Here is a 72,089-nt window from a genome sequence, read left to right on the forward strand (position 1 = left end):
CTCTGGTGGCTGTATACATATATATATACAGTGTGACGTCTCTCCGGCTCCCTCTGGTGGCTGTATACATATATATATACAGTGTGATGTCTCTCCGGCTCCCTCTGGTGGCTGTATATACATATATATATACAGTGTGATGTCTCTCCGGCTCCCTCTGGTGGCTGTATACATATATATATACAGTGTGACGTCTCTCCGGCTCCCTCTGGTGGCTGTATATATATATATACAGTGTGACGTCTCTCCGGCCCCCTCTGGTGGCTGTATACATATATATACAGTGTGACGTGTCTCCGGCGCCCTCTGGTGGCTGTATACATATATATATACAGTGTGACGTCTCTCCGGCTCCCTCTGGTGGCTGTATACATATATATATACAGTGTGACGTCTCTCCGGCTCCCTCTGGTGGCTGTATATATATATATATATATATACAGTGTGATGTCTCTCCGGCTCCCTCTGGTGGCTGTATACATATATATATATACAGTGTGACGTCTCTCCGGCTCCCTCTGGTGGCTGTATATATATATATATACAGTGTGACGTCTCTCCGGCCCCCTCTGGTGGCTGTATACATATATATATACAGTGTGACGTCTCTCCGGCCCCCTCTGGTGGCTGTATACATATATATATACAGTGTGACGTCTCTCCGGCTCCCTCTGGTGGCTGTATATATATATATACAGTGTGACGTCTCTCCGGCCCCCTCTGGTGGCTGTATACATATATATATATACAGTGTGACGTCTCTCCGGCCCCCTCTGGTGGCTGTATACATATATATATACAGTGTGACGTCTCTCCGGCTCCCTCTGGTGGCTGTATACATATATATATACAGTGTGATGTCTCTCCGGCTCCCTCTGGTGGCTGTATACATATATATATACAGTGTGATGTCTCTCCGGCTCCCTCTGGTGGCTGTATACATATATATATATATACAGTGTGATGTCTCTCCGGCCCCCTCTGGTGGCTGTATACATATATATATACAGTGTGACGTCTCTCCGGCCCCCTCTGGTGGCTGTATACATATATATATACAGTGTGATGTCTCTCCGGCTCCCTCTGGTGGCTGTATACATATATATACAGTGTGACGTCTCTCCGGCTCCCTCTGGTGGCTGTATACATATATATATACAGTGTGACGTCTCTCCGGCTCCCTCTGGTGGCTGTATACATATATATATATACAGTGTGACGTCTCTCGGGCTCCCTCTGGTGGCTGTATACATATATATATACAGTGTGACGTCTCTCCGGCTCCCTCTGGTGGCTGTATACATATATATATACAGTGTGATGTCTCTCCGGCTCCCTCTGGTGGCTGTATACATATATATATACAGTGTGACGTCTCTCCGGCTCCCTCTGGTGGCTGTATACATATATACATACAGTGTGACGTCTCTCCGGCGCCCTCTGGTGGCTGTATATATATATATATATACAGTGTGATGTCTCTCCGGCTCCCTCTGGTGGCTGTATACATATATATACAGTGTGATGTCTCTCCGGCTCCCTCTGGTGGCTGTATACATATATATATACAGTGTGACGTCTCTCCGGCTCCCTCTGGTGGCTGTATACATATATATACAGTGTGACGTCTCTCCGGCTCCCTCTGGTGGCTGTATACATATATATACAGTGTGACGTCTCTCCGGCCCCCTCTGGTGGCTGTATATATATATATATATACAGTGTGACGTCTCTCCGGCTCCCTCTGGTGGCTGTATATATATATATATATACAGTGTGACGTCTCTCCGGCTCCCTCTGGTGGCTGTATATATATATATATACAGTGTGACGTCTCTCCGGCGCCCTCTGGTGGCTGTATACATATATATATACAGTGTGACGTCTCTCCGGCCCCCTCTGGTGGCTGTATATATATATATACAGTGTGACGTCTCTCCGGCCCCCTCTGGTGGCTGTATACATATATATATACAGTGTGACGTCTCTCCGGCTCCCTCTGGTGGCTGTATACATATATATATACAGTGTGACGTCTCTCCGGCGCCCTCTGGTGGCTGTATACATATATATATACAGTGTGACGTCTCTCCGGCCCCCTCTGGTGGCTGTATACATATATATATACAGTGTGACGTCTCTCCGGCCCCCTCTGGTGGCTGTATACATATATATATATATACAGTGTGATGTCTCTCCGGCTCCCTCTGGTGGCTGTATACATATATATATACAGTGTGATGTCTCTCCGGCTCCCTCTGGTGGCTGTATACATATATATATATACAGTGTGATGTCTCTCCGGCTCCCTCTGGTGGCTGTATACATATATATATACAGTGTGATGTCTCTCCGGCTCCCTCTGGTGGCTGTATACATATATATACAGTGTGACGTCTCTCCGGCTCCCTCTGGTGACTGTATATATATATATATATATACAGTGTGACGTCTCTCCGGCCCCCTCTGGTGGCTGTATACATATATATATACAGTGTGACGTCTCTCCGGCCCCCTCTGGTGGCTGTATACATATATATATACAGTGTGACGTCTCTCCGGCCCCCTCTGGTGGCTGTATACATATATATATACAGTGTGATGTCTCTCCGGCCCCCTCTGGTGGCTGTATACATATATATACAGTGTGATGTCTCTCCGGCCCCCTCTGGTGGCTGTATACATATATATATACAGTGTGACGTCTCTCCGGCTCCCTCTGGTGGCTGTATACATATATATACAGTGTGACGTCTCTCCGGCCCCCTCTGGTGGCTGTATACATATATATACAGTGTGACGTCTCTCCGGCTCCCTCTGGTGGCTGTATACATATATATATACAGTGTGACGTCTCTCCGGCCCCCTCTGGTGGCTGTATACATATATATATACAGTGTGATGTCTCTCCGGCTCCCTCTGGTGGCTGTATACATATATATATACAGTGTGACGTCTCTCCGGCTCCCTCTGGTGGCTGTATACATATATATATACAGTGTGATGTCTCTCCGGCTCCCTCTGGTGGCTGTATACATATATATATACAGTGTGACGTCTCTCCGGCTCCCTCTGGTGGCTGTATATATATATATATACAGTGTGACGTCTCTCCGGCTCCCTCTGGTGGCTGTATATATATATATACAGTGTGATGTCTCTCCGGCTCCCTCTGGTGGCTGTATATATATATATATACAGTGTGACGTCTCTCCGGCCCCCTCTGGTGGCTGTATACATATATATATACAGTGTGACGTCTCTCCGGCTCCCTCTGGTGGCTGTATACATATATATATACAGTGTGACGTCTCTCCGGCGCCCTCTGGTGGCTGTATACATATATATATACAGTGTGACGTCTCTCCGGCCCCCTCTGGTGGCTGTATACATATATATATACAGTGTGACGTCTCTCCGGCCCCCTCTGGTGGCTGTATACATATATATATACAGTGTGACGTCTCTCCGGCCCCCTCTGGTGGCTGTATACATATATATATACAGTGTGACGTCTCTCCGGCCCCCTCTGGTGGCTGTATACATATATATATACAGTGTGATGTCTCTCCGGCTCCCTCTGGTGGCTGTATACATATATATATACAGTGTGACGTCTCTCCGGCTCCCTCTGGTGGCTGTATACATATATATATACAGTGTGATGTCTCTCCGGCTCCCTCTGGTGGCTGTATACATATATATATACAGTGTGACGTCTCTCCGGCTCCCTCTGGTGGCTGTATACATATATATATACAGTGTGACGTCTCTCCGGCTCCCTCTGGTGGCTGTATACATATATATATATACAGTGTGACGTCTCTCCGGCGCCCTCTGGTGGCTGTATACATATATATATACAGTGTGACGTCTCTCCGGCCCCCTCTGGTGGCTGTATATATATATATATACAGTGTGATGTCTCTCCGGCTCCCTCTGGTGGCTGTATATATATATATATACAGTGTGATGTCTCTCCGGCCCCCTCTGGTGGCTGTATACATATATATACAGTGTGACGTCTCTCCGGCGCCCTCTGGTGGCTGTATATATATATATATACAGTGTGACGTCTCTCCGGCTCCCTCTGGTGGCTGTATACATATATATACAGTGTGACGTCTCTCCGGCTCCCTCTGGTGGCTGTATATATATATATATATATATATACAGTGTGACGTCTCTCCGGCTCCCTCTGGTGGCTGTATACATATATATATACAGTGTGATGTCTCTCCGGCCCCCTCTGGTGGCTGTATACATATATATATACAGTGTGATGTCTCTCCGGCCCCCTCTGGTGGCTGTATACATATATATACAGTGTGACGTCTCTCCGGCGCCCTCTGGTGGCTGTATATATATATATATACAGTGTGACGTCTCTCCGGCTCCCTCTGGTGGCTGTATACATATATATACAGTGTGACGTCTCTCCGGCTCCCTCTGGTGGCTGTATATATATATATATACAGTGTGACGTCTCTCCGGCTCCCTCTGGTGGCTGTATATATATATATATATACAGTGTGACGTCTCTCCGGCTCCCTCTGGTGGCTGTATACATATATATATACAGTGTGATGTCTCTCCGGCCCCCTCTGGTGGCTGTATACATATATATATACAGTGTGACGTCTCTCCGGCTCCCTCTGGTGGCTGTATACATATATATATACAGTGTGATGTCTCTCCGGCCCCCTCTGGTGGCTGTATATATATATATATACAGTGTGACGTCTCTCCGGCCCCCTCTGGTGGCTGTATACATATATATACAGTGTGATGTCTCTCCGGCTCCCTCTGGTGGCTGTATACATATATATATACAGTGTGACGTCTCTCCGGCCCCCTCTGGTGGCTGTATACATATATATATACAGTGTGATGTCTCTCCGGCCCCCTCTGGTGGCTGTATACATATATATATATATACAGTGTGATGTCTCTCCGGCTCCCTCTGGTGGCTGTATACATATATATACAGTGTGACGTCTCTCCGGCTCCCTCTGGTGGCTGTATACATATATATATACAGTGTGATGTCTCTCCGGCTCCCTCTGGTGGCTGTATACATATATATATACAGTGTGACGTCTCTCCGGCCCCCTCTGGTGGCTGTATACATATATATATACAGTGTGATGTCTCTCCGGCTCCCTCTGGTGGCTGTATACATATATATATACAGTGTGATGTCTCTCCGGCTCCCTCTGGTGGCTGTATACATATATATATACAGTGTGACGTCTCTCCGACTCCCTCTGGTGGCTGTATACATATATATACAGTGTGACGTCTCTCCGGCCCCCTCTGGTGGCTGTATACATATATATATACAGTGTGATGTCTCTCCGGCCCCCTCTGGTGGCTGTATACATATATATATACAGTGTGATGTCTCTCCGGCTCCCTCTGGTGGCTGTATACATATATATACAGTGTGACGTCTCTCCGGCCCCCTCTGGTGGCTGTATACATATATATATACAGTGTGATGTCTCTCCGGCCCCCTCTGGTGGCTGTATACATATATATATACAGTGTGATGTCTCTCCGGCTCCCTCTGGTGGCTGTATACATATATATATATACAGTGTGATGTCTCTCCGGCTCCCTCTGGTGGCTGTATACATATATATACAGTGTGATGTCTCTCCGGCTCCCTCTGGTGGCTGTATATATATATATATACAGTGTGATGTCTCTCCGGCTCCCTCTGGTGGCTGTATACATATATATATACAGTGTGATGTCTCTCCGGCTCCCTCTGGTGGCTGTATACATATATATATACAGTGTGACGTCTCTCCGGCTCCCTCTGGTGGCTGTATATATATATATATACAGTGTGATGTCTCTCCGGCTCCCTCTGGTGGCTGTATACATATATATATACAGTGTGACGTCTCTCCGGCTCCCTCTGGTGGCTGTATACATATATATATACAGTGTGACGTCTCTCCGGCCCCCTCTGGTGGCTGTATACATATATATATATACAGTGTGACGTCTCTCCGGCCCCCTCTGGTGGCTGTATACATATACATATATATATACAGTGTGACGTCTCTCCGGCTCCCTCTGGTGGCTGTATACATATATATATACAGTGTGATGTCTCTCCGGCTCCCTCTGGTGGCTGTATACATATATATACAGTGTGATGTCTCTCCGGCCCCCTCTGGTGGCTGTATACATATATATATACAGTGTGACGTCTCTCCGGCGCCCTCTGGTTGCTGTATACATATATATATACAGTGTGACGTCTCTCCGGCTCCCTCTGGTGGCTGTATATATATATATATACAGTGTGACGTCTCTCCGGCTCCCTCTGGTGGCTGTATACATATATATATATACAGTGTGACGTCTCTCCGGCTCCCTCTGGTGGCTGTATACATATATATATACAGTGTGACGTCTCTCCGGCCCCCTCTGGTGGCTGTATACATATATATACAGTGTGATGTCTCTCCGGCCCCCTCTGGTGGCTGTATATACATATATATATACAGTGTGATGTCTCTCCGGCCCCCTCTGGTGGCTGTATACATATATATATACAGTGTGACGTCTCTCCGGCCCCCTCTGGTGGCTGTATACATATATATATACAGTGTGATGTCTCTCCGGCTCCCTCTGGTGGCTGTATACATATATATATACAGTGTGACGTCTCTCCGGCCCCCTCTGGTGGCTGTATACATATATATATACAGTGTGACGTCTCTCCGGCCCCCTCTGGTGGCTGTATACATATATATACAGTGTGATGTCTCTCCGGCGCCCTCTGGTGGCTGTATACATATATATAGTGTGTCGTCTCTCGGGCGCCCTCTGGTGGCTGTATACATATATATACAGTGTGATGTCTCTCCGGCTCCCTCTGGTGGCTGTATATATATATATATACAGTGTGACGTCTCTCCGGCTCCCTCTGGTGGCTGTATACATATATATATACAGTGTGACGTCTCTCCGGCCCCCTCTGGTGGCTGTATACATATATATATACAGTGTGACGTCTCTCCGGCTCCCTCTGGTGGCTGTATACATATATATACAGTGTGATGTCTCTCCGGCTCCCTCTGGTGGCTGTATACATATATATACAGTGTGATGTCTCTCCGGCTCCCTCTGGTGGCTGTATACATATATATATACAGTGTGACGTCTCTCCGGCCCCCTCTGGTGGCTGTATACATATATATATACAGTGTGACGTCTCTCCGGCTCCCTCTGGTGGCTGTATACATATATATATACAGTGTGACGTCTCTCCGGCTCCCTCTGGTGGCTGTATACATATATATATATAGTGTGACGTCTCTCCGGCCCCCTCTGGTGGCTGTATACATATATATATACAGTGTGACGTCTCTCCGGCTCCCTCTGGTGGCTGTATACATATATATATACAGTGTGATGTCTCTCCGGCCCCCTCTGGTGGCTGTATACATATATATATATACAGTGTGATGTCTCTCCGGCTCCCTCTGGTGGCTGTATACATATATATATATACAGTGTGATGTCTCTCCGGCTCCCTCTGGTGGCTGTATACAAATACACAGTGTGACGTCTCTCCGGCTCCCTCTGGTGGCTGTATACATATATATATACAGTGTGATGTCTCTCCGGCCCCCTCTGGTGGCTGTATACATATATATATACAGTGTGATGTCTCTCCGGCTCCCTCTGGTGGCTGTATACATATATATATATACAGTGTGATGTCTCTCCGGCTCCCTCTGGTGGCTGTATACATATATATATACAGTGTGACGTCTCTCCGGCTCCCTCTGGTGGCTGTATACATATATATACAGTGTGATGTCTCTCCGGCGCCCTCTGGTGGCTGTATACATATATATATACAGTGTGACGTCTCTCCGGCCCCCTCTGGTGGCTGTATACATATATATATACAGTGTGATGTCTCTCCGGCGCCCTCTGGTGGCTGTATACATATATATACAGTGTGACGTCTCTCCGGCGCCCTCTGGTGGCTGTATACATATATATACAGTGTGACGTCTCTCCGGCGCCCTCTGGTGGCTGTATACATATATATACAGTGTGACGTCTCTCCGGCGCCCTCTGGTGGCTGTATACATATATATACAGTGTGACGTCTCTCCGGCCCCCTCTGGTGGCTGTATACATATATATATACAGTGTGATGTCTCTCCGGCTCCCTCTGGTGGCTGTATACATATATATACAGTGTGATGTCTCTCCGGCCCCCTCTGGTGGCTGTATACATATATATATACAGTGTGATGTCTCTCCGGCTCCCTCTGGTGGCTGTATACATATATATACAGTGTGACGTCTCTCCGGCGCCCTCTGGTGGCTGTATACATATATATAGTGTGTCGTCTCTCGGGCGCCCTCTGGTGGCTGTATATATATATGTATACAGTGTGACGTCTCTCGGGCGCCCTCTAGCTGCTCTTCGTGGCAACTTGTGTATTACCCAGAGTCCTCGGCGGTCCAGAATGTAGTTTTTCGTCTTTTCTTGGTCACGTGAGCGTGTTCCGGCCTTTGGTAGCCACGCCCCCAGGTGACGTGCGGCCACTTGGCAGTTCCTCGGCTCCGCCCCGTCTTACCGGCCGCGGACACGCAGGGCGGTGACGGGAGCGCGCAGCGGTGAGTGGCGGGGCCGGGATGGAGGGATGCGCGCCCCCTGCAGTCAGTGCACGGAGCGGCGCCGGCGGTGATTCCTTCCTTATCTTTGTGGCGCTGATCTTTCCGTTCTGCTCCAGATGTCTCCTGTACGGGCTGCACCGGTTACATCACGGCCGCATGTGTCATCACCGCTGCAGCCAATCACTCAGCTCACTGGCTGACGCTGCGGACTTCTGGGGTGAGCCCAGTGACTGGCTGCAGCGGTGATGTTGGCTGAGACCCTGTGTCACCGCTGCCTCCTGTCCACACTCCGCAGAGCTGGGGCGACGGGGGTCAGTGATGGGGAAACCGCAATAACGCTGCCGCTAACAGGAGCGCGGAGAGCGACCATCACCGGTGTACGAGCAAATCTACCAGGTGTCACTGGGGTCCCAGGCTGTGCTCCGGCCATTCACTGGGGTCCCAGGCTGTGCTCCGGCCATTCACTGGGGTCCCGGGCTGTGCTCCGGCCATTCACTGGGGTCCCAGGCTGCTCTCCGGCCATTCACTGGGGTCCCAGGCTGTGCTCCGGCCATTCACTGGGGTCCCGGGCTGTGCTCCGGCCATTCACTGGGGTCCCAGGCTGCTCTCCGGCCATTCACTGGGGTCCCAGGCTGTGCTCCGGCTATTCACTGGGGTCCCAGGCTGTGCTCCGACCATTCACTGGGGTCCCAGGCTGTGCTCCGGCTATTCACTGGGGTCCCAGGCTGTGCTCCGGCCATTCACTGGGGTAACAGGCTGCGCTCCGGCCATTCACTGGGGTCCTAGGCTGTGCTCCGGCTATTCACTGGGGTCCCAGGCTGTGCTCCGGCCATTCACTGGGGTCCTAGGCTGTGCTCCGGCCATTCACTGGGGTCCCGGGCTGTGCTCCGACCATTCACTGGGGTAACAGGCTGTGCTCCGGCTATTCACTGGGGTCCCGGGCTGTGCTCCGACCATTCACTGGGGTCCCGGGCTGTGCTCCGGCCATTCACTGGGGTCCCGGGCTGTGCTCCGGCCATTCACTGGGGTCCCGGGCTGTGCTCCGGCCATTCACTGGGGTCCCGGGCTGTGCTCCGGCCATTCACTGGGGTAACAGGCTGTGCTCCGGCCATTCACTGGGGTCCTAGGCTGTGCTCCGGCCATTCACTGGGGTAACAGGCTGTGCTCCGGCCATTCACTGGGGTCCCAGGCTATGCTCCGTCTATTCACTGGGGTCCCGGGCTGTGCTCCGACCATTCACTGGGGTCCCAGGCTGTGCTCCGGCCATTCACTGGGGTCCTAGGCTGTGCTCCGGCCATTCACTGGGGTAACAGGCTGTGCTCCGGCCATTCACTGGGGTCCCAGGCTATGCTCCGTCTATTCACTGGGGTCCCGGGCTGTGCTCCGACCATTCACTGGGGTCCCAGGCTGTGCTCTGGCCATTCACTGGGGTAACAGGCTGTGCTCCGGCCATTCACTGGGGTCCTAGGCTGTGCTCCGGCCATTCACTGGGGTAACAGGCTGTGCTCCGGCCATTCACTGGGGTCCCAGGCTATGCTCCGTCTATTCACTGGGGTCCCGGGCTGTGCTCCGACCATTCACTGGGGTCCCAGGCTGTGCTCCGGCCATTCACTGGGGTAACAGGCTGTGCTCCGGCCATTCACTGGGGTCCCGAGCTGTGATCCGGCCATTCACTGGGGTCCCAGGCTGAGCTCCTGCCATTCACTGGGGTCCCAGGCTGTGCTCCGGCCATTCACTGGGGTCCCGGGCTGTGCTCCGGCCATTCACTGGGGTCCCGGGCTGTGCTCCGGCCATTCACTGGGGTCCCGAGCTGTGCTCCGACCATTCACTGGGGTCCCAGGCTGAGCTCCTGCCATTCTCTGGGGTCCCAGGCTGAGCTCCTGCCATTCACTGGGGTCCCAGGCTGAGCTCCTGCCATTCACTGGGGTCCCAGGCTGTGCTCCGGCCCTTCACTGGGGTCCCTGGCTGCTCTCCGGCCATTCACTGGGGTCCCAGGCTGTGCTCCTGCCATTCACTGGGGTAACAGGCTGTGCTCCGGCCATTCACTGGGGTCCTAGGCAGTGCTCCGGCCATTCACTGGGGTAACAGGCTGTGCTCCGGCCATTCACTGGGGTCCCAGGCTATGCTCCGGCTATTCACTGGGGTCCCGGGCTGTGCTCCGACCATTCACTGGGGTCCCGGGCTGTGCTCCGACCATTCACTGGGGTCCCGGGCTGTGCTCCGGCCATTCACTGGGGTAACAGGCTGTGCTCCGGCTATTCACTGGGGTCCCGGGCTGTGCTCCGACCATTCACTGGGGTCCCAGGCTGTGCTCCGGCTATTCACTGGGGTCCCGGGCTGTGCTCCGGCCATTCACTGGGGTCCCGGGCTGTGCTCCGGCCATTCACTGGGGTCCCGGGCTGTGCTCCGGCCATTCACTGGGGTAACAGGCTGCTCTCCGGCCATTCACTGGGGTCCCAGGCTGCTCTCCGGCCATTCACTGGGGTCCCAGGCTGCTCTCCGGCCATTCACTGGGGTCCCAGGCTGTGCTCCGGCCATTCACTGGGGTCCCGGGCTGTGCTCCGGCCATTCACTGGGGTAACAGGCTGCTCTCCGGCCATTCACTGGGGTCCCAGGCTGCTCTCCGGCCATTCACTGGGGTCCCAGGCTGCTCTCCGGCCATTCACTGGGGTCCCAGGCTGCTCTCCAACCATTCACTGGGGTTCAGGTCTGCGCTCCTGCCATTCACTGGGGTCCCGGGCTGTGCTCTGGCCATTCACTGGGCTCCCGGGCTGTGCTCTGGCCATTCACTGGGGTCCCGGGCTGAGCTCTGGCCATTCACTGGGGTCCCGGGCTGCGCTCCGGTCATTCACTGGAGTCCTGGTCTGCGCTCCGGCCATTCACTGGGGTCCCAGGCTGCGCTCAGGAGAACATTGAGATCGCAAGGTCCTCCTCACTCTGGACCTGTCCTCGAGGGGGATGTCCTCCTTACTCTGGACCTGTCGTCGGTGGGGGGAGTGTCTTCCTCACTCTGATCCTGTCCTTGGGGGTGTGTGTGTCTTCCTCACTCTGGACCTGTCTTTGGAGGGGGATGTCCTCCTCACTCTGGACCTGTCCTCGGAGGGGGCTGTCTTCCTCACTCTGATCCTGTCCTTGGGGGTGTGTCCTCCTCACTCTGGACCTGTCCTTCGGGGAGGTGTGTCCTTCTCACTCTGGACCTGTCCTCAGGGGGTGTGTGTCCTCCTCCTCACTCTGGATCTGTCCTCGGGGGGTGTCAGGGGTGTCCTCCATTGTGGACCTGTCTTCAGGGGGCGGTGTCCTCCACTGTGCACCTGGTCTCGGCAGGAGGTGTCTTCTTCACTCTGGACCTGTCCTTGGTGGGGTGTCCTCCTCACTCAGGACCTGTCCTCTGCAAAAGTTGTCCTCCTCACTCAGGACCTGTCCTCCGGAGCAGTTGTCCTCTTCACTCTGGACGTGTTGGGAAGGGGTGCCGGATACTGGTCCTATTGGCCACTATGATCAGACATCTCAATCTCTGTGTGTCTAGGTGATGCCACCCTGTGATGGGATATCCTTCCATATCCTGTGATCACACATCTTTCTTTCTCTTTGTTGGGGTAATATCACTGAATGTATGAAACCTGTGTGTGATGTGGTGTTATGAGGGACCACTGTATTCTGGGAAGCAATGAATGATGAGTGATAATCAGATATGATGTGACAGTGGTATATGGTGTGTCAGATGACTAGTGACAGTGAGATATGGTGTGGTAGATGACTAGTGATGAACCGGATATGCAGTGAGGTGGCATGCTTGGCTTCGGCAAGCGGTGGGGTTGGTTCGCTATGCTCGGGGAATCTGGTGGAGTTGTTTTAGGGAGAGCGTGTGTGGTTGTCAGGCTTGGGTGATTGGGTGGGATCGGTGGGCTCGGGCGAGCAGGTGGGATAGCGGGTTCGGCCAATCTGTTGGGTGGAGTGCTTGGCTTTGGCCAGTGGAAGGTGACAAGCTCGGCTTCGGCGAGAGTTGTATTTCCCTTACTGATTATTTTCCTCTTCTGTTTCAGTCTGTGAATGTGCCGGTCATATCGATGCCTTTCTCCGAGTCGCCCTTCAGCTGCCGCCTGCTGGAAGTGCTCTTCCACCTGAGTTGTATCCTGGTGTTTCCATCCTACTGGTTTATTGATCGGCTGTTGTCTTGTACAGTCTCCACCAGTGCGGAGCGCTCCTGTGCTCTGCGTATCCTGTGTCTGGTATTTGGGGTGCCGCTGTTCGTGCTTCTCTTTGTAGTGTCCTTGCCCCTGTGTGTTCTCGGCCTCCTGCTCTGGGCTCCGCTTCACCAGGTCCGCCGGCCGTTCAGTTACCAGCGATGTGTGGTTGCCGCCAATCCTCTTGACAGGACCATCATAGGTGTCCGCTCTTTCATCTTCATCAGTGCCAATCTATGTCTCCTGCCAGATGGCTTGGCACGTTTCAGTAACCTGAGCCACACTCAACGTCGTGTCACTGCCATCTCCCGGCTTCTCTGTGCTGTTCAAGAAGCGCAGGATGATGGTGACTCCGCACCAGTCTGCAGCGCTGAGGACATCCTACCCATGATCGAGACACCTGGTAATAAGGTCCAAGGTGGAGAAGAGGATGGCCCGTTTGAGGTTTCTCTTGTGTTCCCACAGGATGCAGACTTTATATGTCTACAGGAGGTGTTTGATGGCCGAGCGTCTCAGAAGATGCGCCGCTGCCTCGGCTCCTCTTTTCCCTACATCTTATATGACGTTGGCCCCTCAGGGCCACATGGTTGTGGTTTCAAGTTCTTCAATAGTGGACTATTCCTGGCCAGCCGGCACCCTCTGCTTAATGCCAAGTATTACATCTACCCAAATGGACGTGGGGAGGATGCTTTGGCATCCAAGGGCCTCCTGTGTGTTAAGGTAAAGCAATCGATGTCGTTCAGGCACACGGATGCCACACCTGTACCACCATGTGCGGACACTGCGGCAGCCAGGGTTCATTGGTCATTGTGTCTCTCAGATTGTGATGTGATTTGTCTACAGGTTCAGTTAGGAGAGACAGAGCAGAAGCAAAGGATTGTGGGATACATAAACTGTACCCACCTCCATGCTCCAGAGAGTAAGTGCAGGGGGCGACATAGTAGTAATAAATATGGGGAGATCAACCTACCCGAGTCTTGTGGTTATCAGAAACAAGACACAGAGATGAGGCTTCAGTGTGGGAGCCTCTGCCTTCTAAATCAGTACCATTCTACCTCTACTTGTCTCAGGGTTTCCTCTCCTCCTTGTACATGTTTATGGGGTGTCGTCCTCTCCTTGTACATGTCTGAAAGAAGGTGTCCTCTTCATTCTGTATGAGTCCTTGGGGGAAGGTGTCCTCTTCCCTCTGGATGAGTCGTCGGGCGTGAGGTGACTGGGCTAGTCATCAGGGGAAGGTGTCTTCTTCACTCTGGACCTGTCCTCGGGGGTGGGTGGGGGGGTGGTGAATGTGTCCTCCACTCTGAACCTGTCCTCGGGGATGTGTGGGGGGGTGTCCTCCTCACTCTGAACCTGTCCAGGGGGAGGGGGGGGGAGTCTTCCTCACTCAGGACCTCTCCTCAGGGGTAGGTTTCCTCTTCCCTCTGGATGAGTTTTCAGGTGTGAGGTTTCCTCTTCCCTCTGGACGAGTCCTCGGGCGTGAGGTGACTGGGCTAGTCATCAGGGGAAGGTGTCTTCTTCACTCTGGACCTGTCCTCGGGGGTGGGTGGGGGGGTGGTGAATGTGTCCTCCACTCTGAACCTGTCCTCGGGGATGTGTGGGGGGGTGTCCTCCTCACTCTGAACCTGTCGAGGGGGGGGGGTCTTCCTCACTCAGGACCTCTCCTCAGGGGTAGGTTTCCTCTTCCCTCTGGATGAGTTTTCAGGTGTGAGGTTTCCTCTACCCTCTGGACGAGTCCTCGGGCGTGAGGTGACTGGGCTAGTCATCAGGGGAAGGTGTCTTCTTCACTCTGGACCTGTCCTCGGGGGTGGGTGGGGGGGTGGTGAATGTGTCCTCCACTCTGAACCTGTCCTCGGGGATGTGTGGGGGGGTGTCCTCACTCTGAACCTGTCGAGGGGGGCAGGGGTCTTCCTCACTCAGGACCTCTCCTCAGGGCTAGGTTTCCTCTTCCCTCTGGATGAGTTTTCAGGTGTGAGGTTTCCTCTTCCCTCTGGACGAGTCCTCGGGCGTGAGGTGACTGGGCTAGTCATCAGGGGAAGGTGTCTTCTTCACTCTGGACCTGTCCTCGGGGGTTGCTGGGGGGGTGGTGAATGTGTCCTCCACTCTGAACCTGTCCTCGGGGATGTGAGGGGGGGTGTCCTCCTCACTCTGAACCTGTCCAGGGGGAGGGGGGGGGAGTCTTCCTCACTCAGGACCTCTCCTCAGGGGTAGGTTTCCTCTTCCCTCTGGATGAGTTTTCAGGTGTGAGGTTTCCTCTTCCCTCTGGATGAGTCCTCGGGCGTGAGGTGACTGGGCTAGTCATCAGGGGAAAGTGTCTTCTTCACTTGGGACTTGCCCTCTGTGTGGGTGGAGGGGGGCACGGGGGGGGGGGGAGGTGTCCTCCACTCTGGACCTGTCCTCAGGGGCGTAAATGTGTCCTCCACTCTGGACCTGTCTTCTGTGATGGAGGGTGGTGATGTCCTCACTCTGGACCTGTCCTTGGGGGGGGTCCTCCTCACTCTGGACCTGTTTGGGAGGGGTGGGGGTGGAGTCCTCCTCACTCAAGGGGAGGTGTCCGCCACTCTGGACCTGTTTTCGGGAGGAATTGTCCTCTTCACTCTGGACCCATCTTTGGGGGTGAGGTGTACTCTTCTCGCTGGACCAGTCCTGGGGGAGGGGGTAGGAGGGGGAGTAGAAGGTGTTTTCTTGACTCTGGACAAGTCCTCGGGGGGATGGGGTGTCCTCTTCACTTTGTACCAGTTCTTGAGGGGGTAGAGGTGTCCCCCCTCCCCCTGGACCAGTTCTGGTGGGAGGTGGAGGTGTCCTCTTCACTCTGGACCAGTTCTCGGGGGTTGGAGAGTTAAGGAGGTGTGCTCTTCACTCTGGGCTAGTCGTCGGTGGATGGTATCTTCCTCACTCTGGACCTGTCCTCTGCGTGTGTGGAGGGGGGCATGGGGTGTCCTCTTCATTCTGGACCTGTCCTCGGGAGGAGGTGTCCTCTTCACTCTGGACGTGTTGGGGAGGTGTGCTATGGGCCACTATGAAAAGACATCTCTATCTCTGTGTGTCTAGGTGATGCCACCCTGTGATGGGATATCCTTCCATATCCTGTGATCACACAGCTTTCTTTTTGTTGGGGTAATATCACTAAATGTATGAATCTGTGTGTGATGTTACAATGGGCCACTGCATTCTGGGAGGAGGGCTGTCACTGTGGATGACCTAAGAAATGAGGTCTGCAATTGAACTTGGAGGTGGGAAGCAAAGGATGATGATTGATAGATATGATGTGACTAGTGAAGGTGGGATACAGTGTGACGGATGACTAGTGACGATGGGATATGGTGTGACGGATGACTAGTGATGATGGGATATGGTGTGACGGATGACTAGTGATGATGGGATATGGTGTGACGGATGACTAGTGACGGTGGGATATGGTGTGACGGATGACTGGTGACGGTGGGATATGGTGTGACAGATGACTGGTGACAGTGGGATATGGTATGACAGATGACTGGTGACAGTGGGATATGGTGTGTCGGATGATTAGTGACGGTGGGATATGGTGTGACGGATGACTGGTGACAGTGGGATATGGTGTGACAGATGACTGGTGACAGTGGGATATGGTATGACAGATGACTGGTGACAGTGGGATATGGTGTGTCGGATGATTAGTGACGGTGGGATATGGTGTGACGGATGACTGGTGACAGTGGGATATGGTGTGACGGATGACTAGTGACGGTGGGATATGGTGTGACGGATGACTAGTGATGATGGGATATGGTGTGACAGATGATTAGTGATGGTGGGATATGGTGTGACAGATGATTAGTGATGGTGGGATATGGTGTGACGGATGACTAGTGACAGTGGGATATGGTGTGACGGATGACTGGTGACAGTGGGATATGGTGTGACGGATGACTAGTGACGGTGGGATATGGTGTGACGGATGACTAGTGATGATGGGATATGGTGTGACAGATGATTAGTGATGGTGGGATATGGTGTGACAGATGACTAGTGACAGTGGGATATGGTGTGACGGATGACTAGTGATGATGGGATATGGTGTGACAGATGATTAGTGATGGTGGGATATGGTGTGACAGATGATTAGTGATGGTGGGATATGGTGTGACGGATGACTAGTGACAGTGGGATATGGTGTGACGGATGACTGGTGACAGTGGGATATGGTGTGACGGATGACTAGTGACGGTGGGATATGGTGTGACGGATGACTAGTGATGATGGGATATGGTGTGACAGATGATTAGTGATGGTGGGATATGGTGTGACAGATGATTAGTGATGGTGGGATATGGTGTGACGGATGACTGGTGACAGTGGGATATGGTGTGACGGATGACTAGTGACGGTGGGATATGGTGTGACGGATGACTAGTGATGATGGGATATGGTGTGACAGATGATTAGTGATGGTGGGATATGGTGTGACAGATGATTAGTGATGGTGGGATATGGTGTGACGGATGACTGGTGACAGTGGGATATGGTGTGACGGATGACTAGTGACGGTGGGATATGGTGTGACGGATGACTAGTGATGATGGGATATGGTGTGACGGATGATTAGTGACAGTGGGATATGGTGTGACGGATGACTAGTGACAGTGGGATATGGTGTGACGGATGACTAGTGACAGTGGGATATGGTGTGACGGATGATTAGTGACAGTGGGATATGGTGTGACGAATGACTGGTGACAGTGGGATATGGTGTGACGGATGATTAGTGACAGTGGGATATGGTGTGACGGATGACTAGTGACGGTGGGATATGGTGTGACGGATGACTGGTGACAGTGGGATATGGTGTGACGGATGACTAGTGACGGTGGGATATGGTGTGACGGATGACTAGTGACGGTGGGATATGGTGTGACGGATGACTAGTGACGGTGGGATATGGTGTGACGGATGACTGGTGGGATATGGTGTGACGGATGATTAGTGACGGTGGGATGTGATGTTACATAGTTACATAGTTATTGAGGTTGAAGGAAGACTTTAAGTCCATCTAGTTCAACCCATAGCCTAACCTAACATGCCCTAACATGTTGATCCAGAGGAAGTCAAAAAAACCCCATGTGGCAAAGAGTAACTCCACCATGGGGAAAAAAATTCCTTCCCGACCCCACATACGGCAATCAGACTAGTTCCCTGGATCAACGCCCTATCAAGGAATCTAGTGTATATACCCTGTAACATTATACTTTTCCAGAAAGGTATCCAGTCCCCTCTTAAATTTAATTAATGAATCACTCATTACAACATCATACGGCAGAGAGTTCCATAGTCTCACTGCTCTTACAGTAAAGAATCCGCGTCTGTTATTATGCTTAAACCTTCTTTCCTCCAGACGTAGAGGATGCCCCCTTGTCCCTGTCTCAGGTCTATGATTAAAAAGATCATCAGAAAGGTCTTTGTACTGTCCCCTCATATATTTATACATTAACATAAGATCACCCCTTAGTCTTCGTTTTTCCAAGTGTAATAACCTATCTTGGTATTGCAGACCCCCCAGTCCTCTAATAACCTTGGTCGCTCTTCTCTGCACCCGCTCTAGTTCAGCTATGTCTTTCTTATACACCGGAGACCAGAACTGTGCACAGTATTCTAAGTGTGGTCGCACTAGTGACTTGTATAGAGGTAAAATTATGTTCTCCTCATGAGCATCTATGCCTCTTTTACTGCATCCCATTATTTTATTTGCCTTTGTAGCAGCTGCCTGACACTGGCCACTGAATATGAGTCTGTCATCCGGATGTGACGGATGACTGGTGACAGTGGGATATGGTGTGACGGATGACGTGACAGTGGGATATGGTGTGACAGATGACTAGTGACAGTGGGATATGGTGTGACGGATGACTAGTGAAGGTGGGATATGGTGTGACGGATGACTAGTGAAGGTGGGATATGGTGTGACGGATGACTAGTGAAGGTGGGATATGGTGTGACGGATGACTAGTGAAGGTGGGATATGCTGTGACAGATGACTAGTGGTGGGATATGGTGTGACGAATGACTCGTGAAGGTGGGATATGGTGTGACGGATGACTAGTGAAGGTGGGATATGGTGTGACGGATGACTAGTGGTGGGATATGATGTGATAAATGACTAGTGCTGGTGGGAAATGGTGTGACGGATGACTAGTGACAGTGGCATTTGGTGTGACAGATGACTAGTGAAGGTGGGAAATGGTGTGACGGCTGATTAGTGACAGTGGGATATGATATGCAAATTGCCTCTTCTGAGATAAAGAGGACTTAAACTCTATAGCGCCACCTGTTGGAAGTAGCGATCCTACAAGTCACAATCAACCCTTTAACGAGTCGTGCAATATGACTTAGGATAAAAGCCAAATCAGTATCTCAATTCGCAGACACGGTGTTTCGGGCTGTTGGCCCTCGTCAGTGCGAAGCATGAGAACTGATTTGGCTAGGTGAGAGGCTCTGGACATGGGGTCTAAGGGGTATCGTTTCTCCTTATGGAGAGTGACATACCATCTCTGGCTTGTCAAGGTAAGGAGGCTTATTTGCCGTACAATGCTCCTCTGGGAATTTAAATATGCAAATTGCCTCTTCTGAGATAAAGAGGACTTAAACTCTACAGCGCCACCTATTGGAAGTAGCGATCCTACAAGTCACAATCAACCCTTTAACGAGTCGTACAATATGACTCAGGATAAAAGCCAAATCAGTATCTCAATTCGCAGACACGGTGTTTCGGGCTGTTGGCCCTCGTCAGTGCGAAAGAGGCAATTTGCATATTTAAATTCCCAGAGGAGCATTGTACGGCAAATAAGCCTCCTTACCTTGACAAGCCAGAGATGGTATGTCACTCTCCATAAGGAGAAACGATACCCCTTAGACCCCATGAGTGGGATATGGTGTGACGGATGACTAGTGACAGTGGGATATGGTGTGACGGATGACTAGTGATGATGGGATATGGTGTGATGGATCACTACACCATGTTCCAAATTATTATGCAAATGACGGTTTTCTCGGATTTTCCTAAATGGTCGGTGCAAATGACAGTCAGTCTAATAACAGTCATCACCCGTTACAGTATACATTGAATTTTATTGAAGAAACCTCCCAATGATAACAGTATAATCTCCAAAATGAATAAAACCCCACAATGCACTGCTCCAAATTATTAGGCACAGTAGAATTTCTAAACATTTGATATAAAGAACTGAAAAGTCTCATTTGTGGAATTTGCAGCATTAGGAGTAGTCCATGAGCCGGGCCAGATATCGGTACCACCCGGAGTGACTAATTTTCTTTGGTATTTTTAGGTAGATGCATGTCTGTAGTTTATTTTTTGATATGATAGCCCTTACATATACGTAGCTTATTAACCCCTTCAGCCCTAGGCCTATTTGTACCCAAGTGCCTAAGCCAATCTGACCTGTGCCACTTCATGGGCTAATAACTTTGGAACGCTTTCACCTATCCAAGCCATTCTGAGATTGTTTTCTCGTGACATATTGTACTTCACGTCAGTGCTAAATGGGAGTCAATATATTTTACCTTTCTATATAAAAAAATGCTAAATATTCGGAAATTTTGGAAAAATCGGCAATTTTTTAACTTTGAAATTCTCTGCTTTTTACAAAAATACTGATACCCCCCATAATAGTTATTAATTTACACTCCCCACATGTTTACTTCATATTGGCATCATTTTGAAAATGAAACCTTATTGTTTTACGACGTAATAGGGCTTATAGTTTTATGCGCAATTTTTCACATTTACAGCAAAACCCACTTTTCAAAGGACCAAGTCACTTCTGAAGTCACTTTAAGGGGCTTACATAACAGAAACCACCCATAAATTACCCCATTTTGCAAACTACACCCCTCAAGCTGTTCAAAACTCATTTTTAAAAACTGTTAACCCTTTAGGTGTTCCACAGGAATTTTAGCAGAATGAAGGCGAAATTTCAAAATTTCATTTTTTTTCCAGATATTACATTGTAATCCAATTTTACCTGCAACCTAGCAAGGGTTAACGGCAAACCCAAACTTGGTTACCCTAATTCTGCAGTTTATAGAAACACCCCACATGTACTCGTAAACTAAAGTATGGGCACACAGCACAGCTCAACACGGAAGGAGCGCTATGTGGTTTTTGGGTGGCGGATTCACTGGAAGAAATCTAGGGGGCCATGTCACATTTGAAGGCTGCCTGAGGTACCCCCACAGTGGAAACCCCAAAAAGTGACCCTATTTTGGAAACTACACCCCCAAGGAATCTTTTAGGGGGTATAGTGACCACTTTGACCCAACCAGTGTTTCACAGTAGTTGGAAACACTTGGTTGAGAAAATGGAAAAAGTGCATTTTTTACATGAAGGTGTCATTTTAGGCTCATTTTTTTATTTTTAAGAGGTGTACCAGCAAAAAATGCACCCCACTATTTGTTCACCAATCTCTCCCGAACACAACAACACCCGATATGTTGTCGTACACTGCAGTATTGGGGAACGGCAGGCCTCGGAAGGGACACATGCCATCATGCAGACCCTGAAGCTTAACAGAATTGTGTGTGTGTTTGATCAAGCACTCTATGCCAAAGCTGCCGAGGTTATCTGGAAACAGGAGAAGTTCAAGAACATTATAATTAGAATGGGTGTCTTCCACACAATCTGTAATCTCCTCTCTATCATAGGGAACAGATTTCAGGATGCAGGCCTTAGAGATCTGTGTGTTGAATCCGGTGTAATCGCTGAAGGATCAGTGTCTGGAGTGATGGACGGCCGGAGGTACAACAGAGCAGTGAGACTACACAAGCTGGTCTATGAAGCACTTATGAGGCTTGCATGGAAAAACTTCCTTCCATGGCTAGAAGAAAACCATGCAAGGGACCTTCACCATCTGGATGAAACACTGAAGAACATCACAAACTTTCGCATCAGTGTGTCGCAGGGATCCTTCGAAAAGCTCTTGGATAATGAATCTTGCACACTTACCCTGAAGCTCTTTCAAGTTTATCTTGAGACCCTCAGAAATGAACAACTCTCAGCATTCTGGATGTCATACTTGGACATGGTCGAGACCATGCTGGCCCTGGTTCGAGCTTCAAGAGAAGGCAACTGGATGCTTCACCTAGGAGCAATCCGACAGATGATACCATGGTGTTTTGCCTATGACAAGGTCAACTATGCCCGATACCTAACCTATTACTATGCCACAATGTCTCGGCTGCCCATAGAACACCCAGAGGTCCATGAATACTTCATGCAAGGTGGCTTTTCGGTCCAGATCGGTAGCAAGAATCCTTTTGGACGAATTCCTGTGGACCAGACCATTGAAGAGACAATCAACAAAGACACCCAGACACCAGGGGGCACAAAAGGCTTCAGCCTCAAAGTTGGAGCTGTTTCCAGGTTCTACCTGACATCAGAGTACCGCAGTATGTACTTGAGGCAGCTGAGGGCCCTGGTAGGCCAACAATATACTGACTTCAGCCATTCAGACCTACAGGTGTCTAGGATTAGAAGAGATGAAGCCGATGTCCAATCTTTCGTTCAACTGCTGGAGACAGGTTGGGTGAACCCCTTCAACAAAGAGCATAATGGTGAACTTATCAGTTTGTCAACAGCGACTGTAGCACCACCAGATGTAGCCAAAGACCTTCAAGGGGCATACAGTATAGGAGAGGATGCATATCAAACATTCAAGGATGAGCGTTTGGGTACCGATAAGCCAACTACATTGTTTCATGACAAGATGACGAAGAACAAACTTAAAACGTTCTCTAACATCCAAATGAAGACACGCAGACAAGGTCTTGGCAAGGAGGTAATTTTGAAGGCTGACAGAAACCTATTTGGCCAGATGATACTTGTAGCTGAGAACAGAAAGCTACAAATGAGTGATGTCTTGACTCATCCCCTGGGTCCATTGCCATGGGCACTTGCCAATGGTGATGGGTCTATCCGCAAGACCAACAAGGCTGCCCTCGCAAGGGAGTTGGAGAGGAATGCTCGTCCTGCAGAAGTGATCCCCGAGCCCTCTGCAACCATCATTGATGGGATGAGCCTGGTTCAGAAACTGAAGGGAAACAATGCAACATTTGGCCAGCTAGCAGGCACAGCAATGAGTCGCGCTATCCATGAGGGTGCTAAGAGCAAGCGCATTGATATTGTCTTTGACGTCTACAAGGAGACATCCATCAAAGATACAGAAAGAGTCAACAGATATGAAGGCACAGGGATCCATTTCAAGAACATTCAACATGGGCACAACATCCAGCAGTGGAAAAAGCTTCTAAGTAGTTCCTCCAACAAGGCAAGTCTCATAAAGTTTCTGGTAGAAGAATGGAAGGCGAAACACCACAGGGAGAAGCTTGAGGAGAAGGAGCTGTATGTCACATGTGAGCAGCTCTGCTTTAAGATCACCAAAGAACAGTGGGAAGAGGCTGCTGACCTTAAGTCAAATCAAGAAGAAGCAGACACACGCCTCCTTCTCCATGCTCTTCATGCAGCAGAATCTGGTTACAAGTCGGTCATCATCACTTCGGAGGATACTGATGTCATGGTCCTGTGTCTGGGCATGTGCCACAAAATCCCATCCCACCTGTTCCAGAAATGCGGTACACAGAACCGGACAAGATTCCTGGATATCACCACTCTGAGCCGAACATTGGGAGGCAGCGTATGTGATTCATTGATTGGTATGCATGCATTTACAGGCTGTGACACCGTCAGTGCATTCGCTGGCCGTGGGAAGATGACGACACTCAAGCAGTTGAAGATGAACAAGACATACCAGGATGCCTTTCAGGAAGTTGGTCGTTCATGGGAAGTGTCTACCGAACTTTTTGAGAAGTTACAGGAAATCACCTGCCACATGTACCTGCCAACTACCCAAACAACTGAGGTAAACAGGCTCCGTTATCAGCTGTTCTGTGCCAGACGTGGAGTGGTAGAGTCAAGTCAACTCCCTCCTTGCCAGGACTGCCTTTTCATGCATGCACTGCGTGCAAACTACCAGGCTGCGATCTGGAGGAGAAGTCTGCAGAGCCAGCCATGGGTTGCAAACCCAACAGACTGCGGTTGGATGATAGATAACGACGGAAAGCTTGTTGTCAAGTGGATGCAAGGGGCACCAGCACCAGAAGCTATTATACAGCTACTGTCCTGCAAGTGTGTGCGGTCATGTGAACTTCCTCAGTGTACTTGCCTCAGCAATGGCCTGAAGTGCACAGACATGTGCAGATTACAGACATGCCAGAACAAGGGTACTGAAGACGAGCCAGTAGAACAACAGTCAGATTCAGAGTCCGATGTTGAAGATATTATGGAGTAACATATATATATATATATATATATATATATATATATATATATATATATATATATATATATATATATATATATATATATATATATATATGCACATGACATGTTCAGTGTGTATTTACATAACTTGGATTAAATTTTGTTACAAATACTACATCTAGTCACTCCGGGTGGTACCGATATCGTCATATTTGGTTCTTGGCTCATGCTAAAATTCCTGTGGAACACCTAAAGGGTTAACAGTTTTTAAAAATGAGTTTTGAACAGCTTGAGGGGTGTAGTTTGCAAAATGGGGTAATTTATGGGTGGTTTCTGTTATGTAAGCCCCTTAAAGTGACTTCAGAAGTGACTTGGTCCTTTGAAAAGTGGGTTTTGCTGTAAATGTGAAAAATTGCGCATAAAACTATAAGCCCTATTACGTCGTAAAACAATAAGGTTTCATTTTCAAAATGATGCCAATATGAAGTAAACATGTGGGGAGTGTAAATTAATAACTATTATGGGGGGTATCAGTATTTTTGTAAAAAGCAGAGAATTTCAAAGTTAAAAAATTGCCGATTTTTCCAAAATTTCCGAATATTTAGCATTTTTTTATATAGAAAGGTAAAATATATTGACTCCCATTTAGCACTGACGTGAAGTACAATATGTCACGAGAAAACAATCTCAGAATGGCTTGGATAGGTGAAAGCGTTCCAAAGTTATTAGCCCATGAAGTGGCACAGGTCAGATTGGCTTAGGCACTTGGGTACAAATAGGCCTAGGGCTGAAGGGGTTAATAAGCTACGTATATGTAAGGGCTATCATATCAAAAAATAAACTACAGACATGCATCTACCTAAAAATACCAAAGAGAATTAGTCACTCCGCTTGGTACCGATATCGTCAAATTTGGTTCTTGGCTCATGGACTAGAGGTCACATTCACTGAACAAAAAAGCTATTTACCTCCAGAACCTCCTAACAGGCCAAGTTACATGTAACATAGGAGCCTTCTGTGATGTCACCTCCACATTTCTTGCATCCATTGAACTTGTGAGTTTTTGGAGAGTTTCTGCTTGTATTTCTTCCCTCCCAGAGCTGCTGTTTTGGTGTGAACGGCCTCCCACCCTCATAGATCTTTTGCTTGATGATACTCCAAAGGTTCTCTATAGGGTTGAGGTCAGGGGAAGATGGTGGCCACACCATGAGTTTATCTCCTTTCATGCCCATAGCAGCCAATGACTCAGAGGTTTTCTTTGCAGCACGAAATGGTGCATTGTCAGCATGAAGATGATTTTGCTCCTGAAGGCACGTTTCTGCTTTTTATACCATGGAAGAAAGTTGTCAGTCAGAAACTCTATATACTTTGCAGAGGTCATTTTCACACCTTCAGGAACCTTAGAGGACCCTACCAGCTGTTTCCCCATGATTCCAGCCAAAAACATGTCTCCTCCACCTCCTTGCTGACGTGTCGCAGCCTTGTTGGGACATGGTGGCCATCCACCAACCATCCACTACTCCATCCATCTGGACCATCCAGGGTTGCTCGACACTTATCAGTAAACAAGACTGTTTGGAAATTAGTCTTCATGTTTGTCTGGGTCCACTGCAACCGTTTCCGCTTGTGATCACTGTTTAGGGGTGGCTGAATAGTAGGTTTATGCACCACAGCCAGCCTTTGAAGGATCCTACACCTTGAGGTTCGAGGGGCTCCAGAGGCATCAGCAGCTTCAAATATCTGTTTGCTGCTTTGTAATGGTATTTTGGCAGCTGCTCTCTTAATCCGATGAATTTGTCTGGCAGAAACCTTCCTCATTATGCCTTTATCTGTATGAACTCTGTGCTCGGTTTCAGTCACAAATCTCTTCACAGTATGATGATCACTCTTAAGTTTTCGTGAAATATCTAATGTTTTCATCTCTTGACCAAGGCATTGCACTATTTGATGCTTTTCGGCAGCAGAGAGTTCCTTTTTCTTTCCCATGTTACTTGAAAATTGTGGCCTGCTTAATGTGGAACATCATTTTTAAGTAGTTTTCCTTTAATTAGAATCACCTGGAAAACTAATTATCACATGTGTATAAGATTGATTTCAGTGATCCATTGAGCCCCGAGACACAATACCATCCACGAGTTTATTTGAAAAACAATATAGTTAAATCTTTGACACTTAAAACCAATTTGCATAATAATTTGGAACACGGTGTAGTGACGGTGGGATATGACATGATATGATGGATGATTTGTGACGGTGGGATATGGTGTGACGGATGATTTGTGACGGTGGGATATGGTGCGACGAATGACTAGGGCAGCACTGAGTTTCCTTTTGGTTGCGGACGATGCGTGACGTCCTTTGTATAATGACTGTTTCATCTCCTCTGATGGATGTCTCCCATGTGTCCAGGCGATGCCGCCATTCGCTGTGACCAGATGTCCCTGCTCCTTCAGTGGGTGTCTGACTTCCAGGCTGAGAACTCGCAGGACAGGGAACTTGTCGCCTTCGATGTTCTCTGTGGAGATCTGAACTTTGACAACTGCTCGTCAGGTACGATGTGAGCTCCGCGCTGATCATCCGGGTTATAGCGGTCGTGTAATGCTGTTTTTTCGTCCTGATTATTACGGGATGTCTGGTCTATAGAAATGTTTTCACCAGTTCACCCCCACTAGTGACTAGGCGACATCCACCCTGCTCCTGACTAGGCTGCGCTTGTGACTAAGCGACGTCCACCCCCACTCGTGACTAGGTGGCGTCCACCCCCGCTCTTGACTAGGCGGCGTCCACCCCCGCTCGTGACTAGCTTCAGGTCAGTGCGGTACCTTTCTTCAGCTCTGCCTCAGGCCGATATTGTACCTTGCGCCAACTCTGGCCCACAGGCCGGGGTGGTACTTCACTCCAGCTCTCGGCCTCAGGCCGGTGTGGTACCTTGCACCAGCTCCGCCCCACAGGCCAATGTCTTACCTTTCTCAATTCTGCCTCAGGCCGATGGGGTGCCTCGCTCCAGCTCTCTGCCTCGGGCCAGTGGGTACCTTGCTTCACCTCTCTGCCTCAGTCCAGTGGGGTACCTCGCTTCAGCTCTCCAATTCAGGCCAGTGTGGTACCTCACTCCAGCTCTACGCCTTAGGTCAGTGAGGTACCTCGCACCAGCTCCGCCCCACAGGCTGATGTGGTACCTTTCTCAGCTCTGCCTCAGGCCGATGGGGTGCCTCGCTCCTGCTCTCTGCCTCAGGCCGGTGGGTTACCTTGCTTCAGCTCTCTGTGTCAGTCTGGTGAGGTGCCGCGCTCTCTGCCTCAGGCTGGTGGGGTACCTTGCTTCAGCTCTCTGCCTCAGTCCAGTGGGGTGCCTCGCTTCAGCTCTCCACTTCAGGTCGGTGAGGTACCTCGCACCAGCTCCGCCCCACAGGCTGATGTGGTACCTTTCTCAGCTCTGCCTCAGGCCGATGGGGTGCCTCGCTCCTGCTCTCTGCCTCAGGCCGGTGGGTTACCTTGCTTCAGCTCTCTGCGTCAGTCCGGTGAGGTGCCGCGCTCTCTGCCTCAGGCTGGTGGGGTACCTTGCTTCAGCTCTCTGCCTCAGTCCGGTGGGATGCCGCGCTCTCTGCCTCAGGCTGGTGGGGTACCTTGCTTCAGCTCTCTGCCTCAGTCCAGTGGGGTGCCTCGCTTCAGCTCTCCACTTCAGGTCGGTGAGGTACCTCGCACCAGCTCCGCCCCACAGGCTGATGTGGTACCTTTCTCAGCTCTGCCTCAGGCCGATGGGGTGCCTCGCTCCTGCTCTCTGCCTCAGGCCGGTGGGTTACCTTGCTTCAGCTCTCTGCGTCAGTCCGGTGAGGTGCCGCGCTCTCTGCCTCAGGCTGGTGGGGTACCTTGCTTCAGCTCTCTGCCTCAGTCCGGTGGGGTGCCGCGCTCTCTGCCTCAGGCTGGTGGGGTACCTTGCTTCAGCTCTCTGCCTCAGTCCAGTGGGGTGCCTCGCTTCAGCTCTCCACTTCAGGCCGGTGTGGTACCTCGCTCCAGCTCTCCCTTCCTGGGCTGAGCACAGTCGTCTTCTTCTGGTCACTGCTCGGCCACGTTGGGGATTTACTCATGACTCCACGTTCTATCTTCCTCTTATACACGTTCTGTCCGCAGAGCTGCTACCACTTCAGCCCTTATACACATTAGACAAATGGCAGGGTCAGATGACAATGTCTGCAGCTAATGTGAATGGCGACACACAACTTTCTCTAGATTTCTAACTGCTGATGCTTAAGAGCAAAGCCGCAACCAGAGATACCTCCCAGCCACAGTCATAGAGAAGATAGGTGTGCGCTGCCAGCTGAGCGCTCCTGTGTATGGGAGAGTCGGAGGAGATGGCTGGCAGCCCATCATTTGGCCAACCGCTGTGTACAATGTGTGGCGGCATTACAGCAGACGTCTGACACAATGTCCAGGAGATCTTCACTCACATCAAGAGCGTCCTGGTGAGATCTGCATGCTCCAATGGTGATCTTTGCTCTCCTGTGCGGCAGTGGGATCAGTTCTTGAACACCTAGATACTAAAATCTCAGACAATGCCCATGTGTTTTCGTCTTTTGGCTTTCTCGATCGCACAGTTCGCAGATTGGGAAACCAGAACCTCTGCAGCAGAGGACAGCAAGGATCCATATTATAGGATGGAGATCTTACTACTGCAGTGAGGGCAAAGGTTTGATGACCAAAGTGTATTGTCCTGGAGGACCTTGATATCAGCGACCATCTCCTGGGCATAGTGACGCCGTCCGTCTTCTGCTCTTGGTGATTGGAGCTCACTTGTATGCATCGGAGCAGAAAGTGTCAGGAGACCCATCGGAGCAGCATTTACCCCTGAGCTCCATTCACACTGATATCGATGGTTACCAGCGCCACCGATCAGTGGATCCCGAGATCCCGACCTCCGCGTCTGTAGTTATTGTATTTTGGGGCCCTCTCAGGTTTACGCTCTTGATTGTTTCTTCTTTTAGATGACTGCCTGGAGCAGAAGCACAAGCTGTTTTCTATGTACAAAGATCCCTGTAGAGACTGCGCAGGGCAAGACCGGCCCGGATCTGTGGGTGAGTTCAGAGCAGCTCTCGGGGACCCTTACCTACCCCTGACCCTGTCTGCAGAGACCCCTGATCCTTCCCCTAGCCACAGACCCCTCACCACCCCTGACCTCGGGCAGGGAACCCACACTGATCAGGCCATATAGCCTAGTGACTATCTGTGATGTCTGCTCATTGGGTGATCGCATGTAGGAAGACACAAGGAACAACTAACCATGTCCCTCTGCTACACCTCCGGGAAGAGAGTGGAAAGCCAGGATAAGAGTCCTGCTGCCGGTCCTTTCCTATCTCATTGTAGGTCTCTCTTGCCCCCATGGTACACAATCTGCCCTCCCTATAATACAGTGTTCGGCCTCCTCATAGTTCCGTACTGCACCGGTGATGACCCGCTTCTGTCTCCGCAGGGACTCTCCTCAGACAAGAGCTTCTCTACCATGAAGCGGTGAACTCTCCGGCCCGGCTGAAGAGGTGAGTGATGTGGTAAATAGAGAGCTGGTCTACTACTCCCATCATCCCCTCCTCATGATTGCTCTCTGGTTGCAGCACCCTCCAGTCACACGGTGAGCGGCGGCAGTATGTGGCGCCTCCATTACCTCAGATTGATGGCAGCGGGGACCACTGGACGGGACGACGCATCGATTACATCCTGTACAGGAAGGCGGACACTCTGCTGCCAGTGGTGAGTATCCGCTGCCCCCATCATCCACAGCCATGTATTCTACAGCCCCAGGGACCATAGTGGGGGAACGCCTCCTCTGTGGGCACTCCTGGATGTAGAACGTAGATGGGAGGGGTGCAGGGAGCGACCACCATAGTGGTAGGGAGCCAGAGGTACAGGACTAACTGTAGGACCCCTCCATGTATAGACACCCGCAGCTGAAACTGGGAACTGACCCCAAACACTGAAGGGCAGCACTGGTAACTGGCTGGAGAGTGCCATCAGTGTCATGGGAATCCAGTCCTATTCAGTGCAGACAATAAGTATTTGATCCGTTGCCGATTTTTCACGTTTTCCCTCCTGCAGAGAATGGAGAGGTCTGTAATTGTTATCGTAGGTACACTTCATCTGTGAGAGACAGAATCTAAAGATAAAATCCAGAAAATCAGATTGTAGGATTTTTACATAATTTAATTTGCATTTTATTGCATGAAATTAGTATTTAATCACCGACCAACCAGCAATAATTCTGCTCTCAGACATATTAGTTTTTCTTTAAGATGCCTCCTACTCTGCACTCGTTACCTGTATTAATTGCTCCTGTTTGACCTCGTTACCTGTATAAAAGACACCTGTCCACACAATCAATCACACTCCAACCTCCCCACCATGGCAAAGACGAAAGATCCATCTAAGGACACCAGGGACTAAATTGTAGACCTGCACAAGGCTGGGATGAACAACAGGACAATAGGCAGCAGCTTGGTGAGAAGGCAACAAATGTTGGCTCAATTTTTAGAAAATGGAAGAAACACAAGATGATGGTCAATCATTCTCAGTCTGAGTCTCAATACAAGATCTCATCTTGTGGGGTAAGGATGATCTGAGAAAGGTCAGAATCAGCCCAGAACTATACGGGAGGACCTGGTCAATGACCTGAAGAGAGCTGGGACCTCAGTCTCAAACATTACCATTAGTAACACACTGCGCCATGAATTAAAATCCTGCAGGGCACACAAGGTCTCCCTGATCACGCCAGAACATGTCCAGGCCCATTTGAAGTTCACCAATGATCCAGAGAAGGCATGAGAGAAGGTCATGTAATCAGATGAGACCAAAATAAAACTTTTTGGTATCAATTCCACTCGCCGTGTTTGGAGGAAGAAGGATGAGTACATCCCCAAGAACACCGACCCAACTGTGAAGCATGGTGAGGGAAACTTCATACTTTGGGGGTGCTTTTCTGCAAGACTGGTCGACTGCACCATATTGGAGGGAGGATGGATGGGGTCATGTATCGTGAGATTTTGGCCAACAACCTCCTTCTCAGCAAAAGAATTGAAGATGGGTCATGGCTGGGTCTTCCAGCATGACAATGATCTGAAACACAAAGCCAGGGCAACTAATGAGTGGCTCTGTAAGAAGCATTTCAAGGCACTGGAGGGGCCTAACCATTCTCCAGACTTGAACCCAAAGGAAAATCTTTGGAGGAGCTGAAACTCAATGTTGCCCAGTGACCGCCCCGAAACCTAAGAGATCTGGAGAAGATCTGTATGGAGGAGGGGGCCAAAATCCCTGCTGCAGTGTGTGCAAACCTGGTCAAGAACTACAGGAAACGTCTGACCTCTGTAATTACAAAGGTTTCTGTACTAAATATTAAGTTCTGTTTTTCTATTGTATCAAATACTTCATGCAATAAAATGTTAATTAATTATACATACAATGTGATTTTCTGGATGTTATTAGATTCTGTCTCTCACAGGTGAAAAGTACCTACAATAAAAATTACAGATCCCTCCATTCTTTGTAGATGGGAAAACTTGCAACATCAGCAGTGTACCAAATACTTATTTTCCCCAAAGTTTCTCACTTTGTTCCTTTTTTGGTTGAAGGTTGTAGACAAGTTCCAATTCATCACCCGGTTGGCCGGCCTCTCGGATCACATCCCAGTTTCTCTGCACCTGTCGACCTCGCTCCCGGAGAGCAGCTCCCTGTAATTCATTGACCTCTTGGATAACATCCAAGTTTCTCTGGACCTGTCGACCTCGCTCCCGGAGAGCAGCTCCCTGTGATTCTTTGGCCTCTTGGATAACATCCCAGTTTCTCTGCACCTGTCGACCTCGCTCCCGCAGAGCAGCGCCCTGTAATTCATTGACCTCTTGGATCACATCCCAGTTTCTCTGCACCTGTCGACCTCACTCTTGGAGAGCAGCGCCCTGCGATTCATTGACTTCTTGGATCACATCCCAGTGTCCCTGCACCTGTCCTTCTTGCTCCAAGAGAATGGTGCCCTGTGATTGGCTGGCCTATCGGATCACATCAGTGTCCCTTCATCTCTTGTCCTCTAGTGGATAAGCACATTGTGAGTGGCTGACCTTCTCAGATCACGTGTGATTGGCTGACAGGCCAGCCTCTCGGATCACCTGTGATTGGCTAGCAGGCTGGCCTCTCGGATCACATCCCGGTGTTCCTGCACCTGTCTTCCTCACTACCGGAGATCAGCACCTTGTAATTGACTGATCAGCTTCTTGGATCACAACCCAAAGTCTCTGCACTTGTCCTGTGATTGGCCGCTGCCTTCATGGATGACAACCCAGTGTCCCTGCACTTGCCGGCCTGTCAATCATTGGATTCTGATTTCCTTGAGTGACGAAGATCCGTCGTATCACAGCCCAGTGTTCCTGGACCTATTCTCGATACTTAGATCAGCACCTAGTGGCACTTGTCTCGCGTCTTGATATCCCTGCACTTATGTCTTGCACTGTCCTCCGTCCAGCACCCCGTGATTGGCCACTTCGCACACGGACACCTCACTGATGGTGTGAATGTCTCCTGACTTCTGTATTGTGTTATTAATAAAATATTTGCTACGAGGAGCTGTAATCATCTTCCTTGACCTGTGCAGGGGCCGCAGCCATGAGACAGGTTTTCCCAATGTAGATCTCTGCACCTGACACCTCTGAGGGGATGTTGTTATATCATGTGTTCCTCGGCAGGTACCAGGTGATGTTCGACATTACCGAGCATCCGCGGGCATCCCCCAGCTTTCACCAGGACACATGTACAGCTGTTCCCACCCTGTGCAGCACCCTGAAGATCTACATCTGTGCATGTCGGGCCGCTCTCCTGAAGGAGATGCACCTCCTTGTAACATTCTTCTACGTCTGCATCTAATCCTCATAATGACCAAACATCTCTGCTGTCAGGCAGTTTACCTACGGAGGCCTTCATGTGGTGGACACAAAGGAGTATGACCCATTACAGATAGCCTAACCGTGCTTCTGTGTCAATCACACCACCTCTTCTGGGAGCAATGAAGGTCTCATCAATGAACGCAATCGGAGATTTTGGTAATTGTGAGAATTTGTTACAAATATAGATAGAGTAACATGTGATAGAGATAATGAAGTATAACCTCAAGTAACCGGCGATAGGAGCCATGGAGAGAAAAAAAGGTTCTGTCTCCAAAGTCGTGGTAAAGTTCTCCAATAATCAGATCCCTGCAGGTGGAAATCTCTCACTTCCCCAGGTCTGGACATTTCTGTCTCCGGAGCTGATAATCCAGAACTTATGCAGAGATGTACAGAGAAGGCAAAATGGGGCTTTCATTGTGGAAACAACAAAGACCTTCTAGGATCCATGCGCAGAATGGGAGGAGATGAAGTGAATGCAGGAGAGCAGAGGTAGAAGCAGAGTCTGCAGATTACACAGAACGTCACAGAAAACATAAATGATGCAGATCGACTGTGACATCCACTGAATGTGCATCTATGGAGCTCGTCCAATGGATCCATACGCATCCCAAGCATCTAGGGAGATCTGTCCACCTCACGAGCATCCAGGGAGATCCATCCACCTCACAAGCATGCAGGGAGATCTGTCCACCTCCTGAGCATCAAGGGAGATCCGTCAACCTCCTGAGCATCTATGGAGAGCCGTCCACCTCCCGAACATCTAGGAAGATCCGTCCACCTCCCAAGCATCTAGGGAGATCTGCCCAGCTACTGAGCATCTAGGGAGATCTGTCCAGCTACTGAGCATCTAGGGAGATCCGTCCACCTCCCAAGCATCTATGGAGATCCATCCACCTCCCGAGCATCTAGGGAGATCCTTCCACCTCCTGAGCATCTAGGGAGATCCATACATCTCCCAAACAGCGCAGAATATATCCAATCCCCAAGTGTAAGAATCACCCGCTGTCATGACTTAAGTGTGAGAGAAACTCCTGTAAGAATCAGATCAAAGAAGAGTGCTCAGTGATTTTCTGCAGGGACCGACAGCCACAATGGCGATGGCAATCTACCACTTACAACGCCTCTGAAACCATCACACTATCTATATCTTGAATTTGTACTTTTTTATTATTATTATTATTGATAGAAAGTATAAATGAAGATAATAAATCAAGAAATGGATGAGGAACCCTGCATGTCTACTGGGGGTAAAGAAGAGCAGACACGATTGAAGCTATGGACTCTGTGTGCTCTGGTATATAGAGAGGAGAGGACCTGAAGAAAGCTCTGGGCAGTGTGTGCTCTGGTGTATAGAGAGGAGAGGACATGATGGAAGCTATGGACTGTGTGTGCTCTGGTGTATAGAGAGGAGGAGAGGACACGATGGAAGCTATGGACCGTGTGTGCTCTGGTGTATAGAGAGGAGGAGAGGACAAGATGGAAGCTATGGACCGTGTGTGCTCTGGTGTATAGAGAGGAGGAGAGGACACGATGGAAGCTATGGACCGTGTGTGCTCTGGTGTATAGAGAGGAGGAGAGGACACGATGGAAGTTATGGACCATGTGTGCTCTGGTGTATAGAGAGGAGAGGACACAATGGAAGTTATGGACTGTGTGTGCTATGGTGTATAGAGAGATGGAGAGAACATGATGGAAGCTATGGACTGTGTGTGCTCTGGTGTATAGAGAGGAGGAGAGGACACGATGGAAGCTATGGATGTGTGTGCTCTGGTGTATAGAGAGGAGGAGAGGACACAATGGAAGCTATGGACCATGTGTGCTCTGGTGTATAGAGAGGAGGAGAGGACACAATGGAAGCTATGGACCGTGTGTGCTCTGGTGTATAGAGAGGAGAGAACACGAGGGAAGCTATGGACTGTGTGTGCTCTGGTGTATAGAGAGGAGGAGAGGACACAGTGGAAACTATGGACTGTGTGTGCTCTGGTGTATAGAGAGGACACGATGGAAGCTATGGATGTGTGTGCTCTGAAGTATGGAGAGGAGGAGAGGACACAATGGAAGCTATGGACCATGTGTGCTCTGGTGTATAGAGAGATGGAGAGGACACGATGGAAGCTATGGATGTGTGTGCTCTGAAGTATGGAGAGGAGGAGGGGACACAATGGAAGCTATGGACCGTGTGTGCTCTGGTGTATAGAGAGGAGGAGGGGACACGATGGAAGCTATGGACCGTGTGTGCTCTGAAGTATGGAGAGGACACGATGGAAGCTATGGACCGTGTGTGCTCTGGTGTATAGAGAGGAGGAGAGGACACAGTGGAAACTATGGACTGTGTGTGCTCTGGTGTATAGAGAGGAGGAGAGGACACGATGGAAGCTATGGATGTGTGTGCTCTGAAGTATGGAGAGGAGGAGAGGACACGATGGAAGCTATGGACCGTGTGTGCTCTGGTGTATAGAGAGGAGGAGAGGACACAATGGAAGCTATGGACCATGTGTGCTCTGGTGTATAGAGAGATGGAGAGGACACGATGGAAGCTATGGATGTGTGTGCTCTGAAGTATGGAGAGGAGGAGGGGACACGATGGAAGCTATGGACCGTGTGTGCTCTGGTATATAGAGAGGAGAGGACACGATGGAAGCTATGGACCGTGTGTGCTCTGAAGTATGGAGAGGACACGATGGAAGCTATGGATGTGTGTGCTCTGGTGTATAGAGAGGAGGAGAGGACACAGTGGAAACTATGGACTGTGTGCGCTCTGGTGTATAGAGAGGAGGAGAGGACACGATGGAAGCTATGGATGTGTGTGCTCTGAAGTATGGAGAGGAGGAGAGGACACGATGGAAGCTATGGACCGTGTGTGCTATGGTGTATAGAGAGGAGGAGAGGACACGATGGAAGCTATGGACCGTGTGTGCTCTGGTGTATAGAGAGGTGGAGAGGACACGATGGAAGCTATGGACCGTGTGTGCTCTGGTGTACAAAGGCGGAAAGGACACGATGGAAGCTATGGACCGTGTGTGCTCTGGTGTATAGAGAGGTGGAGAGGACACGATGGAAGCTATGGACCGTGTGTGCTCTGGTGTATGGAGAGGACACGATGGAAGCTATGGACCGTGTGTGCTCTGGAGTATAGAGAGGAGGGGACATGATGGAAGCTATGGACCATGTGTGCTCTGGTGTATAGAGAGGAGGAGAGGACACGATGGAAGCTATGGACCATGTTTGCTCTGGTGTATAGAGGGGAGGAGAGGACACAATGGAAGCTATGGACCATGTGTGCTCTGGTGTATAGAGAGGAGGAAAGGACACGATGGAAGCTATGGACCATGTGTGCTCTGGTGTATAGAGAGGAGGAGAGGACACAATGGAAGCTATGGACCATGTGTGCTCTGGAGTATAGAGAGGAGGAAAGGACACGATGGAAGCTATGGACCATGTGTGCTCTGGTGTATAGAGAGGAGGAGAGGACACAATGGAAGCTATGGACCATGTGTGCTCTGGTGTATAGAGAGGAGGAGAGGACACGATGGAAGCTATGGACCATGTGTGCTCTGGTGTATAGAGAGGAGGAGAGGACACAATGGAAGCTATGGACCATGTGTGCTCTGGAGTATAGAGAGGAGGAAAGGACACGATGGAAGCTATGGACCATGTGTGCTCTGGTGTATAGAGAGGAGGAGAGGACACAATGGAAGCTATGGACCATGTGTGCTCTGGTGTATAGAGAGGAGGAGAGGACACGATGGAAGCTATGGACCATGTTTGCTCTGGTGTATAGAGGGGAGGAGAGGACACAATGGAAGCTATGGACCATGTGTGCTCTGGTGTATAGAGAGGAGGAAAGGACACGATGGAAGCTATGGACCATGTGTGCTCTGGTGTATAGAGAGGAGGAGAGGACACAATGGAAGCTATGGACCATGTGTGCTCTGGAGTATAGAGAGGAGGAAAGGACACGATGGAAGCTATGGACCATGTGTGCTCTGGTGTATAGAGAGGAGGAGAGGACACAATGGAAGCTATGGACCATGTGTGCTCTGGTGTATAGAGAGGAGGAGAGGACACGATGGAAGCTATGGACCATGTGTGCTCTGGTGTATAGAGAGGAGGAGAGGACACAATGGAAGCTATGGACCATGTGTGCTCTGCTGTATAGAGAGGAGGGGACATGATGGAAGCTATGGACCGTGTGTGTTCTGGTGTACAAAGGCGGAAAGGACATGGTTGCACTTTTATCTTCATCCATGATGACAATCTGGAAGGATGTAATCAGACAATGTGTTGATCTTATTGAGGTGGCTTCTTCTCGCAGATCCAGTGCAGTTCCTTTTGGCAGTTCTCTCTGATGAGGCGGTCAGCACTGATCTTTGCGCAGGATCCTTCTCCTTCAGTGACAGTTCTGCATAACACAAGTCGGAGACATTTCATCAGAGTATTGTGGACAAAGAATAGTCAGATAAGACATTTTTAATATGAAACAATAGACTCTAGATCTGGGGTGCACAACATGCGGCCTGTGCTGCTGCTGGATACACCCCACCAATGTTCAGGTGCTGCGCAGAAAGAAAACCGATCACATTGGTGATCGATCAGCTTTGTATGTGTGATGATCGCTGTGTCTGTCATGATTTCTGTGCCGTTAGCTCCTGTTCTCTTCTGTATCCATTAGTGCGGTCCTTCTCTGGGTGCAGTGAGTTCTCCTGCTCACATCACTGTATTACTGCAGCGGAAGACACTTATCTCGCTAAACGCTGCACACAATATAAGGCCAGTGACGTAATGGAGCCATTCACATCATTGGTCATGATGGGAATCGTAAATATCCTGGCACCTTTCTCCTGGAGACATTCTCTATTAACCTCTTGTATGCCAAACAACTGAGGGCTATTCAAATGTATGAACAAAAATTCTTGGATCGTGCTGCTGCAGACCCACTGACTAAATCATGCAGCTTAGCATAGCACAGTTTACCACAGCAGAGCTTAGCACAGCAGAGCTTAGCACCGCAGAGCTTATTGAACTTAGCACAGCAGAGCTTATTGAACTTAGCACAGCTTAGCACAGTAGAGTTTAGCACAGCACAATTTAGAACAGCACAGTGTGAATTCAGTCGCTTTTCCAGATATACATACTATCTCCCCTTCAACCTCTACAGAACCAATATTTTCATGAGTGATTCAGGCAGCCAGCGTGGCTGCTGAGCAACTGTCTGTGTGATCTCAAGAAAGGAACAAGGTGTCTAGACAGTATGGAGGAGAAAGCTATGATCCCATATATAGGTGGAGACATAGTGATTGACACATTATGGGGGGCTCATTATGGTGGGCATTTCATGGAATCTAAGCTGTAGCTGACACCATTTGGGTAGCACAGTGCTGTGCTAATTAATTTTATCCAAAATGTAGAGGAAATGTAAGACTTACTCCAGCTAAAAAGTCACAGTGTCCTGGAAAATCTCAGATACAGGGAAGACGTCTCAGAAGAGCCTGAAAACCTCCGTGATGGCCAACATACTCGCTCCATTCTTCCCTGTTTTCAGCTGCTGCTTCGGACTCCATGATTCCTTCACATTATTATTTCTGTTTCACCTATTGACCCTTTTTATTGTATTAATTGGAAGAGTACAGAGACGAATCGTTTCCACTGCACAAGAGATGATTCTGTTCCTTTATTCATCATAAAAGCAACATACGGGCGTGAGCCGCCTTTATCAAGTATAAACAAAATGGCAGATGAAGCTAAGTTACAGGTCGAGCATTAGGTGTAATTGCCCTTGTCACAGTATCAGGCATTGGTGCTTAGTGATTGGGTGTATGCAACTAGGGGTTAATTGTGCCTCCTACACCAGCTGTGTATATACCCGATGCTTTGGTGGGAAATCATGTGATCACGGGTCACTACATCCAGGTCATGTGCTCACTATTGTAGGTGGATACTTTCTTGGACCACTCGTCATTTTGTCTTATTTGGGGTTGTCCCTTTACTTGAGGTGGTGATGCGCACCATGCGGCCCGGGGTCTTTATGCCTCCTGCATGTGATCGACAGCTGTGACTTATTCACCACCCTCACGCATGTGCGGTGACGCTTGATGACTGTGGCCACGTTTGCTGGACTTGGCGGGTGTGGCGCACACGTGCAATTGGAGCCATCTTATTGGTTCATATGGACCATGTGACTGGTCACCTGACCGGCTGCTGTGGAAATAAACAACAACACAACTGCATTCCCCTTGAGAAACACACGAAACGCTCATCGAGGTCCTGCCATCCGGCTTATTGCCAGCCTCAGTCTCCTTTATCTTTGGTAAGCAATGCCCTCCATCATTTTATCTTTGGTAAGCAATGCCCTCCATTATTTTATATGTACTGCCACTTGGCTATATATATTATTAGACTTATGGGTGGTGTATAAGACACACTTTCCTTGAGCACAATTCTTGTATGTACTATGAATATTCACATGCTTATCTGTAAGCTGGCATTGTTTGTCTTTGATGCTCATTATTCACTTTTCTGACTTTTTACTAATATTTATACAATAAAATTCCTTTTGTAACCAAATCACTCCATATCCTCCTATATTCTTGATTTATTTTGTTAGGTTGCAGCCACATTATTATAAGGCAATAATCCGTGACTGGATGTCTGTCATACACTATCCCTACTGCAACACCTCACCATAGACAAAGTGCAGATAAGAGGGGTATTATTACAAAATAGAATCTATTTGAATTTGCCCTGATTAGATTAATGTAGCAGCATCAAGGACTGTTATCACCAGAAAGGCTGCCTTACTTTGTACTGGCTAATGGGCACACTGCAGTGAGGGTGATATAACTACTCCCACTCAGGCAGGAACAATAATTATCAACGCCGTCCGTCGCTACAAAGCCTCCTAAACGCACAGAACAAATACGCTGCCACCAGCTTAAGATTTCTTAATAACGGGTCCGGAGCCAACCCAGATTAGTAGTGTAATTCACTTCAGAGGACGTGACCGAACGCTATAGGGCAAGGAGATGCAAAACTAGTAATTTTATATATTGTACTCCAAAAAGGTAGGCAGTGTTTACAGAAGTATAAAAAGGTATTATAAGAGTAGACAAGTAGCGTATGTACAGTACAATTACAAATAAACGTCTCCATGTGAATGGGTACCTGTGAAAACCTCAGCGAGGAAGGCAAGCGTAGGACCTGGTATAAGAGAGATGCCGTAAAGTGGCTACCAGGTACACATAAAATTGGCCATTTTTATGCGCTAAACGCTCTCATTTTTCATATTTCTAGTGCAAAAAGACTAGTGAAGACCGAGCTCTCACTCAATTATCTCCTTGCCCAAAACCAAGGCACTCCCCCTGTGGTGACCTCACTCAGAGGCTGAATATTCCCCTTTCTTAGAGTTATGACACGCCATTTCTATACATAACTCGCTGTATGAACCTCGTAGAAGAACAACACAATGATCATGATGCTCACCACGTCAGGGGTGTTCATTTAAGAATAAACACGGCGTAGGTATATGACCCGCTTACGGAGAAATCTATTCCTTGCATTTCATTGGCTTAGATCCTAGCGATTTCAGTGAGTTATAGATTTCTCGGTGGACATTCGGAATATGTAACTCTTATCTCACTATCCCTGATCAGTGCCAGTATACATAACTTTTCAAGAATAAAAGAGTCCCATGCAGTTTGGGAAATGTCTGTACCAGTTTTAGCTAGTATCAGGCAGGAGGGGGGATGAGGGGTTTTGGGAGACGACTGGCTTTCACAGCACAGAGCCATAAAAATTCCTCCATGGAGCTGGCACGCTGGTCTCACATTACAACTATATAGCAGGGGGAGGGAGTAGCCTGCAGGCTAAGAGAGAAGAACTTTCTAGGCAGAGTGAAGAGGGGGGGACGGAAAAGCCCACAGTGTGTGTCTGAAAAGCCATGGACCTTTTAGGTATATACTCAAAACATGGCATATTCATATTATCGTGACAGCAGCCAACCAGCTCCTGTTCCTCTTCTTTCTCCTCATTATCACCGAATCCACATTGAGAAGGAGATGAGGCTGAGCTGTGTAGCATCACCCTGTCAAGTTTATTGCTTCATCTCAAGTTGCTCCGCCTGCAAAGCCTCCTCTTTAATTGTGAGCAGCAAGTGTTTCAGTAGACAGAGAAGGGGGATGGTTTGGCTGATTATGGCATCATCGCCGCTCACCATCTTGGTCAAGTCCTCAAAGTTATGAAGAACCGCACAGATGTCAGACATCCATACCCACTCATCAGCTTTTATGTGAGGAGGCTGACCGGAATACCGACGGTATTGTTGTAGCTGGTATTTAACTACTGCCCTTTGCTGCTCACAATGCCTTGTAACGTTGAGTTCTAACATGTGGTGACAGCGCACAGTAGGTGAGCTGGAAGTTGCAAACGCTGCTACAGCACTGCCAGAGCGACGGCAGCTGAAAATGAAAATGAGCACACATGTGATGTACTTTCACACCAAAAACATCAGGTGGAAGCATACTAGGGTGATCGGCCATATCGGGTGTCGGCCATTCTCAGCCCAGCGGACTTTCCAGCTGGAGTTACCCCCTGTAACGCACATACACAACTCATTCCACAAGTCGGCGCCCTGTAAATTTGTGACGCCTCCAGAGCCTGCATTATCATCACCTACATTGGGCTGTGTTCCCGTAAACCTGAGGGTCAGGTAACTGCAGAGGTGAACTCTGGTGGATCGAGGCATCCTCACCATGTGTCTTTTTACGGTGAGGTCCAGTGTTGAGGGTCCAGAGGCCCTCATTGAAAGGGGGTACTGTTACAATCTATTTTTTAATTTGTGGCAGCTCTGATTCCACTCAGTTTAAAACTTTCCTTTTGGACCATCGGGGGTTAATGTCAGTTTCTTCCCCCCTCTGGCAATCTGATGTTCCTGCAGTGCTGCTGGGTCAGCTGATGCAGGTGGTGACCACTCCCACCTTCCTTTGAAAGGTCACCTGATGCATCAGTTGACTGTTCATGATACAGTTTCTTTCTGGAGACCAGCGAAGCAGGAGCAGCGATCTGGTGTCAGCCACGTCTGGTGATTGGAGTCCAGTTGCTGTCGTTATCTGTGGTGTCGAGCTTAGCAGCGGTGATCATAAGCTAAGTTTTTTTTGTTACCTTGTCCCTTTTGGTGTTTGCCACTTTCCCTTGTGTGTATTATCTGCAGAGGTGAGTCTAGTGCTCCTTGCCGGCCAGTGCACTAGCCAGGGCAGTAATAGGTCACTACTAGGGACGAGGTATCCTGATGGCGGCAGGGGGAAGGACCAGCATAGGGCGTTAGGGGAATGCAGGGACAGACTCAGGTTTGAGCACAGATGGTGACCATCCTCCATTCCCTACGGGTAGGGTCTTCCTCTTACCTTTTCCATCCATTCCATTGTTTTTGAGTTGTGCCGTCCGTTGACTGACCACTCATTGGGTCAGGTCACACCATGACACTGGGAGCTAACAGTCTTTTGGAGGGCACCTCCTTAATCCTAATGCCCGTTATTATTGCCCAACAGTGCTGTGGCAATCCTTTCCCCCAGCCAGGGGTTCTTTCTGTTTCATAAGGGGACGCATGTCCTGCCACGGGCAGTCCTGCCCGGGCTCTGCTCAGGAGACGGACTTCCTGTGCCTTTGAGGCTGCAAGTCCAGCCCACCGAATTAACTCTTGGTATCCCTGACTCTAGTATACAGTCTACACAATATAGAAACAAAGGAACATTACACATAGCATTGATAACACAGCAATACATTACAGGACAATATAAAAACATACAGATAGACCATCCGGGCACCACATGAGACAAGGGAGAGGGGGAAGATGAGGGTCCCCCCACCTCCTTACAGCCCTCCCTCCTAAAACATGATCATCTCCGACCATGACAGTTCCTGTATAGTTAAAACAGCAAGTGTCAAACATTAATTATTATTATTTATTATTATTCACTTATATAGCACCATTAATTCCATGGTGCTGTATATGAGAAGGAGTTACATCAAAATACAAATATCACTTACAGTAAACTAACAATGACAGACTGGCACAGAGGAAAGAGGACCCTGCCCTTGAAGGCTTACATTCTACAGGATTATGGGGAAGGAGAGAGTAGGTCGGGGGTTGCCATAGCTCCGATGGTGTTGAGGTGGCCGTGTGGACATTACAGGTTGTAAGCTTTCTTGAAGAGGTGGGTTTTCAGGTTTCTTTTGAAGGATACAAATAACCGGATGTGTTGGGGCACAGAATTCCAGAGGATGGGGGATATTCGGGAAAAGTCTTGGAGGTGATTGGGTGAGGAGCAAATAAGCGTGGAGGAGAGAAGGAGGTCTTGGGAGGACCAAAGATTATATGAGGGAAGATATTGAGAGATTAATTTGGAAATATACACAGGAGAAAAGTTATGGATGGCTTTGTAGGTCAGTGTTAGTAGTTTAAACTACATATGCTGGGAAATTGGGAGCCAGTGAAGGGATTTACAAAGAGGGGAAGCAGGAGTGTAGCGATGAGAGAGATTAATTAGTCGGGCAGCAGAGTTAAGGATGGACTGGAGGGGTGCCAGAGTGTTAGCAGGGAGGCCACAAAGGAGGATGTTGCAGTAGTCGAGGCGGGAGATGATTAGGGCATGCACAAGCATTTTGGTAGAGTGAGTGTTGAGGAAAGGACGGATTCTGGAAATATTTTTGAGCTGGAGGCGACAGGAGGTGGCGAGAGCTCGGATGTGCAGTTTGAAGGAAAGGGAAGAGTCAAGTGTTACTCCGAGGCAGTGGATTTTGGGGACAGTGGAAAGTGAAATTTCATTTATATTGATAGATAGATCAGGTAGGGAAGATATGCGAGATGAAGGAAAGATAATTAGTTCAGATTTGTCCACATTGAGCATGAGGAAGCGAGAGGAGAAGAAGGAGGATATAACTGATAGACACTCTGGGATTCTGGAGAGCAGAGAGGTGATGTCTGGGTCAGAGAGGTAGATCTGAGTGTCATCAGCATATAGATGGTACTGGAAGCCATAGGACCTTATGAGTTGTCCCAGGCCGAGTGTATAGATTGAGAAGAGTAAGGGTCCTAAGACAGAGCCTTGTGGGACACCAACAGAGAGGGGGTGAGATGAAGAGGTTGTATGGGAGTAGGAAACTCTAAATGTGCGGTTAGTAAGGTATTAGTAGATCCAAGATAGGGCAAAATCTTTGACAGCAAAGGAAGAGAGGATCTGTAGTACGAGGCAGTGGTCAACTGTGTCGAAGGCAGAGGACAGGTCTAGGAAGAGGAGTATAGAGAATTGTCTGTTAGCTTTGGCTGTAAGTAAGTCGTTAGTCATTTTGGTCAGGGCAGTCTCAGTGGAATGGTGGAGACGGAAGCCAGATTGTAGGTTGTCGAAGGGAGAGTTAGATGCAAAGTGTGAGGAAAGTTCAGCGTGGACCCGCTGCTCAAGGAGTTTGGAAGCAAATGAGAGCAAAGATATGGGACGATAGCTGGACATAGCGCTTGGCTCAAGGGATGGCTTTTTGAGGATAGGTGTGATTGTGGCATGTTTGAAAGCAGAGGGGAAGGTTCCAGAAGTTAGTGATATGTTGAAGAGATGGGATTACTGTGGTGGTGAGGTTGGGGAGAAGGTGGCATGGGGTCAAGGGTACAAGTGGTGAGGTGTGATTTGGAGAGAAGATGAGCAAACTCCCCGTCAGTGATTTTGGAGAGGGAAGTTATGGGGTTAGGGCATTGGTCTGGTATACAAATGGGTTGTGGTGGTATGTCAACTAAGGGTACCGTCACACAGTACCATTTTAATCGCTACGACGGCACGATCCGTGACGTCGCAGCGATCGTATGATTATCGCTCCAGCGTCGTAGACTGCGGTCACACGTTGCAATCACGGCGCTGGAGCGATGCCGAAGTCCCCGGTAACCAGGGTAAACATCGGGTAACTAAGCGCAGGGCCGCGCTTAGTAACCCGATGTTTACCGTGGTTACCAGCGTAAACGTAAAAAAACCAAACAGTACATACTTACATTCCGGTGTCTGTCCCCGGCGTTCTGCTTCTCTCCACTGTGTAAGCGCCATAGCCGGAAAGCACAGCGGTGACGTCACCGCGTCACCGCTGTGCTCGCTTTCCGGCTGGCAGATGCTCACACAGTGCAGAGAAGCTGAGACGCCGGAGGACAGACACCGGAATGTAAGTATGTACTGTTTGTTTTTTTTACGTTTACGCTGGTAACCACGGTAAACATCGGGTTACTAAGCGCGGCCCTGCGCTTAGTTACCCGATGTTTACCCTGGTTACAAGCGAACACATCGCTGGATCGCTGTCACACACAACGATCCAGCGATGTCAGCGGGTGATCAAGCGACGAAAGAAAGTTCCAAACGATCTGCTACGACGTACGATTCTCAGCAGGATCCCTGATCGCTGCTGCGTGTCAGACACTGCGATATCGTAACGATATCGCTAGAACGTCACGAATCGTACCATCGTAGCGATCAAAATGGTACTGTGTGACGGTACCCTAAGACTTGCCTTGTTTGGCCTATCTTATTTTTGAAGTGCGTGGCAATGTCCTCAGCAGAGATTAACCAAACAAATCAAAGTGTATGCATGAAAATTAGGATCACCACATCAATTGCAAGGTACAAACGTATATATAGTCTTTATTTGAGAACAACACGAAAAAGACATTTAAAAACACTTAAAAACCCACAACATAAGATAGGGGTAATGGGTCCACATTAATTACAGGTAAATACCAGCAGGAAACACCACACAGCCTATTTACAATAAGATATACATCACCATAAGTAGATCACAAGTGCCAGTCTTAGTCTAATATATACATGCTGTACTACAAAATATATAAAAATATATCAATAACCATAACAGTCTCATTAATAAAAAATCTCCTGTACAGAAGCCAAAATCAAGCAGAGGAGGAAACTCAATCTGAATAGGTATAATAAGGGTGTGCAAGGCACTGCCTATTTCACAGGGACTTGGTCCATCAGCCCTATATTCTTACCCAACCTAACAGAAAGTTGTCCCCTCAAATTGTAACATGATAGGCTCGGTGAGTCTGATCGGCCGTGTGGGTGTTCAGACCCACGCGTATCGACGCTTAAAGCATCTTCCTCAAGGTCAATAGTGCCAAAGTGGTGTGTTCCCAAGTTTAAGTAGTCACATAATTATTGACTATGTATGATGAACCTAATTCAGTGGATCATGCTGAGAAGACCTTGTTGGCCCTGTGTCAGGGTCAAGAAGCGGCAGAATCGTATTGCCAGAAATTTAGAAAATGGTCTGTGCTGACTAAATGGAATGAGGATGCCTTGGCGGCAAGGGTCTTTCTGAATCCGTTAAAGATGTTATGGTGGGGTTCCCCACGCCTGCTGGTCTGAGTGATTCTATGTCTCTGGCCATTCAGATTGATCGGCGCTTGCGCGAGCGCAGAGTTGTGCACACTATGGCGTTGTCTTCCGAGCGGAGTCCTGAGCCTATGCAGTGTGATAGGACTGTGTCTAGAGCTGAATGACAAGGATTCAGACGTCAGAATAGGTTGTGTTTTTACTGTGGCGATTCTGCTCATGTTATTTCTGATTGCCCTAAGCGTACCAAGAGAATCGCTAGTTCCGTTACCATCAGTACTGTACAACCTAAATTGTTATTATCGTCATTTTCTGTCATGGCATTTGTGGATTCAGGCGCCGCTTTAAACTTAATGGACTTAGAATTTTCCAGACGTTGTGGTTTCCCCTTGCAGCCTTTGCAGAGTCCTATTCCTTTGAGGGGCATTGATGCTACACCGTTGGCTAAAAATAAACCTCAGTTTTGGACACAGCTGACCATGTGCATGGCGCCAGCCCATCAGGAAGATTGTCGTTTTCTGGTGTTGCATAATTTGCATGATGCTATTGTACTGGGTTTCCCATGGTTACAGGTGCATAATCCGGTATTAGATTGGAAATCTATGTCTGTGACTAGTTGGGGTTGTCAGGGGGTTCATGGTGATGTTCCTTTGATGTCAATTTCCTCCTCCCCCTCTTCTGAAATTCCTGAGTTTTTGTCAGATTTCCAGGATGTATTCGATGAGCCCAAGTCCAGTTCCCTTCCACCGCATAGGGACTGTGACTGTGCTATTGACTTGATTCCAGGCGTAAGTTCCCTAAGGACCGACTTTTCAACCTGTCTGTGCCAGAACATGCCGCCATGCGGAGTTATGTTAAGGAGTCTTTGGAAAAGGGGCATATTCGGCCATCTTCTTCACCATTGGGAGCAGGTTTTTTTTTTGTTGCCAAGAAGGATGGCTCCTTGAGACCCTGTATTGATTATCGCCTCTTGAATAAGATCACGGTCAAATTCCAATACCCTTTGCCTTTGCTTTCTGATTTGTTTGCTAGGATTAAGGGGGCAAGTTGGTTTACGAAGATTGACCTTCGAGGGGCATATAATCTTGTTCGTATTAAGCAGGGTGACGAATGGAAAACTGCGTTTAATATGCCCGAAGGCCATTTTGAATACCTTGTGATGCCATTCGGGCTCTCTAATGCTCCATCTGTGTTTCAGTCCTTCATGCATGATATATTTCGTAATTATCTTGATAAATTCATGATTGTATATTTGGATGATATTTTGATTTTTTCAGATGATTGGGAGTCTCATGTGAAGCAAATCAGGATGGTATTTCAGATCCTTCGTGATAATGCTTTGTTTGTGAAGGGGTCTAAGTGCCTCTTCGGAGTACAGAAGGTTTCTTTTTTGGGCTTCATTTTTTCTCCCTCATCTATAGAAATGGATCCAGCTAAGGTTCAGGCCATTCATGATTGGATCCAGCCCACATCCGTGAAGAGCCTTCAGAAATTTTTGGGCTTTGCTAATTTTTATCGCCGTTTCATTGCCAACTTCTCCAGTGTGGTTAAACCCCTGACCGATTTGACGAAGAAAGGCGCTGATGTGACGAATTGGTCCTCTGCGGCTGTTTCTGCCTTTCAGGAGCTTAAACGCCGATTTAATTCTGCCCCTGTGTTGCGTCAGCCGGATGTTTCTCTTCCATTTCAGGTTGAGGTTGACGCTTCTGAGATTGGGGCAGGGGCCGTTTTGTCTCAGAGGAATTCTGATGGTTCCTTGATGAAACCGTGTGCCTTCTTTTCTCGAAAGTTTTCACCTGCGGAACGCAATTATGATGTCGGCAATCGTGAGTTGTTGGCTATGAAGTGGGCATTTTAGGAGTGGCGACATTGGCTTGAGGGGGCCAAGCACCGTATTGTGGTCTTGACCGATCATAAGAATCTGATTTACCTCGAGTCTGCCAAGCGGCTGAATCCTAGACAGGCCCGATGGTCCCTGTTTTTCTCCCGTTTTGATTTTGTGGTCTCGTATCTTCCGGGTTCTAAGAATGTTAAGGCTGATGCCCTCTCTAGGAGCTTTTTGCCTGATTCTCCTGGGGTCTTTGAGCCGGTCGGCATTTTGAAGGAAGGGGTGATTCTTTCTGCCATCTCCCCTGATTTACGGCGGGTTCTTCAGGAATTTCAGGCTGACAAACCTGACCGCTGTCCGGTGGGGAAACTGTTTGTTCCTGACAGATGGACTAGTAAAGTGATTTCTGAGGTTCATTGTTCTGTGTTGGCTGGCCATCCTGGGATTTTTGGTACCAGAGATTTGGTTGGTAGGTCCTTTTGGTGGCCTTCTTTGTCACGGGATGTGCGTTCTTTTGTGCAGTCCTGTGGGACTTGTGCGCCTCTTCGGGACAGGCAAAGGCATAAGCAACCTGCTGGCACGAGACCAGCAAGGCTTAGCCCGAGCACAAATCCCACAGGACTGCACAAAGGAACGCACATCCCGCGACAAGGAAGGCCACCAGAAGGACCTAGCCACCAAATCTCTGGTACCAAAAATCCCAGGATGACTTGCCAACACCGAAGAATGAACCTCGGAAATAACTCTGCTGGTCCATCTATCAGGGACAAACAGTCTCTCTGGTGGGCAACAGTCAGGTCTATCCGTCTGAAATTTCTGCAGCACTCGTTGCAAATCTGGGGAAATGGCAGACAAAATCACTCCCTCTCTGAGGATACCAGCCGGCTCTGAAACTCCCGGAGAGTCAGGCACAAAACTCCTAGAAAGAGCATCAGCCTTCACGTTCTTCGAACCAGGCAGGTACGAGACCACGAAATCGAAACGGGAGAAAAACAATGACCAACGAGCTTGTCTAGGATTCAGCCGCTTGGCAGACTCGAGATAAATCAGATTTTTGTGATCGGTCAAGACCACCACACGATGCTTAGCTCCCTCGAGCCAATGTCGCCACTCCTCAAATGCCCACTTCATAGCCAACAACTCCCGATTACCAACGTCATAATTCCGCTCGGCAGGCGAAAACTTTCTTGAAAAGAAAGCACAAGGCTTCATTACAGAGGAATCAGAGCTTCTCTGCGACAAAACAGCCCCTGCTCCAATCTCAGAAGCATCAACCTCGACCTGAAAAGGAAGAGAGATATCAGGCTGACATAAGACTGGAGCTGAAGAGAACCGGCGCTTTAGCTCCCGAAAGGCCTCCACGGCCGCAGGAGACCAATTAGTCACATCAGAACCCTTCTTGGTCAAATCCGTCAAGGGCTTAACCACGCCAGAAAAATTAGCGATGAACCGACGGTAAAAATTAGCAAAACCCAAGAACTTCTGAAGACTCTTAATGGATGTAGGCTGAGTCCAGTCATGAATAGCCTGGACCTTGACTGGGTCCATCTCAATAGTAGAAGGAGAAAAAATAAAACCCAAAAAGGAAACCTTCTGTACTCCGAAGAGACATTTTGAGCCCTTCACAAATAAGGCATTAGCACGCAGGACCTGAAATACCATCCTGACCTGCTTCACATGGGACTCCCAATCATCAGAAAAGACCAAAATGTCATCCAGATACACAATCATAAATTTATCCAGATATTCTCGGAAGATGTCATGCATGAAGGACTGAAACACAGAAGGAGCATTAGAGAGTCCAAAAGGCATCACCAAGTACTCAAAATGGCCTTCGGGCGTATTAAATGCTGTTTTCCATTCATCCCCCTGCTTAATACGCACAAGGTTATATGCACCACGAAGATCTATCTTGGTGAACCAACTGGACCCCTTAATCCAAGCAAACAGATCAGACAATAATTGCAAAGGATACTGAAATTTGACCGTGATTTTATTTAGAAGACGGTAATCTATACAAGGTCTCAGAGAACCATCCTTCTTGGCCACAAAAAAGAATCCTGCACCAAGAGGGGAGGAGGATGGGCGAATATGTCCCTTCTCCAAAGACTCCTTTATATAACTCCGCATCGCGGCATGTTCTGGTACAGACAAATTAAAAAGTCGTCCCTTAGGGAACTTACTACCAGGAATCAAATTTATAGCACAATCACAATCCCTATGAGGAGGCAGGGCACCGGATCTGGGCTCATCAAATACATCCTGGTAGTCCGACAAAAACTCAGGGACCTCAGAAGAAGTGGAAGAAGCAATTGACACCAAAGGAGCATCGCCATGAATCCCCTGGCAACCCCAACTTGACACAGACATAGCTTTCCAATCCAGAACTGGATTATGGGCCTGCAGCCATGGCAGACCCAAAACGACAACATCATGTAAATTATGCAGCACAAGAAAGCGAATCACCTCCTGATGTACAGGAGTCATGCACATGGTCACTTGAGTCCAATACTGAGGCTTGTCCTCAGCCAATGGTGTAGCATCAATTCCCCTCAGTGGAATAGGGAAATCCAAAGGCTCCAGGACAAAACCACAGCGCTCAACAAACGACAAATCCATCAGATTCAGGGCAGCACCTGAATCCACAAAAGCCATAACGGAGTAGGATGACAAAGAACAAATTAAAGTAACAGACACAATGAATTTAGGCTGTATAGTACCAATGGTGACAGGTTTAGCGATTTTTTTTTAAGCGCTTAGAGCATGCTGAGATAACATGAGTAGAATCACCACAGTAAAAGCACAACCCATTTTGACGTCTATGACTTTGCCGCTCACTTCTGTTCAGAATTCTGTCACATTGCATGGACTCAGGTCTCTGTTCAGAAAACACCGCCAGATGGTGCGCAGATTTGTGCTCCCGCAAACGCCGATCAATCTGAACGGCCAAAGCCATTGAGTCATTCAGACTTGCAGGCGTGGGAAACCCCACCATAACATTCTTAATGGCTTCAGAAAGACCTTCTCTGAAATTTGCAGCCAGGGCACACTCATTCCATTGAGTGAGCACCGACCATTTCCTAAATCTCTGACAATACACCTCTGCCTCATCCTGACCTTGAGAGAGGGCCAGCAAAGCCTTTTCTGCCTGGTTCTCAAGATTGGGTTCCTCATAAAGCAGTCCAAGCGCCAGAAAAAACGCATCTACATTCAGCAATGCAGGATCTCCTGGCACCAGGGAGAAAGCCCAATCTTGAGGGTCGCCACGTAACAAGGAGATAACAATTTTAACTTGCTGAGCGGAATCACCAGAGGAACGAGGTCTCAAAGATAGAAATAATTTACAATTATTCTTAAAATTCAGAAACCTAGATCTATCTCCAGAAAACAACTCAGGAATAGGTATTTTTGGCTCTGACATAGGACTATGAACAACAAAATCCTGAATGCTTTGCACCCTTGCAGCAAGATGATCCACACTAGAAGTCAGACTCTGAATATCCATGTCTGCAGCTGAACTCAAAACCACCCAGAGATTAAGGGGATGAGAGAAGCTGGACAGACTGCAGCAAAGGGAGAGAAAAAAAAATTGTACTCAGGACTTCTCTTATCCCACTTCTGCGATGCATTAAACACTTTTTGGCCGGCTGTACTGTTATGATCCTTAGTGGCTGAGGATCACAGAACGGACTAGCTAAGTTACTGAACATAGAAACGAGCTCTAGGGAGGTGGTAACTGGACTGACCGCAAACCTGATCCTAACCAAACACACTAAAGGTAGCCGGTGAACGTGCCTAAAATCCTGGACGTCTCGACGCAGCCTGAGAAACTAGCTACCCCTAGAGGGAAAATAAGACCTCACTTGCCTCAGAGAAATAACCCCAAAGATATAGGAAGCCCGCAACAAATAATAACGGTGAGGTAAGGGGAAAATACAAACGTAGAAATGAAAACAGATTCAGCAAATGAGGCCCGCTAATACTAGATAGCAGAAGACAGATAGGGAACTGTGCGGTCAGTAGAAAACCCTATGCAAAATATCCACGCTGAGAATGCAAGAACCCCCACACCAACTAACGGTGTGGGGGGAGAAACTCAGCCCCCTAGAGCTACCAGCAAGCGAGGAAATCACATATAAGCAAGCTGGACAAGGACTAATCACCAACCAAGAAACATATTGAACACTGGAGATCAAAAAATGAATAAACAAAAACTTAGCTTCTCTTGAAGAGACTGATAATGAAGGAATGCAGGAGAGCTCCAAATAGCACTGAATACATTGACAGCCGGCAACAACTGAAAGTCCAGGTGAGCTAAATAGGAAACCAACTACCAGATAACGAGACAGCTGATGCCAGCCACAAACCTGCAGAAAGACACAAAGAGCCACCAGAGGGAGCCCAAAGACAGCACTCACGCAGTACCACTTGTGACCACAAGAGGGAGCCCAAAAATAGAGTTCACAACACTTCCCGTCATGTTCCTATGAAGGTTTCTTCCCCTAAGTTCAAGCCTCGGTTTATTGGTCCTTATAGGATTTCTGAGATTATCAATCCAGTGTCTTTTCGTTTGGCCCTTCCAGCCTCTTTTTCCATCCATAATGTTTTTCATAGATCTTTGTTGCGGAAATATGTGGTGCCCGTTGTTCCCTCCGTTGATCCTCCTGCCCCGGTGTTGATTGATGGGGAGTTGGAGTATGTGGTTGAGAAGATTTTGGATTCTTGTTTTTCGAGGCGGAAGCTTCAGTATCTTGTCAAATGGAAGGGTTATGGCCAGGAGGATAATTCTTGGGTTGTGGCCTCCGATGTTCATGCTGACGATTTGGTTCGTGCCTTTCATTTGGCTTGTCCTGATCGGCCTGGGGGCTCTGGTGAGGGTTCGGTGACCCCTCCTCTAGGGAGGGGTACTGTTGTGAATTCTGCTCTTGGGCTCCCTCCGGTGGTTATAAGTGGTAGCGCTGCTGTCTTTGGATCGCTGCAGTCATCAGGTGTGTCCACTTACACTGTGTTCCAAATTATTATGCACAAAGAGTTTCGGAGTGATAAGGTTAGAGTTTTTTTGTTTGTCATTTAAACTCATTGATGGTGATGTGTGTCAGGGCTCTTTATATCACTGAAAGCAATTGCAGATACCTGTGCACATTAGTTTGGCAGGTGTGTCCAAATAAAGGCAAGACTGCTTAAGAAGGCTGTTCCACATTATTAAGCAGCCTACATTTTTTGCCAAAATGGGAAAGAAAAAGGATGTGTCGGCTGCTGAGAAGCAACAAATTGTGGAGTATTTAGGTCAAGGCATGACTACAATCTACATTGCCAAGACACTTCATCGTGATTATCGCGCAATCAAGAAGTATGTAGCTGATTCCCAGCACACGTGTGCGTGCTGATAAGGAAAAATTGAGGGCTCTTTCCTACAGGCAATTGTGTAAGGTTAAAAGAGCAGCTGTAAAAATGCCTTGTCATAGCAGCAGACAAGTTTTTGAAGCTGCTGGTGCCTCCAACGTCCCCAAAACAACAAGATGCAGGGTCCTTCAGAGGTGTGTAAGCCGTTCTGTCGACCACCTCTATCCACTGCACACAAGCAGAAATGGTCCAGTGGGCCAAACTATACAGTGGGGCAAAAAAGTATTTAGTCAGTCAGCAATAGTGCAAGTTCCACCACTTAAAAAGATGAGAGGCGTCTGTAATTTACATCATAGGTAGACCTCAACTATGGGAGACAAACTGAGAAAAAAAAAATCCAGAAAATCACATTGTCTGTTTTTTTATCATTTTATTTGCATTTTATGGTGGAAAATAAGTATTTGGTCAGAAACAAAATTTCATCTCAATACTTTGTAATATATCCTTTGTTGGCAATGACAGAGGTCAAACGTTTTCTGTAAGTCTTCACAAGGTTGCCACACACTGTTGTTGGTATTTTGGCCCATTCCTCCATGCAGATCTCCTCTAGAGCAGTGATGTTTTTGGCTTTTCGCTTGGCAACCCCGACTTTCAACTCCCTCCAAAGGTTTTCTATAGGGTTGAGATCTGGAGACTGGCTAGGCCACTCCAGGACCTTGAAATGCTTCTTACGAAGCCACTCCTTCGTTGCCCTGGCGGTGTGCTTTGGATCATTGTCATGTTGAAAGACCCAGCCACGTTTCAACTTCAATGCCCTTGCTGTTGGAAGGAGGTTTGCACTCAAAATCTCACGATACATGGCCCCATTCATTCTTTCATGTACCCGGATCAGTCGTCCTGGCCCCTTTGCAGAGAAACAGCCCCAAAGCATGATGTTTCCACCACCATGCTTTACAGTAGGTATGGTGTTTGATGGATGCAACTCTGTATTCTTTTTCCTCCAAACACGACAAGTTGTGTTTCTACCAAACAGTTCCAGTTTGGTTTCATCAGACCATAGGACATTCTCCCAAAACTCCTCTGGATCATCCAAATGCTCTCTAGCAAACTTCAGACGGGCCCGGACATGTACTGGCTTAAGCAGTGGGACATGTCTGGCACTGCAGGATCTCAGTCCATGGTGGCATAGTGTGTTACTTATGGTAGTCCTTGTTACATTGGTCCCAGCTCTCTGCAGTTCATTCACTAGGTCCCCCCGCGTGGTTCTGGGATTTTTGCTCACCGTTCTTGTGATCATTCTGACCCCACGGGGTGGGATTTTGCGTGGAGCCCCAGATCGAGGGAGATTATCAGTGGTCTTGTATGTCTTCCATTTTCTAATTATTGCTCCCACTGTTGATTTCTTCACTCCAAGCTGGTTGGCTATTGCAGATTCAGTCTTCCCAGCCTGGTGCAGGGCTACAATTTTGTTTCTGGTGTCCTTTGACAGCTCTTTGGTCTTCACCATAGTGGAGTTTGGAGTCAGACTGTTTGAGGGTGTGCACAGGTGTCTTTTTATACTGATAACAAGTTTAAACAGGTGCCATTACTACAGGTAATGAGTGGAGGAAAGAGGAGACTCTTAAAGAAGAAGTTACAGGTCTGGGAGAGCCAGAAATCTTGATTGTTTGTTTCTGACCAAATACTTATTTTCCACCATAAAATGCAAATAAAATGATAAAAAAACAGACAATGTGATTTTCTGGATTTTTTTTTCTCAGTTTGTCTCCCATAGTTGAGGTCTACCTATGATGTAAATTACAGACGCCTCTCATCTTTTTAAGTGGTGGAACTTGCACTATTGCTGAATGACTAAATACTTTTTTGCCCCACTGTACATGAAGACTGACTTCCAAACAGTTTTGTTCACCGATGAGTGCCGTGCAACGCTCGATTGTCCAGATGGATGGAGTGGAGGATGGCTGGTTGATGGACACCCCATGAAAACACAGCTAAGGCGCGAACAAGGAGGAGGTGGAGTAATGTTTTGGGCTGGAATCATGGGGAGAGAGATTGTCGGACCCTTTATGATCCCTGAAGGGGTAAAGATGAACTCCATAATCTATGTGGAGTTTCTAAAACAAAACTTCCTGCCATGGTTCAAGAGGAAGAACCGTGCTTTCCGCAGCAAGATCATTTTCATGCATGATAATGCACCGTCTCATACTGCAAAAAACACATCTGCATCTCTGGCTGCTATGGGCATAAAAGAGGACAAACTTATGGCGTGGCCACCATCTTCCCCTGACCTCAACTCCATTGAGAACCTCTGGAGCATCATCAAAAGGAGTGTCTATGATGGCGGGAGGCAGCTCACATCTAAGCAACAGCTCTGGGAGGGGATTCTGTCCACATGCAAAACAATTGAAGCAGAAACCATCCAAAAACTGACAAATTCAATGGACGAGAGAGTTCAGAAGCTTCTTTTAAACAAGGGGTCCTATGTGCAAATGTAACATCACCTACAATAAAGTTTCACTTGAAAACTGTTTGATTTCATTTTGTAATGAGCTGATAATGCTTATAACTTCACAATTGACCATTTTTTTGTTGAAAATAAAAAAAAAAGGTTGAAAACTCTGCTGTGCATAATAATTTGGAACATGTATTTTGAGTGTTTATTTTTTTTTTTTTAAAGATACTGTTTTCATAGGCAGTTTGTTCCAAAACATTACAATTATACTAGAATAGTAGATGACTGGAAAATAACAATGACTGCAATTCAGATAGGTAATTTAGAGAAAATATGAGGAAATATGATTTGCATAATAATTTGGAACACAGTGTATTGCAATCCTGACTGGGCTATTTAGTCTTGCTTGACCCTTTAGTCAGTGCCAGTTGTCCATGGTTCCTGGAGGATTCACATCCCTTCCTGGTCTCTCCTGCTTTGCTGTTCATTTCAACAAAGATAAGTTCTGGCCTTGTTTTTTGCAGTCCACACGCTGTGGGCCTTATTGTTCAGTTCTTTTCCATGTTTGTCTTGTCCAGCTTGGTCTGTATAAGGATTTGTTCAGCCAAGCTGGTATCTCTGGAGATGCAGATATACCCTCCATATCTTTAGTTAGATGTGGAGATTATGTATTTTCTGTGGTGGATATTTTCTAGTGTTTTAATACTGACCGCATAGTACTCTGTCCTATCCTTTCTATTTAGCTAGAGCGGCCTCCTTTGCTAAATCCTGATTTCAGTCTGCGTATGTTATTTCCCTCTCCTCTCACAGTCAATATTTGTGGGGGGCTGTCTATCCTTTGGGGATTTTCTCTGAGGCAAGATAGTTTTCCCTTTTCTATCTCTAGGGGTATTTAGTCCTCCGGCTGTGTCGAGATGTCTAGGGAGTGTTAGGTACATTCCACGGCTACTTCTAGTTGTGGTGTTAGGTTCAGGGTCTGCGGTTAGTACAGGTACCACCTTCTCCAGAGTACTTCCCATGCTGCTCCTAGGCCACCAGATCATAACAGTTTAGTATGCAGATAGTGATCCCCTTATCTGTTATAATTAGATGGTGCCCGCTCAGTAAAGTGCTTTTGCTCAGCAGAGATTCGGGAACTCGGAGGGGCAGTGGGGGGGCGGAGGAGGGAGTTAAAAGTGTTGAACAACTGTTTGGGGTTGTGTGATAAGGAAGATACGAGGGTTGTGAAGTAGGCCTGGTTAGCAGAGGTGAGAACTGATTTGAATGCGAGTGTTGCTTGTTTGAGCGCAGTGAAATCATTGCTTGCGAATGTGTTTTCTTCCAACGCCGTTCTGCAATTCTGGATACTTGCCGAAGATGTTTAGTGATGTTATTGTGCCAGGGTTGTCTATTGATTTGTCGCACTCTGCTATGCATGACATGGGCTACCGAGTCGATGGCTGATGCATGAGTGGCAATGTAGAAACTAGTGGCAGTGTCTGTGTCGTGGAGTGAGGATATGGATGCCAGTGGTTGGAGTCAGAGAGCTTGTGGGTGTCAAGGTGTGCGAGTTACTAAAGGGAACCTGTCACCCCTTTTTTTCGAGATAAAAATATGGTTCAATAGGGCATGAGCTCTGCTTTACATCAGTACCTTTCATATCCCCTGATCCCCATTTGCTGAGAAAATACTTTAGTAATCTCTCCGTTTTCGTATGTCAATCATCCCGGTCCGGTCCGATGGGCGGGGCCTAATTGCTGTCTCTCCCCCCGCTCCTCGGCGTGTCTGACGTAACTAGATCTGTGAATAGCACAGTCGTTTCTGCACGTGCACATTGAATTAGCCTCTAGCGCCTGCGCAGTATGCTTTGACTAACGTCAAGGAAAATGCCGGCACATGCACAATAATGAGTTGTATGCTTTGCCCACTGTTGGGCAAAACATACTGCGCACGCGCGAGACGCCACTTGAATGCGCAGGCGCAGAAAACAACGCCAACGCAGGAAAGAAGATTCATAGAGCAAGGCAGGAGGTGGGGAGAAACGGCGATTAGGCACCACCCATCGGACCGGACCGGGGTGATTTACATATGAAAACGGAGAGATTACTAAGGTATTTTCTCAGCAAAGGTGGGGAATCGGGGGATATGAAAGGTACTGATGTAAAGCAGAGCTCAGGACTCATGTCAATCAACGCACGGCCACTGGATAGTATAGTGGGCCGCATGTGCACCCTGCACTGCAATGTACGTGCGGGATGAGGATCTGCTGGAGGAGTCTCCACTGCTCCTTCGACTTCGTGTCCCCTCCAGTGGCGGTCCCATGGCCCCCAGAGCTTCCGGCTCTGATGCTGTATCTGCGGCCGCCTCACTTAGTCCAGGTGCCACTTTCCCATTCCGGGCTGCAGGAGCTGTGACCATCGTGACAGATCGCATATCACAGTGGGCTGCACGCTCTCGCCATTTGTCTGGAGTGGAGACCATTTGTACAGCCACCTCATAGGCCCCCAGGGGTCCCGATTTCTTTATAAATAATACCTGGTCCCATTTCTGCATGGGGCCCTTGAAATGGACAGATCTGGCATTAACATACACTCACTCTCTAGTGCCATCCTCCAAAATGAAGCCATAACCCCTCGAGTGGTCAAAGTACCTGATCACTCCGCTGGTCATCCAGCTGGATATGTTTCCTCAACCGGGACGCTGCAACTCTTGCACACTGCGATGTTCCCACCGCTTCTGCTGGATGACTCCCCGGATCCACCGTGCCTCTGCAACAGTGGGCACCCGGGGCTCCTGCACATATGCACCACTGGTGTGAGCCAGAACAGGCACACGCTGGGAGAACGCAAGTGCCATCGCTACTGGGGACGATGGTGGAGTTAGGAGATAAGAGGCCTCCGGCGATGACGGCGGAGCCACAAAAAGTAAAGGGGCAGAGGCCGAGGTGACGTGATGGCCAGGCAGGAACTTCCTACTCCCTGCTGCGTCCAGTGACAGTCCTCTGGCGTGGCTGCTGGTGCTGGTAATCGCAGCCACCACAATTCCCCGCAGGGCAGCCTCCAGAGTCTTCCGCACTCCTTCTGGTTCCTGTCAGGGCACCATCAATCCCTCAAACTGCTCGGTCTCCAATGGCTGGTTGCCCATCAACAGGTAGTCTGTCTTTGTCAGGCTCCTCCCATTCGTGGGTGGAGTCACTTCCTGCTGCTCCACCCATTTCTCAAAGTTCTGCTGTAGGGGCGGGAGCCCTTTCTTCGCCCGTACCCATTTCAGGCAGGCATCCATCACAATGGGGTGTGGCCTTCTTTCCTTCGGCTCCAAATCTCTCACATGATGCCCATGAAAGGCGGCATCCACCTTCATTTTCACGCCACTGACCTCTGTTTCCCTGTCAGTGTTCGGCACCATCTGAAAATCACTGTCAGCCACCATCTTTAATTTCTTCACGGTGGTCAACACTTCACAAAGCAATTGACTCTTCTCAAAGTCACTGTCAGCCTCTCATCCGGTTCCAATGGGGAAAGGTTTCAGGAATGCCATCTCAGCTGCTCCTGCCCTGGTCGTAGACCCCGGATCCTTCTCTGGCAGTCTTAGGGGTTCAGGGCTGCTGGGTCCAATTCTGTCGACTACACCAAATGTAACAAGGTAGCATGGGGTGGTAGTCATGGGCGAGTCCACTAGGTCACAGTCAGTGAGCACCCCGGCACCTTGCACATGAAAAGACAGTTCAAGTCCCAGCCCTATGGCACAGTTGGTTACCTCTGTCACATGGCTTCTCTCCATGTTGTTAGGGCATCCTCTGGATGCACCACACGTCATACTTTTTAAAGCCCAATAGTGGCAACTTGTTTAATGAAGATGAAGTGGAGAAGAAGATAACAGTTCCAGAGCTGTCCATATTCAAAGATGCTGTTCCATCGGCAATGGCAGTAGCAGAAGTATCAGCTCCCAATCAGCTCCTGGAGGGCACCTCCTTATTCCTAGTGCCCATTCTTATTGCCCAACAGTCCTGTGGCAATCCTTTTCCCCAGCTGGATGTCCTTTCTGTCCCAGATTGGGACACACGTCCTGCCACAGGCAGACCTGCCTGGGCTCTGCTCAGGAGACAGGGACTTCCTGTCCCTTTGAGGCTGCAAGTCCAGCCCACCTAATTAACTCTTGCTATCCCTGACTCTAGCATACAGTTTACACAATATAGAAACAAGGTAACATTACACATAGCATTGATAACACAGCAATACATTACAGGACAATAAAAAACATACAGGTAGACAATCCGGGCACCACATGAGACAAGGGAGAGGGGGCAGATGAGGGTCCCCGCCACCTCCTTACACAGTCTCACCAGCCTACAATCTGGATCACTTATTCTTCACCCTGATCCTCCTTCCTCTTACCATGTTGCGTCTCAGGAGACCAATGATCTCACTGTACTACCCTCCATATCATTTTCTACCAGAGTGCAAAGCCTTTATGAGTGTAGAAGTGCCACAAAAACACTTTCTCCATATTTACGAGGTAATCTATTTGGTGCCTTCAAGGGTGTACAGATGACCCTCCTTATAATTTTTTTCTGAGTGTTTTTCCTTTATGAGTGTAGATGTACCTCAAGAAAACTTTCTTAATATTTGAATGAGGCTCTACAGTTGGTGCCTTCAAGGGTGTATGGATGGCCCTGCTTGTAGTTTTTTGGCAGGCTTTGCACTTAGTATCTAGGAGTACCACTACTAATTTGAACAGAATATGTCTGAGGCCCTCCTTTATGTCTAATACAGGGTGAATCTGAGTTCCTCTTCCATCTAATGTTTTGTTTGTCATTTATTGCTTCCTTCTTAAATTACATTGAAGTTTCCATCTTGTAATAAAAAATAATTTAAACAATTAATTTTGGTTTACTTAAATTATAACTGTTTTAATCCTTTTTAAATTTTGCCTTACATTTATTTATTAATATACAATATTCTGACTGTTCAAGGCAGTATGAATCTCTAAATCCTTAGCCATCAATCCCTTAGATAACTGTATGATTGTTGTACTCACATGCAATACGTCCTCAGATAGTTCCAACTCGGCCACACTGACTTGTATGTAATAAGAGTCCAGGAGAAACAGAGTTGATTTTCTCTGAAATCTTGTATTAAGGTAGAAGGCAGCAGGTGTAAAGAGTAATCCCAAACAGAGAAGTACACATGCACATCCAAAAATGGCTACAGATAACTGAATAATGAGGAAGAAGGGAGGAGCAAGGGCTAACATCACCAACTACATAAGAGAAGAGGGGACAACTTCAAAGGTCAGGGCTTCTGCCTAGCAACAACAGAATACAATGCATAACACAGAAAACACACAAAAAGCTGTTCCCATTCATGGGACACAACATAAAATCTATTATACAGGAGAGAATGTGTCTCAACAGTTTTTTTCATGTAAACTCCAATTTATTGATAATTTTGAATGTTTTATTGTTAGTCTTTAAAGTGTGACTGCATTGTTCTCCGCAGCGATCGGGGAGTCAGAGATGCTTGCAGGGGTCTTCCCCATGCTGTTCTCCTCCTATAAAGCACTTTTCCATCCATTTCAGCATTTTCACTGCCCCTAAGACCTGTTTATAGGGTCTGCCAGAAAAATGCCCGGATTCCCCATTGACTCCCATCATACTCGTTACTCGTAACGAGCATCCAAGCATTTTAGTAATTACTGTAATCCATATGATACACCGCAGAAAACACATACAGATAATGCCTAATTTGTAATCCCATGTTTTCCTACATTTACAGGTAAATCTTTATTTTTACCTCAAAGTATGTTACAGACCATAAGACCACGTTCACATGCTCAGTATTTGGTCACTATTTGACATCAGTATTTGTAGCCAAAACCAGGAGAGGAACAATCAGAGGAAAAGTATAATAGAAACTCGTCACCACGTCTGTATTTATCACCCACTCCTGGTTACAAATACTGAACGTGTGAACGTGACCTTATGCTGCACTGATATATACACTGCTCCAAAAAATTAACGGAACACTAAAATGCCACATCCTACATATCACTGAATGAAATATCCCAGTTGCAAGTCTTTATTTATTACATAGTGGAATTCGTTGAGATCAATAAAATCATCATGGAGTCTGTTTCTAACCATTTGATTAGACACATGGATGTTAGAGGCCTGCTGGAGGCCACTTTGCAGGGCTTTGGCACTGCTCCTTCTGTTCCTCTTTGCACAAAGGAGGAGGTAGCGGTCCTGCTGCTGGGTTTTGCCCTCCTACGGCCACCTCCTCATTTGCTGGGTTACTGGCCTGTGTCCTGGTATCTGCTCCATGCTCTGGACACTACGCTGACAGACACAGCTAACCTTCTTGCTACAGCTTGCATTGGTGTGCCATCCTGGATGAGCTGCACTACCTGAGTAACTTCTGTGGGTTGTAGACACCGCCTCATGCTTCTGTACTGTACCTCTAGGGTGGAGCAATGACAAAATGCAAAAGCCAAAAAGGATGAGAACAGAGAAATGGTCTGTGGTCACCCCCTGCAAAACCGCTCCTTTATAGGGTTTGTCTTGCTAATTGCCGATCATTTCTACCTGTTGTCTGCTCCATTTGCCCAACAACAGGAGGAACTGATTCACAATCGGTTCTGCTTCATAACTGGACAGGATGATTTCACAGAAGTGATTGACCCAGAGTTACATTGTGTATATGTGTTCCCTTTACTTTGTTGAGCAGTGTATAATCCTACATATGAGGGCCTCCATGTGCCGCTGCTGTATAAAGGCACAAATATTATATATAGAGAGATAAAAGCTACCACAAAGTAACTGTCAGCATTTGATATAGCTTAAGTTTTTTGCGGCTCCATAATGCAGAAAAACATGACAATGTGGACCTTGGAGTAAAGAAAGCTTTTAGAGGATGCAAGAAAAATGTGTAGGAAATAAAGTCTCCATGTGACATGGTGATTTCTTAGAAGATACCGAATTTTCATTCAGGAGTTGACAGAATTTACAGAAAATCCTCCAAAGACGTTTTCAGCCTCCACCTTGATCAATTATCAGGACTATAAACTTATGAGAGTAGTGGGGCGGTATAGTGATACTCTAGAGGAAAATGGCTGCTCCGCTCACACCCTGGAGAACCAGGAGCCATGAGACAATGTGCTACGGTGGGACCAGTAGTGGCCTCCATAGATAACACTGGCTCAGTATATCCACTGTACACCAGTATACACCACTGGGAGTATCATACAGCAGTCAGACATGGTGGGGGACAACAGCCATCATTAGCACCATGTGGTCATTATTGGGGGTCCAGGAGACATGAGGCAATGTGCTATGGAGGGACCAGTAGTGGTCTCTATAGATAACACTGGCTCAGTATATCCACTGTACACCAGTATACACCACTGGGAGTATCATACAGCAGTCACGCATGGTGGGGGACAACAGCCATCATTAGCACCATGTGGTCATTATTGGGGGTCCAGGAGACATGAGGCAATGTGCTATGGAGGGACCAGTAGTGGTCTCTATAGATAACACTGGCTCAGTATATCCACTGTACACCAGTATACACCACTGGGAGTATCATACAGCAGTCACACATGGTGGGGGAGAACAGCCATCATTAGCACCATGTGGTCTGTTATGACCCCAATGGCGAGGGTCTCAGAGGAACGTGGAAGTCTGCAGAATACAAAAATCCAGCTCATAGGGCAGTGGTAACTGGGTTGACCATATATCTACTCCTAACGCCAACACTAGAAGTAGCCGGGGATCATTCCTACGTTGATTCTAGATGACACGCGCCAGCCGGAGAATCTAGCTACCCCTAGTAGAGGAAAACAAAGACCTTTCTTGCCTCCAGAGAAGGGGACCCCAAAGCTGGATAGAAGCCCCCCACAAATAATGACGGTGAGGTAAGAGGAAATGACAAACACAGAAATGAACCAGGTTTAGCACAGAGAGGCCCGCTTACTGATAGCAGAATAAAGAAAGGTAACTTATATGGTCAACAAAAACCCTATCAAAATCCACACTGGAAATTCAAGAACCCCCGAACCGTCTAACGGTCCGGGGGGAGAACACCAGCCCCCTAGAGCTTCCAGCAAAGGTCAGGATATAGATTTGGAACAAGCTGGACAAAAATACAAAACCAAAACAAATAGCAAAAAGCAAAAGGCAGACTTAGCTGATATAACTGGAACCAGGATCAGTAGACAAGAGCACAGCAGACTAGCTCTGATAACTACGTTGCCAGGCATTGAACTGAAGGTCCAGGGAGCTTATATAGCAACACCCCTAACTAACGACCCAGGTGCGGATAAAAGGAATGACAGAAAAACCAGAGTCAAAAAACTAGTAACCACTAGAGGGAGCAAAAAGCAAATTCACAACAGTACCCCCCCCTTAGTGAGGGGTCACCGAACCCTCACCACGACCACCAGGGCGATCAGGATGAGCGGCATGAAAGGCACGAACTAAATCGGCCGCATGAACATCAGAGGCGACCACCCAGGAATTATCCTCCTGACCATAGCCCTTCCACTTGACCAGGTACTGAAGCCTCCGCCTGGAGAGGCGAGAATCCAAGATCTTCTCCACCACGTACTCCAACTCGCCCTCAACCAACACCGGAGCAGGAGGCTCAGCAGAAGGAACTACAGGCACAATGTACCGCCGCAACAAGGACCTATGAAATACATTGTGAATAGCAAACGACACAGGAAGATCCAGACGAAAAGATACAGGATTAAGGATTTCCAATATCTTGTAAGGCCCAATAAAACGAGGTTTAAATTTGGGAGAGGAGACCTTCATAGGAACAAAGCGGGAAGAAAGCCACACCAAATCCCCAACGCGTAGTCGGGGACCCACACCGCGGCGGCGGTTGGCAAAGCGCTGAGCCTTCTCCTGTGACAACTTCAAGTTGTCCACCACATGATTCCAGATCTGCTGCAACCTATCCACCACAGAATCCACCCCAGGACAGTCAGAAGGCTCCACATGACCCGAAGAAAAGCGAGGATGGAAACCAGAGTTGCAGAAAAAAGGCGAAACCAAGGTGGCGGAACTAGCCCGATTATTAAGGGCAAACTCAGCCAACGGCAAGAATGTCACCCAATCGTCCTGATCAGCAGAGACAAAACACCTCAAATAAGCCTCCAAAGTCTGATTGGTTCGCTCCGTCTGTCCATTAGTCTGAGGATGGAAAGCAGACGAAAACGACAAATCAATGCCCATCCTACTACAAAAGGATCGCCAGAACCTGGAAACGAACTGGGATCCTCTGTCTGACACAATATTCTCAGGGATGCCGTGCAAACGAACCACGTTCTGGAAAAACACAGGAACCAGATCGGAAGAGGAAGGCAGCTTAGGCAAAGGAACCAAATGGACCATCTTGGAGAAGCGATCACATATCACCCAGATAACGGACATGCCCTGAGATAGCGGAAGATCAGAAATGAAATCCATGGAGATATGTGTCCAAGGTCTCTTCGGGACAGGCAAGGGCAAGAGCAAACCGCTGGCACGAGAACAGCAAGGCTTAGCTCGAGCACAAGTCCCACAGGACTGCACAAATGACCGCACATCCTTTGACAAGGAAGGCCACCAAAAGGACCTGGCCACCAGATCTCTGGTGCCAAAAATTCCCGGGTGACCTGCCAACACCGAGGAATGAACCTCGGAAATGACTCTGCTGGTCCACTTATCCGGGACAAACAGTCTGTCAGGTGGACAAGACTCAGGCCTATCAGCCTGAAATCTCTGCAACACACGTCGCAGATCCGGAGAAATAGCTGACAAGATAACTCCATCTTTAAGAATACCAACAGGATCAGCGACTCCAGGAGCATCAGGCACAAAGCTCCTAGAAAGAGCATCGGCCTTCACATTCTTTGAACCTGGTAAATACGAGACAACAAAATCAAAGCGGGAGAAAAACAATGACCAGCGGGCCTGTCTCGGATTAAGGCGTTTAGCAGACTCGAGATACATCAGATTTTTGTGATCAGTCAAGACCACCACACGATGCTTAGCACCCTCGAGCCAATGACGCCACTCCTCAAATGCCCACTTCATGGCCAACAACTCCCGATTGCCCACATCATAATTTCGCTCGGCAGGCGAAAACTTCCTAGAGAAAAAGGCACAAGGTTTCATAACAGAGCAACCAGGGCCTCTCTGCGACAAAACGGCCCCTGCCCCAATCTCCGAAGCATCCACCTCAACCTGAAAGGGAAGTGAGACGTCAGGCTGGCACAAAACAGGCGCCGAAGTAAACCGGCGTTTCAACTCCTGGAAAGCCTCCACGGCAGCAGGAGCCCAGTTAGCTACATCGGAGCCCTTCTTGGTCATATCCGTCAAAGGTTTCACAATGCTAGAAAAATTAGCGATAAAATGACGGTAGAAGTTAGCGAAGCCCAAGAACTTCTGAAGACTCTTAACCGACGAGGGCTGAGTCCAATCAAGAATAGCTCGGACCTTGACTGGGTCCATCTCCACAGCAGAAGGGGAAAAAATGAACCCCAAAAAGGGAACCTTCTGTACACCAAAGAGACACTTTGAGCCCTTGACAAACAAAGAATTTTCACGCAAAATTTTAAAGACCAACCTGACCTGCTCCACATGCGAATCCCAATTATCAGAAAAAACCAAAATATCATCCAGATAAACAATCAAAAATTTATCCAGATACTTCCGGAAAATGTCATGCATAAAGGACTGAAAAACTGAAGGCGCATTGGAGAGCCCAAAAGGCATCACCAAGTACTCAAAATGACCTTCGGGCGTATTGAATGCGGTTTTCCATTCATCACCTTGCTTAATGCGCACAAGGTTGTACGCACCACGAAGGTCTATCTTGGTGAACCACTTGGCACCCTTAATCCGGGCAAACAAGTCAGACAACAGCGGTAAAGGATACTGAAATTTGACAGTGATCTTATTCAAAAGCCGATAATCAATACAAGGTCTCAAAGATCCGTCCTTTTTTGCCACAAAAAAGAATCCCGCACCAAGAGGGGAAGAAGACGGACGAATATGTCCTTTTTCCAGAGACTCCTTGATATATGAACGCATAGCGGTATGTTCAGGTACCGACAGATTAAACAGTCTTCCCTTAGGAAATTTACTGCCTGGGATCAAATCTATAGCACAGTCACAGTCCCTATGAGGAGGCAGTGCACTGGACTTTCATGTCTGCAGCAAGCATAGCCACTCTGAGGTAAAGGGGAAGGAGAGAAAAAAAAAAACTCAGAATCTTCTTTCTTATAATCCCTCTTCTGCAATGCATTAAACATTTAATACTGGCCTGGCAAACTGTTATGACCCCAATGGCGAGGGTCTCAGAGGAACGTGGAAGTCTGCAGAATACAAAAATCCAGCTCATAGGGCAGTGGTAACTGGGTTGACCATATATCTACTCCTAACGCCAACACTAGAAGTAGCCGGGGATCATTCCTACGTTGATTCTAGATGACACGCGCCAGCCGGAGAATCTAGCTACCCCTAGTAGAGGAAAACAAAGACCTTTCTTGCCTCCAGAGAAGGGGACCCCAAAGCTGGATAGAAGCCCCCCACAAATAATGACGGTGAGGTAAGAGGAAATGACAAACACAGAAATGAACCAGGTTTAGCACAGAGAGGCCCGCTTACTGATAGCAGAATAAAGAAAGGTAACTTATATGGTCAACAAAAACCCTATCAAAATCCACACTGGAAATTCAAGAACCCCCGAACCGTCTAACGGTCCGGGGGGAGAACACCAGCCCCCTAGAGCTTCCAGCAAAGGTCAGGATATAGATTTGGAACAAGCTGGACAAAAATACAAAACCAAAACAAATAGCAAAAAGCAAAAGGCAGACTTAGCTGATATAACTGGAACCAGGATCAGTAGACAAGAGCACAGCAGACTAGCTCTGATAACTACGTTGCCAGGCATTGAACTGAAGGTCCAGGGAGCTTATATAGCAACACCCCTAACTAACGACCCAGGTGCGGATAAAAGGAATGACAGAAAAACCAGAGTCAAAAAACTAGTAACCACTAGAGGGAGCAAAAAGCAAATTCACAACAGTGGTCATTATTGGGGGTCCAGGAGACATGAGGCAATGTGCTATGGAGGGACCAGTAGTGGTCTCTATAGATAACACTGGCTCAGTATATCCACTGTACACCAGTATACACCACTGGGTGTATCATACAGCAGTCAGACATGGTGGGGGACAACAGCCATCATGAGCACCATGTGGTCATTATTGGGGGTCCAGGAGACATGAGGCAATGTGCTATGGAGGGACCAGTAGTGGTCTCTATAGATAACACTGGCTCAGTATATCCACTGTACACCAGTATACACCACTGGGTGTATCATACAGCAGTCAGACATGGTGGGGGACAACAGCCATCATTAGCACCATGTGGTAATTATTGAGGGTCCAGGAGACATGAGGCAATGTGCTATGGAGGGACCAGTAGTGGTCTCTATAGATAACACTGGCTCAGTATATCCACTGTACACCAGTATACACCACTGGGTGTATCATACAGCAGTCAGACATGGTGGGGGACAACAGCCATCATGAGCACCATGTGGTCATTATTGGGGGTCCAGGAGACATGAGGCAATGTGCTATGGAGGGACCAGTAGTGGTCTCTATAGATAACACTGGCTCAGTATATCCACTGTACACCAGTATACACCACTGGGAGTATCATACAGCAGTCAGACATGGTGGGGGACAACAGCCATCATTAGCACCATGTGGTAATTATTGAGGGTCCAGGAGACATGAGGCAATGTGCTATGGAGGGACCAGTAGTGGTCTCTATAGATAACACTGGCTCAGTATATCCACTGTACACCAGTATACACCACTGGGAGTATCATACAGCAGTCACGCATGGTGGGGGACAACAGCCATCATTAGCACCATGTGGTCATTATTGGGGGTCCAGGAGACATGAGGCAATGTGCTATGGAGGGACCAGTAGTGGCCTCTATAGATAACACTGGCTCAGTATATCCACTGTACACCAGTATACACCACTGGGAGTATCATACAGCAGTCACACATGGTGGGGGAGAACAGCCATCATTAGCACCATGTGGTCATTATTGGGGGTCCAGGAGACATGAGACAATGTTCTATGGAGGGTCCAGTAGTGGTCTCCATAGATAACACTGGCTCAGTATATCCACTGTACACCAGTATACACCACTGGGAGTATCATACAGCAGTCACACATGGTGGGGGAGAACAGCCATCATTAGCACCATGTGTGTTGTGAATTTACTTTTTGGCTCCCTCTAGTGGCTACTAGTGATTTGACTCTGGGTTTGTCAGTCATTCCTTTTATGCTCACCTGGGTCGTTAGGTCAGGGGTGTTGCTATATAAGCTCCCTGGACCTTCAGTTCAATGCCTGGCAACGTTGATATCAGAGCTAATCTGTAGTGCTCTTGTCTACTGATCCTGGTTCCTGCTTGATTAAGCTAAGTCTGCTTTTTTGCTTTTTGCTATTCGTTTTTGTTTGCATTTTTTGTCCAGCTTGTATATTATCTGTATCCTGACCTTGCTGGAAGCTCTAGGGCGGCTGGTGTTCTCCCCCCGGGCCGTTAGACGGTTCGGGGGTTCTTGAATCTCCAGCGTGGATTTTTGATAGGGTTTTTGTTGACCATATAAGTTATCTTACTATATTCTGCTATTAGTAAGTGGGCCTCTCTGTGCTAAACCTAGTTCATCTCTGTGTTTGTCATTTCCTCTTACCTCACCGTTATTATTTGTGGGGGGCTTGTATCCTACTTTTGGGGTCCTTTCTCTGGAGGCAAGAGAGGTCTTTGTTTTCCTCTTCTAGGGGTAGTTAGCTCTCCGGCTGGCGCGAGACATCTAGCGACCAACGTAGGCATGTTCCCCGGCTACTTCTAGGGTTGGCGTTAGGAGTAGATATATGGTCAACCCAGTTACCACTGCCCTATGAGCTGGATTTTTGTACTTTGCAGACTTGCTGATATCTCTGAGACCCTCGCCATTGGGGTCATAACAGTTTGCCAGGCCAGTACTAAATGTTAAATGCATTGCAGAAGTGGGATTATAAGAAAGAAAGTTCTGAGGGTTTTTTTTCTCTCTCTCATTTTTTTTTTTTTCTTTTCTTTTCCCCTTTACCTTTGAGTGGCTTGTGATTGCTGCAGACATGAATGTCCAGACCTTGATTACAAGTGTGGACCAGCTTGCTGCTCGTGTGCAGGGCATACAAGATTATGTTACCAGAAATCCTATGTCAGAACCTAAGATACCGATTCCTGAACTGTTTTCCGGAGACCGATTTAAGTTTAGAAATTTCAGGAATAATTGTAAATTGTTTTTGTCCCTGAGACCCTGTTCCTCTGGAGACTCCGCTCAGCAAGTGAAAATTGTTATTTCTTTTTTACGGGGCGACCCTCAGGATTGGGCTTTCTCGCTGGCGCCAGGAGATCCGGCATTGGCTGATATTGATGCGTTTTTTCTGGCGCTCGGTTTGCTTTATGAGGAACCCAATCTTGAGATTCAGGCAGAAAAAGCCTTGCTGGCTATGTCTCAGGGCCAGGACGAGGCTGAGGTGTATTGCCAAAAATTTCGGAAATGGTCCGTGCTGACCCAGTGGAACGAGTGTGCATTGGCTGCAAATTTTAGAAATGGTCTTTCTGAAGCCATTAAGAATGTGATGGTGGGTTTTCCCATTCCCACAGGTCTGAATGATTCCATGGCCCTGGCGATTCAAATTGACCGGCGGTTGCGGGAGCGCAAAACCGCAAATTCCCTCATGGTGTTATCTGAACAGGCACCTGATTTAATGCAATGTGATAGAATCCTGACTAGAAATGAGCGGAAAATTCATAGACGCCAGAATGGCTTGTGTTACTACTGTGGTGATTCTGCACATGTTATCTCAGCATGCTCTAAGCGTCTTACTAAGGTTGTTAGTCCTGTCGCCATTGGTAATTTGCAACCTAAGTTCATTCTATCTGTAACTTTGATTTGCTCACTGTCATCGTATCCTGTCGTGGCGTTTGTAGATTCAGGTGCTGCCCTGAGTCTTATGGATCTGTCATTTGCCAAGCGTTGCGGTTTTGTTCTTGAGCCATTAGAAAATCCTATCCCTCTTAAGGGTATTGACGCTACGCCATTGGCAGAAAATAAGCCGCAGTTTTGGACACAGGTTACCATGTGCATGACTCCTGAACATCGGGAGGTGATACGTTTTCTTGTTCTGCATAAGATGCATGATTTGGTTGTTTTGGGGTTGCCATGGTTACAGACCCATAATCCAGTCTTGGACTGGAAGGCAATGTCAGTGTCAAGTTGGGGCTGTCATGGAATTCATGGAGATTCCCTGCCCGTGTCTATTGCTACTTCTACGCCTTCGGAAGTTCCGGCGTATTTGTCTGATTATCAGGATGTCTTCAGCGAGTCTAGGTCAAGTGCATTGCCTCCTCATAGGGAATGTGACTGTGCAATAGATTTGATTCCAGGCAGTAAGTTTCCTAAGGGAAGACTGTTTAATCTGTCGGTACCTGAACATACCGCGATGCGTTCATATATCAAGGAGTCTCTGGAGAAGGGGCATATCCGTCCTTCTTCTTCCCCTCTTGGTGCGGGATTCTTTTTTGTGGCTAAAAAGGACGGATCTTTGAGGCCTTGTATTGACTATCGGCTTTTGAATAAGATCACTGTCAAATTTCAGTATCCTTTGCCGTTGTTGTCAGACTTGTTTGCCCGGATTAAAGGTGCCAAGTGGTTCACCAAGATAGACCTTCGTGGTGCGTACAACCTTGTGCGCATTAAGCAAGGAGATGAATGGAAAACCGCATTCAATACGCCCGAAGGTCATTTTGAGTACTTGGTGATGCCATTTGGGCTCTCTAATGCACCTTCAGTTTTTCAGTCCTTTATGCATGACATTTTCCGGAAGTATCTGGATAAATTTTTGATCGTTTATCTGGATGATATTCTGTTTTTTTCTGATGATTGGGACTCGCATGTGGAACAGGTCAGGATGGTTTTCAAGATTTTG

The 72,089-nt window shown here is 48.1% G+C and overlaps 1 protein-coding gene across 5 annotated transcripts; it reads left to right on the plus strand.

Annotated features, from left to right (window-relative positions):
• The first annotated feature begins 8,506 nt into the window (after positions 1 to 8,506).
• LOC143802013 (sphingomyelin phosphodiesterase 5-like) lies at positions 8,507 to 32,741 on the plus strand. Of its 5 annotated transcripts, XM_077281299.1 has the most exons (9): positions 8,507 to 8,661; positions 12,705 to 13,565; positions 13,689 to 13,764; positions 26,563 to 26,703; positions 29,130 to 29,219; positions 29,615 to 29,678; positions 29,754 to 29,889; positions 31,761 to 31,886; positions 31,962 to 32,741. In XM_077281299.1, the coding sequence occupies exons 2-8, from the start codon at positions 12,729 to 12,731 to the stop codon at positions 31,863 to 31,865; spliced, it is 1,449 nt and encodes a 482-aa protein (XP_077137414.1). In that variant the 5' UTR covers positions 8,507 to 8,661; positions 12,705 to 12,728; the 3' UTR covers positions 31,866 to 31,886; positions 31,962 to 32,741. The 5 variants fall into 5 exon arrangements, with proteins under 5 accessions (XP_077137414.1, XP_077137412.1, XP_077137413.1 ...); XM_077281297.1 differs by having other exon boundaries at positions 31,761 to 32,741; XM_077281298.1 differs by lacking the exon at positions 8,507 to 8,661 and adding an exon at positions 8,663 to 8,728 and having other exon boundaries at positions 31,761 to 32,741.
• The last annotated feature ends 39,348 nt before the right edge of the window (positions 32,742 to 72,089 follow it).

This window comes from Ranitomeya variabilis, chromosome 1, assembly GCF_051348905.1.
Source record: "Ranitomeya variabilis isolate aRanVar5 chromosome 1, aRanVar5.hap1, whole genome shotgun sequence".
Taxonomy (NCBI): Eukaryota; Metazoa; Chordata; class Amphibia; order Anura; family Dendrobatidae; genus Ranitomeya; species Ranitomeya variabilis.

Bases quoted from the DNA above. Each gene is read 5' to 3' on its own strand.
- LOC143802013 (XM_077281295.1), top strand. From the start codon at position 8,907: ATGTTGGCTGAGACCCTGTGTCACCGCTGCCTCCTGTCCACACTCCGC. The intron at 26,704-29,129 runs GTACGATGTGAG...TTCTTCTTTTAG, and splicing joins CTTTGACAACTGCTCGTCAG to ATGACTGCCTGGAGCAGAAG. The intron at 29,220-29,614 runs GTGAGTTCAGAG...CTGTCTCCGCAG, and splicing joins AGACCGGCCCGGATCTGTGG to GGACTCTCCTCAGACAAGAG.